This window comes from Neltuma alba, unplaced genomic scaffold (genome assembly GCF_004799145.2).
Source record: "Neltuma alba isolate B1F8T4 unplaced genomic scaffold, ASM479914v2 tig00004747_pilon, whole genome shotgun sequence".
In the NCBI taxonomy this organism is placed as follows: Eukaryota; Viridiplantae; Streptophyta; class Magnoliopsida; order Fabales; family Fabaceae; genus Neltuma; species Neltuma alba.
This window is the reverse complement of record NW_021633845.1, coordinates 230,865-302,290: the sequence shown is the minus strand read 5'-3', so window position 1 is coordinate 302,290 and position 71,426 is coordinate 230,865. Positions and strand designations below refer to the sequence as shown.

General features: G+C 32.2%; 3 protein-coding genes across 3 annotated transcripts in view; all 3 read right to left on the bottom strand.

Moving 5' to 3' along the window:
• Positions 1-21,926: 21,926 nt before the first annotated feature.
• Positions 21,927-57,697, bottom strand: LOC114745652 (receptor-like protein EIX1). The gene is made up of 7 exons (XM_028933814.1): positions 57,458-57,697; positions 57,137-57,268; positions 35,891-36,379; positions 23,158-23,197; positions 22,513-22,581; positions 22,255-22,289; positions 21,927-22,150 (listed from the first exon to the last, which is right to left on the bottom strand). The coding sequence occupies exons 1-7, from the start codon at positions 57,690-57,692 to the stop codon at positions 21,927-21,929; spliced, it is 1,224 nt and encodes a 407-aa protein (XP_028789647.1). The 5' UTR covers positions 57,693-57,697.
• On the bottom strand, positions 54,300-55,348 carry LOC114745650 (receptor-like protein EIX2). Its single transcript, XM_028933812.1, has one exon. It carries the CDS (start codon positions 55,164-55,166, stop codon positions 54,492-54,494), a length of 675 nt encoding a protein of 224 aa, XP_028789645.1. The 5' UTR covers positions 55,167-55,348; the 3' UTR covers positions 54,300-54,491.
• Positions 57,698-71,364: 13,667 nt separating the features above from the next.
• LOC114745651 (uncharacterized) overlaps positions 71,365-71,426 on the bottom strand; it is a 1,227-nt gene continuing 1,165 nt past the window's right edge. The window contains exon 4 of the mRNA XM_028933813.1: positions 71,365-71,426. This exon is cut by the window's right edge and continues 175 nt beyond it. Coding sequence (XP_028789646.1) covers positions 71,365-71,426 — 62 coding nt within the window.

The following is a 71,426-nucleotide window of genomic DNA, read 5'->3' as shown; positions in this document are numbered from 1 at the left end:
CAATTTTCGCCCAACCAGGTCTTGTAAATGATGTTCCTTGTCTTTCTTTGTGCACTATTTGCTCGGCACAAACATCGATTAGAATTTTTGTCGTGTAATGATCCCATGTCGCTTTTCCCCTGTCATTATCCATTTCTCTACGTCCTTTGATCGAGATAAAGTAACTGAATCAACCAAAGTCCTAAATATGTAATAATAAAAACTGTATTATATAACACATATGTTGTAACCAAACAAACATATATCACCAAGTAACACATTTTAATTATATAATCACAATGTCAATGTCCACTATTTTCCGGTGGTAATTGATTGTGAACATTTTAAAATTAAATTTTCAATATATCATATAAATTGAACCTAAACTACATTACATTGATTAATTTTTATCCTAATTTAACTGTGTAGGAGTAAAATAAAAACCAAATTAAGAATGATGAACAAGATTATTTACAAAAATATGTTATATTTATCATAATTAACTAATTTACCTAACTTTTTTAATATAATTAAATTAGTTAAATAAATATCATATTAGAGAGAAGTAAGAGAATATAACAGGAGAAAGAACAACATTAAATTTATTTTGATTGAGACTTCCCCAAATTAATTCCAAATGATTTTTAAGTAATTATCCACATAGTCCTTAATTTCTTTGTATAGTACAAATTAGTGTCTTATTACTTTGCTCTATCAACTCCGTTAATTAGCTTTATCAAATGAACCATTCGGACACACATATATACACATATATACACCATGTTACCACCTCATTCTCTTCTACCTTACCCTCATAGAGATCAAATCCTATAACCATAAAAATCAAGAGACCGAAGCTAAGGACATGCAAAACAACAACCATTGTAATTCTGAAAATTACAATTCCAGAGTTACATATCTCGCCATTAACAACGTATATACGCAACAATTTCTTGAATCCTATAACCATAAAAATCAAGAGAATCCTATACGCCGTTTCCTTGAACCATTAATCGTTGTTTCAGCCTTGGAAAACAGAGGAAGAAAATCGATATGCAACTAGAAATTTTATGCTACATTCGGTCCCTGTTTCGGTGTCACAACCAGTCGGTCCTCAACATGCAGCAATCATTAACAAATCTGAATTCAAGCACGATAGGAAATTCAAGGACGACAGGAAATTCAGGGAGGACAACAAATTCAAGGACGACCGGGGATCAAACCGGAAAAGCGACATATAACCGGCCAACCTGCAGTAGATCCAAGCTGCCAGAGGTAGATCCAACGGTATATTGCACTGGGAAGCCAAGATCTCCACGCACGGCTCAAACGCAGAGGCAGACGCCGGCGACGTCGGTTGCAGACGGTGAGAGCAGCTCCGACTTGTGATGAACGAACGGCATCCACCAAGCCACGGACACCTCACCCCAACAGCTGACCTCGCGATGATGACCGGACGGAGCTCACGGTCACCAGCGACGAGCTTCTCAGACGCGACCACCGACGGACGTTCTCGAGCCGAGCAGAGACGGAGCAAGCTAGGAGCTCGGGTTAAAAGGAAAAGAGAGTCACGAGGGTTTGGCACCAATCAGCACATTCAAGGCCTTAGCTGTTGTCGTCGCCGTGGCTCTCTTCTCCGCCGCCGCTTTTGCTTAGGACGTCAGCACGCCCTCGCCGACTCCAGCTCCCGATGTTGGAGCTGCCGGATCTGTTTCCAGCTCCATCGCCCTCATCGGCGCCTCCGTCATCCTCTCAATGCTGGCTATTTTGAAGAACTAGGCATGCGGATCCATTAATGTCTCCTCCTATTTGTGTCTAGTTTGATTGATGATGATTCGTTTGATACACAGTTAGGGATATCTTGTTGATTTACAGTGAGGATTTTAGCTGATTTGTGTACATTGGAAAGTTGAGATATGTGGGAGTACGCATGAATTACTCATATAGTATGATTTTTTATATTTATTGTATATGAATAAGAAATAAGAAGCGTTTGATGCTCTTTATTTTGTAGTTTTATATGTGGTGATTGGTGATTCGAGACGGTAAATGAGTTTATAGTTGATATTGGACGGAATTTAAAAAACTTGTAGCGTTAATTTTGCTAATTAAAGAAAAACCAAATGTTAGTTTTTAGGAAAAGTTCATCATTCCCGAAAAAAAAAACCATTCCTCTATAGTGTAAAATTATTTTCGCAACGCTGTTAAGCACAAACACCTTAATAAAATGTCGAATTCATTGAGTTTCTCAATTTTCATCAAAATTATTTCAAGTAGTGCATATTAAAAACTGATCGTATTCTTTATAATTTATATGGTCTCATCATCGTTCAAAAAATAAAGAAATTTAATTTCTTCACACATATATTTTTATTGGAAATATTATCAAATATTAAATGTAAATATCTCTTGAGATAAAAAAAATTTAATTGACATGTCATGTCTGATGTATTTAGTTTTGATAGGAAATGTAACTTTGCAGCCCAATAGTTCAATTACTTTTTTTTTTATACAATTAAAATACTCCATCCAATCTTACATGTAAGAACTAAATAATTAATTTATAAAAATCAAGAAATTGGTTATTTGTAAAAAATATATATTTGTTTAAAACACTTTATTTAATCATTTATATTCTAAATTACCCTTGTGATGAATATTTTCTTTTAGTATATGTAATTGATAGGGATGATTTGAGGGGGAAAAAAATGCTCTTTAGGATTTTAAATATAAAATGACTTTAACTAACTTATAGAACTTAAAAAAAAAAAAAGTTAAAAGAGTTATTTATAATTAATTTTTTTCTGTTATCCTTATTAGAGTAGCTACTTAACTAATTTGTATTGGGTAATATTGAAAAACAAAAAATAAGCAAACTTAAAATGTTCATTAAAAAGAACATCATATAACAAATACTAGTATAGAACAGCTTGTAACCGAATAACAAAAATAACAAATTGATAAGTATTATTAAATAAATTTATAAAAATTAAAAAGAAAAATAATATATCTGGACGGAACATTCTTGTCTCACGTCCAGTGCCATTTCAAAACAATTTTGTCTCATCCCAAAATTACTCAAATAAAAATGAAACGCTAGGATGAGATACCATTGAACGCACCTAAACTTTGCGCAATATTCTCCTCTACCTTCCGTTAAAGCAAACACAGCATCTCAAAATGTGTAAGAAGACCCAAGAAAACTTGTCCGGCTGGCTCAGCACCTTAAGCCCAAAAGGTCATCTAAAATTCTCTACCAGATGAAGCCATTCATCTCTTTGAACGACGCCAGGGACTCGCTCACCTATCCTGCCAGGAGAGGAAACACCAAAAGGAAAAAAGGAACCAAATACTGTGGAGATACAGGGGATCGAACCCGGCACCTCTCGCATGCAAAGCAAGCGCTCTACCATTTGAGCTGCACCCCCAGCTTGCGAGCTTGCGGCTTAAAAAAATATATGTTTAATAATTTAAACAAGGAATATATTCTAAAACAATGGGAACTCTAGCTTTGGAGCATATGAATCTTTTTTTTTTGGTCCAAGGAGCATATGAATCTAATAGCACTAAGTTGCTAGAATTGGGCATAAACAAGAAATAAATACTGCCAAAATAAAGATATGAGTCACATTATTATATATTCTTAATACATTGGTAACATGCGATTTAAGTTTTAATGTACATTTTTAGCATTTATATGGCAGTAAGTTTTAAAAAATGTTTGGAGAAGAAAATGGGCGTAATATAAACATGCAGAAATGGTAAAATGTAATAACCTGAGGCCAGAAAATGGATTTAATTATTCTGTAGATGATCTTCGGTCCAAGCACATGTGTTCTTATATTGGAAGTATACCTGCAACTTCTGAGCAAGATGCAGAGACCACAAAAGCATGGGTGTTATGGGTTGAAGAAGATCCGTTTTTTTTTTGGAGGGGTTAAGAAGATCCCATTTTTGAATTTTTTTTTTTTTAAGAATCAGATGATGAAAACCCCCTAAATAAGTCAGGTGTCTTCTTGCATTCTGATATATACTTTCGTCAACAGAAAGTAATTAATGGCACTTGTCATCAAAGAAAGAGAACAGAAAGTACTAGTATCAAGCCTAGATACACAAAGTTAATAAGAATTGAATTTAACAGAAATGACTAGTTTTTCACAACATAATAAATTAGGATTCAAATTATTATTAGAAATATCCATATTTAATGCTCAACACTACTTCAATTGGCAGAAGGCTAAGCTTTACTATACTATATCAACATACAGCTTTTGACCGTCATAAACCTAGGTAGGTTCTTATGGTCCAAGAAAATTGCAAGTTGGATGCAACAGAAAAAAAATTTTAATTGACTTATCATGCATTTGGTCCTAATGACAAATGTAATCTTTTAGACAATTAAATTATTATTTCATGGCATAGAAATTAAAATACTTCATCCAGTCCTACATATAAAGATTAAGAAAATAGTTATATCAATTATTTCTTAAAAACAAGTTATGTTGAATTTTTCAAGATGTATCATTTAATCATTTGCATCACAAATTATAACGATTGATAAAAATTTCTTTTTACTATGTGTAAAAGATGAGAATAATTTGAAGGAAAAAAAAACCTTGGTGTGGTCCTAAATTTAAAGTCCTTTTAACTAATTTGTATAATGAACATATTACATTAAATTTCTTACATTCATTACATCAAGTTTTCTAATCATGGATGATCCGTGTCCTATTTGTTTTTGTGTTTTTCAGATGGCCAACCTGTACAATCATACATACAGAACTCAATATCTCGTCTAAATTGCATCTTTTGATATTTTCATCAATTAGTTTTTAGATTCATATAGAGGAGATTAGCTCAATGACTTCGAACAACTTCCTTATATTTAATCAATTAAAAAATAAATTTTCTCTTAATTTTAAATAAACTGGCAGTTAATTTCTAGTAAAGGGCCAAGAAGCCAAGGACGACAATACTCTGCTTAAAGAGTATGGTATGGCAATATTTAAAACGAGTCATATAAATGTGAACTTTAACTATGGAAGAATTTAAAAATTGAATTATATTATTTATAGTTTATGAGTAATACGATTAATCAGGATTTTTATATACTACTTCCGGTCCTTAATATAAGACATTGTTTGACTTTTATTTTGGTCCTAAATATAAGACCCCAATCCACTTTGTCTCTCATATTTATATATTTTTTTCTAAGGTAGTCCTTCTAATAATTGTAGTTTTAACCAATACACTTGATTAGTAAGGATATTTTAGGAAAAACAACACTTATTTATTGTAAATAACTAATTTAACTTATTTCCTTAATCTCCTCAAATTAGTCAACTGGCTCTTATAATCAGGATCGGAGGTAGTATAATACGACATTCGATCCTTAATATAAGACTAATTTGATTAGATTAAAGAATCTTGTTAAGTTAGTTATTTGTAATAAATAGGCATTGTGTTTTTTAAAATATCCTTGCTAATAAATTATATTAGTTAGAATTACTATTATTATAATGACTACCTCGGGAAAAAATGAATAAATATGAGAAACAAGGTGAATTAGATTCTTATATTTAGGATCAAAATAAAAATTAAATGAGTTCTTATATTAAAGACCGAAGGTAGTACAAATTATACTAAGTACATGCATGTATTATTACACAACAAAAAATCCCAGGAGAAACATCAACGTAAATTTTAAATACTATTTTCAGTTCTTAATATAAGATTTACTTTGTAAAGTTAATGTTACATTAAAAATCAAAGATAATACTACCTCCGGTCCTTAATATAAGACCCTGTTTGACTTTTATTTTGGTCCTAAATATAAGACCCCAATCCACTTTGTCTCTCATATTTATGTATTTTTTTCAAGATAATCCTTCTAATAATTGTAGTCCTAGCTAATATAGTTGATTAGTAAGGATATTTTAGGAAAGACAACACCTATTTATTACAAATAACTAACTTAACTTCTTTCCTTAATCTCTTCAAATTAGTCAACTGAGTCTTATAATTAGGACCGGAGGTAGTATTAGATAATTAACATTTCACTTAGCATCTCAACTCTTATGTTATGTTTGGATGAAAAGAAAATTAGGTAGGAGAGAAAACTATGAAAGGAAATAAGAGAGAAAATAGGTTTTCTGTTACTCAGATGGGGGAAGGGGAAGGGGAGGAAAAAGTGAGAGAGAAAATAGGGTGTAGGACACCATAATCAACAAATGTACACATAAACCCACATAACCAGTGGAAAATCTGTCTTATGCCAAAATTTAAAAATTTTACGCCAATAAAAAATATTTCCTCGATCATTCTGCACGCAACTATACAAAACATGGAATCTTAGCAGTGATGCAAGAAACAAATAATTGATAAGCAAGAGTATCAAACACACGCCAAATTGCACCTGACGCACCAATCCAAAAAGTGTATCTTAGCTTTTTGAATAAACTCGACTTCAACAAGAAGTCAGTGAAGAGATTTCACATGTCAATCAACACTAAAAGCAATTAATGCCACCACAAGATGTAACAAAAGCTGAAATCCAAGTGATGTAATTCATATTCTTGTCTCTTTAGCCAAATAATTTAACAGAGAATTATTCCCTGTGATTGAGGTGGTGATTGGAGCTGTCGTAAGTCGAACCACCGACAAAAGAGTCTTCCTCCATATGATGAAAGAATTCTCGGCCTCACCCACTGTTTTCATTTCATCAGTAGGGATTGGAACAGAAGCATATGCAATTATCACCTTTTCAACGGTCACTTGTACGTGATTATCTTGCATTTGTTTGTCGTGGGCAGTTGGCCCGAAATTGCGGATGCCACGGCGTACTACTAATCGCCCAAGAGGATTCTCTATGCATAGATCATAAGGTTTAGCATCTTCAACAAGAAGACCCCCCTACATAAGATCATGAGATCACCAAATTCACTTCTGATTTTTAATAAGAGGGAAAACAATATTGGAGGTACCTATGTGTTTTTTCTCTTAATTAAATCATTTAATTTTATTTTTTTAGTAACATAAGCTCTTGTAACTTTGTTCTATTACTATTTTTAGTCTCTATACAAGGGTTAATGATGTTAATAGAGCAAAATTAAATATCTAATTAAGAAAAGAAATACATAAGTACCAAATTGAAAATTGAAAAGAATTACAAGTACCTCCATTATGGTTTTCCCTCTTGAAAACTTTAACAAAACAAATTCCTCAGGTCATCATCAAAACATTTATTCCAACATTCTTTCCCTTTTCAATGATGGCAAAACCGAGTTAATCAAGCAATAAGACATATAAAGAACATAAACAAAGAGTAAAATGTGATATAAAAAATTTGAGAGTAAATTCAAATATAGAATTGCATTAGTTTCAAAAAGAACTATCTTCAAAATACATTTTAGTTTCAATGAAGCAAGTAAAGAAAAATCAATCAACTTCTTGGCTCTCGTCAGCCACACTTTTCTCCCCATTTTTGACATCATCATGAAAAGGGAACAAAGGGATAGGAGGAAGGGTTTGATTAGAGGTAGGTGCTGAAAATGGGTAGGAGCAGAGACTGTGGAAGGAGTAGGAGTGGTAATGATGATGGATAGTGAAAGAGGCGGAACAACAGAAGGAGTAGGAGAGAGAGGTTGCGAAGGAGAGGGAAAAGAAATGGAAGGTGGCTCGGAGGGTGATGTGGAACAAGAGTGGAATTTGGAAGGGGTTTAGATACATGAGATGAGCGGATGAGATAGGCTCAGAGGTAGTGGGAAAGAGATCTTGGAAGGAAAATTGTAGGCTAAGAAGTGGATGAAGGAGCCAAAGCTGGACCTTGGGCAACTGAAAGGACAAGTTGTTCAATAGAATCCAGCTTGTTGATCTTGTTCTCCAAATTCTCAATCTTTGATGACAAGCTTGATTCCAAACAATTCAGGTCTTCTCTGAAGATGTTCAACAACGTTCCAATGCTATTAATCTTGGTATCACATAGTGAAGCAACATCTTGGCTAGTCTTGAAGATCTTTTCCTCAAATGCCTTGAACTTAGTCCTGAAGATGTTTTCAATTGAGGCACTAAGAAATGATGGACCATCATGAGCAAAGAATTGGGCCTCATCATGTACCTTGGAAGCACTTGCCACTTGTTTTTTTTTTTTTTTTTTTTATCCTTGGCTAGACCCTTTTGAGTAGCAGTGAAAGGTAATCCGATGAGCATCCTGTGAATATGTACCGCTTCAAATCGAGGAATCTTACACTCCTTGTCTCCAGGTTCTAGGTGTTGAACATTGTGAAGATTAAGGATATGAGAAACCAGCTGAGGATAGGGAATTGGTGTACTCTTTGACTTATGATCAAGAAACATTCTCATCTGATTGTACTCTTGTTGATGATTGATAGGTTCATGAATCAGTTTATCGGGAAAGAAGTAGAAAAGGAAAAGACAAGATAAGGAAGAGACAAATTAGAGGGATAGATAGAAGAGAAGGAACGAAAGAAGGGAAGAGGGGAAAAGACTAGAACCAGAATCTGAGTTCTAGGGGACACAAGTTTAACTGAATAATACTGTATAACATTACTGCATTTCGGTCTGAGATAAATACATCATACTTCAACTGCTAATTACTACTTAACACTTAAGATGAAACGGGAAGTAACTAACCTTATCTACTAACATTAAAACTTAATACATAAAACATAAAAGTAACCGACACTAAAAACATAAAACATAATTAACTGCAACGCTTCTTCCTTGAATAAACTAACAGACGTTGCGGCTGGGTCCTATCAATGATGGAGGCCAGGAGTAGATAGTCATCTTTGTTTAGATGAGTGAAACCAGAGGATTTGTTCACCATGCTTCTTGAATAGATGTAGTGAATAATCCTATAATAATCACACATCTCACCTGGTTTAAAGTCCAAAACTCCAGGGAAGTAAGAGGATTGCTTCAAGATTCTATAAACTTTTTCATTTGTGTATGCTTTCTCAGCTCGGTAATTATGGGTTCCAAGGTAGGTGTTGATCAATTGAGGATCCAAAAAGATGGGTCTTCCTCTCACATTAGTTTCCATAGAGGAGAGAATTACATTTCCTTCATCATCCACCATATCAGTACTTTTCATATTGCAATAAAAGTGTCTAACTACTTCTGGACTATAAGAGAGGTTGATACTTAACCAATTTTATAATATTCAAGGTGCTCATATGGTCTAGTTGTAGTGCAGATGATTCCTTCAAAAATTTCAGATCAACATAAACCACTGGGCAAAATTTTCTATGAGCAAAATCAGACTTGTACTTAGCTAAATCAGTCCCTTGATCTAGTGGTCCATCATAAAAAGTTATAGAATCAGGAGGTTTTGACTGTTTTTGCTTCTTTTTCATTCTTATTTGGCTCCTATCCCTCCTCTGTGTTGAGTGGCTCATATGCTTGTTCTGATTAACACTATCCAAGCTCTGTGCCATCACCTGGTTATCAGACTCATTTTGATCATCACTAGTTTGCTGGTTTAGGGTCTTCCTAGGCTCCCTCTGGTCAGTAATAGCCTGCCCATCCCGAGTCTTGTTAGGCTCTCTCTGATTAACACCACTGCCCATGTTTCTGCTTACAAAATAAATTAAATCACTAGTAATAAGATAATAATTACAGCATGACAAGAAATAACTCTGTACAACTATGCAAGCATAATTACAAACAAAATTACTAACTTTTGAAAAACTTTCGTATAAGGACATGGTGATCATTTTTTATGTCATGTTCATCATCGGCTTCATCTTTTTCATTTAATTTAGGTAGACCACCAAGAAAAAGAAGGACTCTCAAAAAGATTAAAATTTGAATAATTGGTGTCATAATCAATAGCCCTTTTTCTTTGAAAAGCCATAGACCAATTTTTACTTACCAAATTGGAAATATAAAATATTTGTTTCATGTGATCTGTCATAACAATAGGCTCATCCTCAAAAATTCTGCTGTTTAGATTAATCAGTATAGATCCTAACCAGTGAATTCCAATAAAATTTCATAGCCCATGATTGATAGTTCATCTGATGATATATCACTAGTACTCTACTACCAAAAAAAGATGGTAAATAAATTGAGATTATTGACAAAAAACATTATAAAACATTACCCATTAAGTTTTGAAACGAATTCGGCGGAGTTTTCCTTAGAAGTTGAACTTCCTGAAACATTCAAGTGATAAAACATTATTCATTCCGAAGTACATTATGATAAAAAGGTATTAAATGTGTGCATATCCAAATGATCCATTGCTTAAGCTAAACAATAACAACAAATCTCGTCCTATTAGGTGGGATCCTTTAAGCTAAACATGGCCCAAAAAAAAAAAATCAAACTGATCCAGTGCTTAAGCCAAATAGATTAACACAATTTAAAATATCATAGCTTCAAATTATCTTTATCCATCAAATGCTTTGCTTGCATGTGCCCAAGATTCCACTTTTCAGGAAGAGAAGGGGAGGGGCTAGAGAGAGAGAGAGAGAGAATCAAGGCCGTCACCTCTTGCCGATGAATGTGAAGATTGTTCTTTAGTCATTGAAGTCTTTTGAACTTCACTGGTTGAAGGTGTTATCTCATCTTCAGTTATATCATTAGAAGCATCAAATCCTGGGCCTATTAAGATGTTCATGTTTAATGAAATTGTATCATTCTCATGATGGCAAGTTTCGCAAATCCAATCATCAAGAATTTTTGGGACAAAAATTCGCATACAATACCTGCAACCACAGAGAATAGCACTTCAGAATGAGATCTAATTAGCATAACAACAATTGAAGATCTAGCAAACTAAAGCCATTAATGGATGAACACATTAAACCTATAAAGGAAGTGGCTAGCTCAACTGTACTTCTCTCTTTCCCTAACAAATTGAAAAAAAATATAAAAGAAAAGAAAACCACATGTAAATTGTAAATATAAATCACTTGTGCCCAAAAATAAAAAGGGGCTAAGATGAGAAATCGATACACATGTTGACGAGCTACATTGCATTTGGAGCAAGTTGCAATTGATTCTGGCCAACCAATAGTACCACATATATCACAAGGTTCTACCTGCAATGGAAATGGACATGCTAACTTTCAATTATATACAGAGAAGCCAAGTCTTCTTGATCCCTCCTTTTGAATAAATGAAGTAAAGCCTCTCTGCAACAGAATTTAAAGTTTACTGTCATAGATTAAAACTTAGAACTACGAAACAGTTTAAGGCGGGACAAGTCATTATGAAGACACCCAAGAATTTTCTTTGGAACAACTTGGTAGTGTTGGAGATTAAAAAAAAAAGAAGTCATTTTTGTAAGTTAAGGGACTAAATGAAAAGCAAAATAAAAATTAAAAGACTGCAGTAAGATATGAGTTAAAAGTCAGATTCGAAATAAAGCTAGCAGACAAAAATATAACATTTCATAAATTTGAAGGATCAAATTGGAAGAAAATAAAATTGAGGGATTAAAGTGAAAATTTTGGCAAAGTTAAGAGAGTAAAAGTATATTTTAGTTAATTTTCCTGCAATGTTACAGACCCATTGTAATAGGATTATGCTTATAAATAACATGTTAAAAATTAAAAGCAACATTGTAGCTATAATACTAAGTTTCATTGTTAAAGTTTCAACGTTACTAACAAGGGACTTAAGTACCATAAATCTTTCCCTTGATAAGCTCCTCGTATTGTAATACCTGGCATAAGTATATTGAGCATGAGCAACCAATATGTACATGCACTACGCCTAGAGTTGAAGAGAGAAAATTCATACAAGCATCTATCAGAAATGCATGGGAGATTAGGGTTTTCTCTTACACTGTGGATGCTGCCTTGTTGCCCCAGGTTCATGATTGTTTATGGCTTCATACTGAGATTTTTGGGCCTCTTCTTCATCTGCAAGGATGAGAAGGCCAAAGGGGAAGATCATGTTACTTTCAGATTCGTTAGTTATGCAAAGAGAGAGGTGGTTTGACGAAGGTTTAAAAGATGCAAGATCAATTTCAAAACTGTATTACGTATAGCAGAAGTAGACCAAGCTCATTGGCAATATCCTCATCAATCATCTGAGGCATTTTAAATGTTCGAGCATCGCTAAAAATTCTGAAGCTATATTTGAAATTAGTCACATCATTTACCTCAACAGGCACAACCTTGGATAAACCACAGGGTATAAACTTTGGAAACAAGATGGTTCTGAACCTCGGAAAGCGCAGCAGTTCGATCACCAAATAAAAACTAAGAATCTGAGAAATAGAACTGATCGTAGCAACAATGACAAAAAAAAATTATTATGTGCATGATTCGTACGTCAAACGAAACCTTGGACATTGAATATTATTCCACTTTTACATCGCTTGGTTTCAACTTCTCACTTACATTGTTCGTCTTCTTCCTGCTGCGTCTTCTTCACTGGAGCTTTCTTCTTTACATTGCCATGAACGGTCGAACAGGCTACGCCACTACCTTCCAGGCTTTCACCACCCAGGCGTGAAGAAGGAAAAAAGGTCGCAGTTAATATTTGAACAAGAGTTGATGAACCCGGTAAATGAACCGGTTTCTCAAAGAGCACGAAAGAGCCGGACGGGCTCGCCCCTACAATTCTCGAATGCTGTATTCGACCGACGTTACAGAAAACGTGGGAAAATGAGAATAGATTAGATACAGCCTCAGGTCCGCCACAAAAATTTTAAACTCTATTAATGATTTTTTAAAATATTATTACTTTCTAACCTGGGAAAATGACATTAAAAAAAAGTTAAAAATTACAATATTCCAATTTAAACACTTAAAAGATCAAAATCGCAGCAGAGAAAGTGGTGCACTAGTGCTTGATCCGGTATTTTATAAATATAGTTAAATGACTAAAATATCTTTATATTAGATTTTTTTAAAAAAAATAAACTATCAAATTTGTCGTCGCCAGTACATTTTTTGTTATTAGTTGTTCAGCACTTGTCATAATAATTTCACAACTTATTAATAAATAACTTGTAATTGCTAGTATATTTCTTGTCATTTAATTTAGTGTTTAACACTTGTTATTGTCAATTCACAGTTTATTAATAAATTTTTAATTTTTAATATAAAGGTATTTTTGTCATTTAACTACATTTACAAAATATCATATGAAGCATTACTTCCTTCCATGAAATTTTGATATCTTAGGTGCTTGAATTGGAATATTACAATTTTTAACTTCTTTTTATGTCATTTTTCCTTCTAAAATTTACTTCTGTTTAATATTTTTTTTTTAAAATAATTATTTATAATATAATAAATAAAAAAGAAAATAATGTATTTATGTTAAAAATTAAATAAGGTAACTTATAAACAAGCATATGGTATTTTAACTTCTTTACTTTACCTTATAAATAAGACCTTAAGAGTAATATATAATTTTTTGATTTTAAGATTTTTTTAAAAAAACAGAGAATGCAATGTTCTATTTCTACACCATGATTTAAAATTTAAAGGCAATATAATGCATTTGTGCATTCAACTATTTATTGACGGATGAAGAATAAAATGGTAGGACGTATTCACTCCACTGCTCAAGAGACAAATAATACTCCACCTCGATTTCTTATTATAAAATTCAGATTTTTAAATTGGTTCATTCTTTTTTTACAGGTTTCATTTTAAATTTGTCCAAATATTAGATGCATTTTCACTCATTTTACCTTTAATTAGTATTTTATCATTATTTTTTTATATCTTTTCTTTCATTTTTTTTCTCACTCTGGCCTACCCACTTATAAATAAAATTAATAAACATATCTGAGATTTATTTTTGGAAAAATGACACAAAAATGATAGTTGAACTTGGAAATGCCAAAATGGTTATCTGAATTTGCAAAATCCCAATTTTGTCACAAATGATTAATTTGGCATTTATAAATTTGCTAAAATGACCATATTGCCCTTCATATTATTTATTGTTTTAAAAAAACCAAAGCTGCCACTAGCCAGCCGGTTGCCGAAGCTCCGGTGCCGGCACCAACGGTAGTCATTGGAGCTCCAGTGACCGGCTGACAATTGGTTACTAGAGTTTTGGCAGTCGGAAACAATTTTTTTGAAAATTTTTACAACTTCAATATAACGGTTAACGACTTTTGTAATGCTATAAACAACTCCAATATAGCAGTTAACAAAAGGTTTTCTAGGAAACTCAACAATTGGTCATCAGAGCTCCGACAGCTAGAAACAATTTTTTTAAAAATTTTTACAACTTTAGTATAACGGTTAAAAACTTTTTAACATTATTAATAATTTCAGTATAGCAGTTAATAACAGGTTTTTCGAAAAATTCAAAAAGTAGCATTTTTACAACTTCGGTAATGCCGTTAACAAGTTTTGTAACTCTATTAACAACTCCTGTATAGCATTTAACAATAGATTTTATTAAAAATTTAAAAAAATGACACTTTTATGACTTTAGCAACTACTTTTTTTTTAAATTTTTTTATAACTTTAGTATAATAATTAACAACTTTTGTAATACTATTAACAAGTTTAGTATAACAGTTAACAACAGTTTTTCAGAAAATTTAACAATTGGTCACTGGAGCTCCGGCGGCTGGAAACAATTTTTTTTTTTGAAAATTTTTACAATTTCAGTATACCGGTTAATAACTTTTGTAACACTATTAACAACTTCAATATAGCAGCTAACAACAGGTTTTCCAAAAAATTTGAAAAGTACTCCCTCCGTTCCTTATTATAAGAGACATTTGATGCTTATGGCATGTTCCTATATATAAGAGACACTTACAAGTTGTCTCTACTTTTTTGTGTTGATTTACTATTTTACCCATATTTATTATCTCCAACTCACACTCTCTCTCCCTCTCACTTCTCTTTCTTTTAATAATTTAATTGTTCTCTCTCATGCTCTCTCTCCTTATTAATGAGGGCATTTTTGGAAAAAAATTTATACTTTTTACACATTAATTGTTCTTAACTAATTTTAACTGTTTTTTTTATCAACGTACTTCGGTTATTTGTCTCTCAGAATAAGGAACGGAGGGAGTAGTATTTTTATAACTTCAGTAATGCAATTAACAAGTTCTATAACTTTATTAACAATTTCAGTATAGCATTTAACAATAGGTTTTCTTAAAAATTAAAAAAAAAATGGCAGTTTTACAACTTTAGCAACTATTTTTTTTAAATTTTTTTACAATTTTAGTATAACAGTTAATAACTTTTGCAATTTTATTAACAATTTCAGTGTAGTAGCTAACAACAAGTTTTCCAAAAATTTCAAAAGGTAGCATTTTTACAACTTCAGTAATGCCATTAACAAGTTCCGTAACTCTATTAACAACTTCGGTAGGTTTTCTTAAAAATTCAAAAAAATAGCATTTTTACAACTTTAACAACTACTTTTTTTTTTTGAAAATTTTTACAACTTCAGTATAACGGTTAACAACTTTTGTAATGCGATTAACAACTTTGGTGTAGTAGTTGACAACAGGTTTTTTGAGAAATTTAAAAAGTAGCATTTTTTCAACTTCAGTAATGTCGTAGCATTTTTACAACTTTAGTGAAACCGTTAACAAATTTAAAAACCTGTTGTTAACCGCTATACTGAAGTTATTAATAACGTTACAAAAATTGTTAACCGTTATATTGAAGTTGTAAAAATTTAAAAAAAAATTGTTTTCGGCCACTAGAACTCCAGAGACCAATTAATGAATTTCTCCAAAAACATGTTATTAACTGCTCTACTGAAATTGTTAATAGTGTTATAGAAGTTGTTAACCGTTATACTGAAGTTGTAAATTTTTTTAAAAAAAAATGTTTCTAGCCGCCTGAGCCCTAGCAACCAATTGTCAACCGGAGCTCTGATGACAACTACCGCCACTGACGCCGGAGCTTCGGCGACTGACAGGCTAGTGGGGGCTTTGGTTTTTAAAAACAATAAATAAAATTAAGGGTAATATGGTTATTTTAACAAATTTATAAATGCCAAATTAGTCACTTGTGACGAAATTGGGATTTTACAAATTCAAGTGACTTTTTTGGCATTTCCAAGTTCAACTATCATTTTTGTGTCATTTTCCTTTTATTTTTTCACAATATTTTTCTAATAATTAGATGGTAGTTGTTTATTTAAAAATGCTAATTGAATTACGCAAACTTTTTTGAGACCAAGAATTATCGGAACTTAATGTGAGTAAAATTTTATAAAAAAATTTTGGTCAAACAAATTTTATGAATAAAGGATAATGAGAAGTTAATACTTGTACTTTTGTTGAAAAAAAACCTCCCATTGTTTAACCAAGACTCATACTGCGGGAATATTACGCAAGTTATTTTATGAATAGGAATATTAAGCATATAAAAATATGGGAAAATGACTAAAAAAAAGACTGTCAAAATTTGAAATAACAAAATGGGCATGCAAATATATAAATTGACCAAATGGGTATAAGGTATCAATTTGAAATTTTGACATTTCGGTAGAAAGACTAAAATGCCATTGACACATATTTGGAGCCAATTTCACTACTCCAGTAATGATAATGACAACATTTGTAATGTGAATTACAATTTTCGTAATGAGAGTTACCATCTCGCTATTGCCATTTGCAACTCGTTTCTTTCAAACTGGAATAACATGTATTTGGAACCAATTTCACTACCCTAGTAAGGATAATGACAACATTTATAATGTGAATTACAACTTTTTTAATGAGAGTTACCATCTTGCTATTAACATTTGCAACTTATTTATTTCAAACCCAAATAACATGTATTTGGAACCAATTTCACTACCCCGATAATGATAATGACAACATTTGTAATGTAAATTACAACTTTCATAATAAGAGTTACCATTTTGCTATTGCCATTTACAATTCGTTTCTTTCAAATCCAAGTAACATGTATTTGGAGCCAATTTTCGCTACCCTGGTAATGATAATGACAATATTTGTAATGTGAATTACAACTTTTGTATTGAGAGTTACCACCTGTTCATGTCTTCATAGAGGTTCAGGGGCATTTTAGTCTTTCTACCGAATTGTCAAAATTTCAGACTGATACCTCATGTCTATTTGGTCATTTTATATATTTGCACACCCATTTTATCATGGGAAAATCCCAAAAAAGGTCCTTGGAATATGGAAAATGCCAGATTGGGTCCTTAAATTTCGAAAATGACAGAATGGGTCATTGACCCAATCTATCATTTGTGAAATTCAGGCGAATTGACAATTTTGCCCTCATTTATTCATTCACTACAATGATTCAAGGAATCACTATAAGAGTTTAGGTGTTACCTAGATTCGTGTAGCGAATAACTACTCACTTTTTCATAGTCAGGTGTCTTGTTATTAACTACAACTAATTCTGTAATCACTAGAACAATGTAAGCATTACCTAGATTTGTGTAGAGAATAACTATTCATTTTTTCATAGTCAGGTATCTTACTATTGTCAGATACCTTATTATTAACTATAACGAATCTTGTAGTCACTAGAATAGTGTAAGCGTTACCTAGATTTGTTTAGAGAATAACTACTCACTTTTGCTCAGGGGCAAAAATGTCAATTCGCCTGAATTTCACAAATGACAGATTGGGTCAATGACCCATTCTGTCATTTTCGAAATTTAAAGACCCAATTTGGGATTTGATATATTCCAAGGGCTTTTTCTGGGATTTTCCCTTTTATCATTTCAAATTTCAACATCATTTTTTGGTTATTTTCCCTAAAAATATTGACTTATCCACAACGAAAAAGTAGGAAACTTGCAGTGCAAGTAATGCAAGTAGGGACTAGGGATTGAGGCCCGAGGGACACAGACCTGCTTCAGAACTTTTTTTTTCCCCCTCTGTCGATGCTTCTTATTCATGTTCCGATTTCGACGCATCGGAAACATGCAAATTCAAACGCATCAGCCCAAAAGTAATGCTTTATTAATTTTTCAAATCATACGGCGTTCTTTTATAAAACATTTTTGTATATTAAAAAAATACATTAAATTAATAAAAAAATTAATTTTATTCCTACTAAAAAATTCTCTACATTTACACATCATTATCAGAATCTCTTTATTTTTTAATAAGAATTAAATAAAAATAAAAAAGCATTAAATGGACTTATATTTAAAATTAAAATTTTTTTTTCTTTTAAGTAACTTACATTTAGGACGAGAGTTGAGAGTGATATTTAAAAGTTTTTAGTCATACAAAAGATAACCCCATGTGTTGATGATAAATAGGGTGATAAAAAGTAAATAGTTTAACTTATTTAAAATAATTTTGTCTTGACTTGTAAAGTATAAAAATACTTTTTTTCTGGGTGTTAGAATTTGCATAGTTCAATTATTTCAAAACAATTTAAAATAAATTGCATACTTTTTTTCCCCAAAAGAATTGATTTTTTGGGCCAAATGAAATGATAGTTTTTGATTCACAATTAGTTGCGATTCATTCTTAGCAAACATTTTAATTTGGCCATCACCTTTTCTTCATTTCATAAAATCGAAGGAGGGGAAAAAGTGACTATTCACAACTTTGGTTGGCCAACCTGAACAAATCGGGGAGAACTCGATACAATCTAGAGTTACATTGCATGTTACTTGTAGGGAAATACAAAAATATTTGTAAATGTAGAGAGAGAAAGAGAGAAACCTTAATGAGGATACATTTAAAAAGTTATGTTTATTTACTGCATTCGTTAATATATGAGAATGTATTATGAGTGACTTATATTGATAATAGACTGATAGATTGCATGTTTTGACCTTTTCAATGAAATTTTAAATTTACACGAGGAAGGTTATCAAAATAAGCTGGAAGTAGATTATTTTCAATGCATCATCCAAGTTTCCAACAACTAAAAATACTCTTCTTAAGAGGATCGCAATATTTGGAATGAGTCAATTTTTTTTTTTGCCAACAGATTCATATAATCCCTGTAGAATATAAAATTCCAAGTCAAGTAATGTGAATTTAAAGTATGGAGAAATTTGAAAAATTAATTATATTATTTATAATTTATGAATAATACGATTTATTAGTTTTTATGTATCATAAAAATTATAATGAGCACAAGCAAGTGTTACATGATCAAAAAGGTTTATGGGAAGAGATATGTCAGTGAATTTCAAATATTCCTCCTGTCCTAAATATAAGATTCATTTTATCCTCCAATCTTAAATATAAGATCCCTTTTGTAGTTAATTTACACTATAAAAGGAGTATCAAATAATTAACATCTTAAAAACATAGCATGTAACTTTTAGGGCAACCGAAGTGAAATTAAGAGAGATCTTTGTGTATAATATACATATATAAACTTTATTTTGAAAAATGAATATATATAATTTTCATTATATGTTGGATGGCTACAAAGAAGAGCACTAATATGTTGAAACACTAACATTTGTCTTCTGCAAAACATCCTACTTTGAATTTTGAATCTCGTGTGATGTATGCAACTCAAAAGCTTCTCTGTTGGGAAGGTGCTTGTACTTTTGACTAGTTGAGATAAGATTTCGTGAGGCATAACATCTGAACCGATCAACTAGGTTAAACTCTCTCTCTCTCTCTCTGTGCGCGCGCTTAGCCTCAAAAAATATTTTTCTGATTCTTAAATATAAGATTTATTTAACTAATTTGATTAGATTAAGAGAGTTGTATAAGCTAATTAATTATAAAAAACATGATATATTTTTTCTAAAATAATATAGTCATCTTCCTTAATATTCTTCTAATATTCTTTTAATTATAGTTGAGGGAGTATCAATAGAGGTAATATAGAGGGGAAAAAAGATACATATTAGAAATAATTCTTTTTTTTATCCTTGGGTACGGTAGACCTTTTTGAGCAGCAGTGAAAGGTAACCCGATGAGCATCCTGTGAATATGCACCGCTTCAAATCGAGGAATCTTACACTCCTTGTCTCCAGGTTCCAGGTGTTGAACATTGTGAAGATTAAGGATATAAGAAACCAGTTGAGGATAGGGAATTGGCGTATCCTTTGACTTATGATCAAGAAACATTCTCATCTGATAGTAGATCAATTTCCCAATATTTCTTCGATCTTTGTTGATGATGGAGGCCAGGAGTGGATAGTCATCCTTGTTTAGATGAGTGAAACCAGAGGATTTATTCACCATGCTTCTTGAATAGATTTAGTGAATAATCCTATAATAATCACACATCTCCCTTGGTTTGAAGTCCAAAACTCCAGGGAAGTAAGGGGATTGCTTCAAGATTCTACTCCTCTAGTACTTAATATAAGACCTATTTAGCTAATTTGATTAGATTAAGAAAATTAGGTAAATTAGTTAATTATAAGAAATATGACTTGTTTTTCCTAAAACACCATAATCATCTTTCTTAATATCCTCCCTCTCTCACTTACTTGATTATGGTTGAGGAAGTATCCATAGGGGTAATTTAGAAAAAATTGATAAATATAAGAAATAGGTCTTATATTTAAGACTAAAATTAACTTAATAATTAAGTCTTATATTAAGGATCAAAGGAGTATAAACTTCCTCATTTGTGTATGCTTTCTCAGCTTGGTAATTATGGGTTTCGAGGTAGGTGTTGATCAATTGAGGATCCAAAAAGATGGGTCTTCCTCTCACATTAGTTTCCGTGGAGGAGAGAATTACATTTCCTTCATCATTCAGCATATCAGTACTTTTCATATTGCAATAAAAGTGTCTAACTACTTCTGGACTATAAGAGAGGTTGATACTTAACCAATTTTCATAATATTCAAGGTGCTCATATGAGTCTAGTTGTAGTGCAGATGATTCCTTCAAAAATTTCAGATCAACGTAAACCACAGGGCAAAATTTTCTATGAGCAAAATCAGACTTGTACTTAGCTAAATCAGTCCCTTGATCTAGAGGTCCATCATAAAAAGTTCCAGAATCAGGAGGTTTTGATAGTTTTGCTTCTTTTTCATTTGTATTTGGCTTCTATATTCCTCTGTGTTGACTGGCCCATGTGCTTGTTCTAATTAACGCTATCCAAGCTCTGTGTCATCACCTGGTTACCAGACCCACTTTGATCACCACCAGTTTGCTAGTTTAGGGTCTTCCTAAGCTCTCTCTGGTCACCACTAGCCTGTTCATCCCGAGTCTTGTTAGGCTCTCTCTGATTAACACCACTACCCATGTTTCTGCTTACAAAATAAATTAAGTCACTTGAAATAAAATTATAATTAAAGCATGCCAAGAAATAACTATATCCAGCTATGAAAACATAATTACAAACAAAATTACCAACTTTTTGAAATACTTTCATATAAGGATATGGTGATCATTTTTTATGGATTGTTCATCATCCGCTTCATCTTCTTCATTTAATTTAGGTAGACCACTAAGAAAAAGAAGGACCCTAAAAAAGATTAAAATTAGAATAATTGGTGTCATCAATATTAATAGTCCTTTTCTTTGAAGAGCCACAGACCAATTTTTATTTACCAAATTGGAAATATAAAATATTTGTTTAATGTGATCTGTCACAACAAAAGGCTCATCCTCAAAAATTCTGCTATTTAGATCAATCAGTATAGATCCTAACCAATCAATTCCAATAAAATGTCACAGCCCATGATTGATAGTTTATATGATGATTTATCATTAGTACTACTACCAAAAAAAGAAGGTAAATAAATTGAAATTATTGACAAAAAACATTATAAAACATTACCCATTAAGTTTTGAAACGAATTAGTCTGAGTTTTCCCTAGAAGTTGAACTTCCTGAAACATTCAAGTGATAAAACATTATTCATTCCAAAGTAAATTATGATAAAAAGGTATTAGATGTGTGCATATCCAAATGATCCATTGCTTAAGCTAAGCAAAAACAAAAAATCTTATCCTATTAGGTGGGATTGTTTAAGCTAAACATGAAAAAAAATCAAACTGATCCAGTGCTTAAGCTAAATAGATTAACACAATTTAAAATATCACAGCTTCAAATTATCTTTATCCATCAAATGGTTTGCTTGCATGTGCCCAAGATTCCACTTTCCAGGGAGGGGAGGGGAGGGGCTAGAGAGAGAATCAAGGTTGTCACCTCTTGCCAATGAATGAGACGATTGTTCTTTAATCATTGAAGTCTTTTGAACTTTACTGGTTGAAGGTGTTATCTCATCTTCACTTATATCATTGGAAGCATCAAATCCGGGGCCTGTTAAGATGTTCATGTTTAAAGACATTGTATCATTCTCATGATGGCAAGTTTCGCAAATCCAATCATTAAGAATTTTTGGGGAAAAAATTCGCATACAATACCGGCAACCACAGAGAATAGCAATTCAGAATCATGTCTAATTAGCATAACAACAATTGAAGATCTAGCAAACTAAAGCCATCAATGGATGAACACATTAAACCTATAAAGGAAGTGGCTAGCTCAACTGTACTTCTCTCTATAATTTTAAAAAATACGAGAGAAAATAAAACCACATGTAAATTGTAAACATAAATCACTTATGCCCAAAAATAAAAAGGGGCTAATATGAGAAATCGCTACACATGTTCACGAGCTACGTTGCATTTGGAGCAAGTTGCAATTGATTTAGGCCAACCAACAGTACCACATATATCACAAGGTTCAACCTGCAATGGAAATGGACATGCTAACTTTCAATTATATACAGAGAAGCCAAGTCTTCTTGACCCCTCCTTCTGAATAAATGAAGTAAAGCCTCTCTGCTAGAGAATTTAAAGTTTACTGTCATAGGATAAAACTTTCAACATCAAAACAGTTTAAGGCGGGACGAGTCATTGTTATGAAGACACATAAGAATTTTCTTTGAAACAACTTGGTAGTGTTAGAGATTAAAAAATAAAAAATTAAAAAAAGCCATATTTTTGTAAGTTAAGGGAACGAATGAAATGCAAAATAAAAATTAAAAGACTATAGTGAAACATGAGTTAAAAGGAAGGGGCGGAATAGAAATAGAGTTAGCAAACAAAAATATAACATTGCATAAATTTGAAGGATCAAATTGGAAGAAAATAAAATTATGGGATTAAAGTGAGGATTTTGGCAAAGTTAAGAGACTAAAAGTCTATTTTAGTTAATTTTCCTGTAATGTTACGGACTCATTGTACTAGGATTATGCTTATAAATAACATGTTAAAACTTAATAGAACCATTGTAACTATAATACTAACAAGGGACTTAAATACCATAAATCTTTCCCTTGATAAGCTCCTCGTATTGTAACACCTGGCATAAGTATATTAAGCATGAGCAACCAAAATGTACATGGACTACGCCCAGAGCTGAAGAGCGACAGTTCATACAAGCATGTCTCAGAAATGCATGTGAGATTAGGGTTTTCTCTTACACTGTGGATGCTGCCTTGTTGCCCCAAGTTCATGATTGTTTATGGCTTCTTCCTAAGATTTCTGGGCTTCTTCTTCTTCTGTAAGGATGAAAAGGCCAAAGGGGAAGATCATGTTACTTTAAGATTCGCTAGTTATTCAAAGAGAGAGGTGGTTTGAAGGCTTAAAAGATACAAGATCAATTTCAAAACTGTATTACGTATACATAGTAGAAGCAGACCAAGCCCAGTGGCAATATCCTCATCAATCATCTAAGGCATTTTAAATGTTCGAGCATCGCTAAAAATTCTGAAGCTATATTTGAAATTAGTCCCATCCTTTACCTTAACAGGCACAACCTTGAACAAACCACAGAGGATAAACTTTGAAAAAAAAAAAAAAAAAACGTTCTGAAACTCAGAAAGAGCAGTAGTTCGATCACCAAATAAAAACTATGAATCTGAGAAATAGAACTGATCGTAGCAACAATGACAAACAATATTATTATGTGCATGAATTGTCAAATGAAACCTTGAACATTGAATATTATTCTACTTTTACCTGGTTTGGTTTCAACTTCTCACTTACATTGTTCGTCTTCTTCCTGCTGTGTCTTTTTCTGTGGGGCTTTCTTCTTTACATTGCCATGAACAGTCGAACAGGCCGGTGCCTTCCTCACCGTGATGTTTACTTCAAACAAAATAAAATTTTTCTATCATTAATTCCTCATCTTTTCTGTCCTTTTTAAAGTCTTACTACCAGAAAAAAGGCTTTTCATGGCGATTAATAGTGGCTTTTTACGGCGCTTTTGAAGGCGAAGTTAATAAAGGCGACGTTAAAAGGTAAAGAAAACACGGCGGTTCCACGGCGGTTTATTAAGAAACCGCCGTGGAAATTAATATTTCCACGGTGGTTAAACAAAGAATCACTGTTGAAATTTAACTTTCAACGGCGGTTTTTTGTTTTAACCGCCGTTGAAAATAATTTTAACGACGGTTATGAATATAACCGCCGTTAAAAATAATTTTTTTTTAGATTTTGCTGGATTTTCGTTTTTACCACTCTGCAGTTTACAGTTCCAAATAAATATAGACAGTGCAGAATACGCAGAACAAGATCAATTAGTTAGTTAATATATATACAACATTGAAATTTCTTTTACACAATGCAAAAATAGGGAAACCGGCCAATAGAACTAAGGGGTTAAGACCAAAGAACACGTATTGGCTAGGACCAGCAATTCCAAAATAGAAGTTACTACTTCTTGTACAATAGAAATCATGAACATGTACATATAAGAGGGAATCGAGAGAAAACATCTAACAATGAATTTTTTGAGAAATGACCTAACTATTTGAAAGCTAAATTTCAATAGTTTGTACCAATGTTGTTGACAAAGTGTCCCTCATCAAGTTGATGTCATTCATGAGATATGACGTAGTATTTTGAAATATCTGTTAATAAAAAATAACATAGTTAACTCAGTCAAAAATGTGAAATGAATTGAAGAACGTCATGCAACGTAACTCATCTTTACCTCGTCTAATTTCTCAGTCGTTCCTGTCTCAATTATGTCATTCATGTAGCGGATGACATAATATCCACATTCAACATGTCCTTGTTGACAACGGTACTAAAAAAATAAGATATAAAATTGAATATTAGACATTATTGATTATAAACATTAACTTTAATTCATCCAAAAATATTCAAAAGTTAGTTCAAAACAAGATATACCTTTGGAAGAATCCATGTTGGTGCTTGTCTATTTTGTTTAATCGACACAACATTAAAACTATGAAAAGCCCTATCAATAGCATAAGAGAAAATGATATTAGAGCATGTTTTTATAAACTTCACAAGTAATAAATATATAAATATGAACTAACGTGTCGATGACATCTTTGGTTTCTTAGGATGGACTTCCACAGAGTGAATCGAACCAGTAAACTTTGTTGTCAAAAAGGGCACAAACAATTAGAGTCCAATGATAACTGCAAAAGTCAAACCATGTTAATTATAACCCGACACATACAACTTGTATATCTCAAATACAATAATACACTTACCCTTTAACGTAAGGTGCAAAATATATTGGCTTTCTGGTCTGAGTCATTCTAGTCATAATGTAGATTGACCTTGCTTCCACAGTATTAAATTCTTTCTGCACCCTTTGAGGACACATAAAGCCATATGTTCCTTCAAGTCCTCCGTTTCGACAGATTTCATTAAAGTGCTTGTTGTTCAAGTAAAAAACATTAGGACATGTATGAAGTATAATGTGTAATAAGAAAATGATATTATAACTTACAAAATAGCAAGCTGCATGAAAATTATATCAAGCTCCTCAAAGTTGAGGAACTGAACAAGGTCCCTCTTGTCAATGGTGAAGTCGTATGTTATATCTGAACCCACAATCCCCAACGGCATCTTGAAAGTCATAGGCTTATCCATGTTTGGCACCATGGAATGAAGAACCTCCAAACTGGAATACATAAGCGCAACATCACCAAGAAGAGGCAAGAGTACAGGATCTGATGATGCGCTCGTTGTGGCCTTCTTCGCTGCCACCTTCTTCACCATTGGCTTTGCAATAAGTCTCTTTGGCCACAAAATAAAATGTCCTTTAGCTTGGGCCAAGAGTCAAACCTCATCAGTAGGATTGGGCACTGGTGTACCCCCCCGACCACGAACAATTCTCTCCACTGTCACCCTTGCTTGATTGCTCGGAATTTTGTTGCCGTGAATCGTTGTGCCCATGAATGCTCGACCACTAGCAACATGAATAGGTGAATTTTCATAATCCACATAGAGAGAACACGGCATCCCATTGTCTTCAACAGGGTCAGGGCTAGGGTCAAGGTCAGACACTGTCAATTGCTGTGTCTGATTATTACTGCCCTTTCCGCTTTTTATCACAGGTGAACCCTGAAACATAATATGAAATTAGTTAAGGAACATTAAATAAGTTTAAATGGATCAAATGAATCTTTAGAAGATATAAAAAGATGTGTGATTATTACCTGGGAAGGTTTAGATACTCGGGGCATCTGGAATCTGCTCGTACCCATCATCATCATCAGAGTTTGTTGAAACTTGGCATCGAATTCGTCACGTATCTTTTGCATCTCTACCATGTGTTGTTGACTTAGTTCAGCTCGAACTCTCTCCGTTTCTTCCTGTAGTCGTTGGTCGAGCTCCTCTTTAGATACCATGTTAGCGGAGGATGATCTAGTGCTTCTTCGTGAAGCAGAGCCAAAAAATTCTTTAATACCAATCCCTTTAGGGGTCCTTCTGACTCTTCTGGGATGGTCAGCCTTTCTAATAGCAGTGGCCAAGATATCCATCCGTCCTTGAGGGATGAATGTACCTTGAGATAATTGCTCCTCAAGTGTATCCTGTATCATTAAAGCAACAAATTCAATTTAAAATAATTGAAAAAACAATTAATGAAGCATAATTCTTAAATATTACTTACAATCCTCTCAGCAACAGCAGCAGACTGTGGAGTAATGTATTAACCCTTTTTAATCCTCGCCGCCTTCCATTTTTCTTGGCGAGAAGGACGCTTAATAGGTGGAATGTAGCCAGTACGATCTGAAGCAGCAGCCATCTGTGCATTCTTCATCCGTTCCTCCATCATACTTCTTTCCAACCCACCATACCCTACACGAGACATGGTATGTGGGTATACATTCTGCTCAGATATTTGTTTGTTCTTTTGACTCAATGCCTATGACAATGAAACAAATTCGACAAAGTTAGTTTAGTTGAATAAAATATGACCTGATTAAAAATTAAGTTTGAAGAAACCAAACCTGAAATGCAGGGTCTTCACGTTGCTTCACAAAACTCTCCTATGCCTCTTCACTAATAAATGAATATCGTTCCTTAGGATGCTCACCCTTTCTTTTTCCAAGAATATAATGTTTTGTAAGCGTGGCCTTAAAATCCCTCCACTGTTCATCAAGTTGCTTAAACAGACGGTCTCTCATTTGGTCAGTGGCAGGAATATCAAATGTCAGCTGCAATACAATAATAGCATAGAGTTATAAAGTAAATAAGCAACTATAATTGAAACAAGTAGAGAAAACAATGCACAATATACCAATATATCCTCCCAAATGTTTTTCTTCAAATCTTTGTCCACCTTCTAGCTAGGAATGTCAATGCTAATCTTACTGCGTGCGACATAACCCACATAACTAGTAAATTGAGCCCAGCCTTTCCTAGAGACTTCAGATCATCATCAAACTCCACTGTAATCCTTATAGGTTGTGTGCTCTCATCACGTAAAGCTAAATGCCTTATACAGGTTGGCTCTCTACCCTTTCTCCGGCTAGTAAAAGAGCTGTCGTCACCAGAACCCTGTTGACCGGATCCGTCCATTTCCTGTTTAAAGAACAACGAATTAATAAATGTAAGAATAAGAAATATCAAGTTAATATAAAACATTATATTATTAAGTATATTTAGCAAAAAAAATATCAAATAATTCATTTAAGCCTTACAATGATTATCCTCCCAAATTCCTTTACAATGATCATCTCTAACAGCATAGTTATCATCTACCAAATCTAATTCAACTGTTTTAGGTCGAGTAGCTGTGAAAGGCGGGGTTTCATCAAGATTAAGCTCTAAGTCACCATCATCTCCACCAACTCCTTGCCTTTTACCTTGAAGCACGATAGACAATTTCTTTTTTGCTAAATCGGGAACGAAGAACACTTGTTTTGCTTGACTTGCCAAAATAAATGGCTCGTCTCCATATCCAAACCTCTCAAGATCGACCGAAACAAATCCAAATTCTTCATCCACTTGCACAGCATTACTATTAACCCACTTACATTTGAAGACGTGAACTTTAAACTTGGTATAACTAACCTCCCATATCTCTTCTATTATTCCATAATAGGACATTGCCGCCTACATTGGGTTTCTGTCTTTAGAACTAGCAAAATGCATGGCTTCCGCTACTACCATCACCCCACTATTCTGCATAGTACTCTTATCATCTTGGATTTTTGTGTAAAAAGCATAACCATTTATATCATATCCACCCCAACACAAAACCTCAAAAGAAGGCCCTGCAACTAGCCTCTGTATTGTCTCAGAAGGATTGCCATCTTTTAACACTTCTCGCTTTAACCACTCTGCAAATGACTTATTATGTTCATTAGCTAGTTGCATATCACTCTTTCTTGGATTCAAGTTCCTCAGCATATTCTTGTGAGCATTTAAGTAAGGCAAAACTTCATCCGTGTTGTTTAAAATGTATAGATGTGCCTGCATTACAACTTCTCTTAACATAGACCTCACTATGACAACCCGTGTTCTCTTGCTTCTTCTCCCCTGATCATGTCGAGATTGAGGAAGACCAACTGCCTTTACCCTATCAAGATATGCGTTACAAAACTCAACTGCCTCCTCAGCTACATATCTCTCAACAATTGATGCCTCAGGCCAATAAGAATTCTTAGAGTACCCTTTTAGGATTTTCATGTATCTCTCAAAAGGGTACATCCATCTTAAACACACAGGGCCACAAAGTCTTATCTCTCACACAAGATGAGCTATCAAGTGGACCATAATATCAAAAAATGATGGAGGAAAATGCATTTCCAATTGAGAGAGGATCACATAACCTTCATTTTCTAATTCATCCAACTTAACAGGATCAATTACTTTGATGCAAATGACACTAAAAAACATACAAAGTCTTGTAATAGTATTTCTCACATCGATTTTCATAATGTCTTGAATAGCAAGTAGAAGTAATTGTTGCATCAACACATGACAATCATGAGAGTTCATTCCCGTTATCTTCAAATCTTGCATTGAAACAAGTTTGCTTAAATTAGAAGAATAATCTTGTGGCACCTTAATACTATTGACAAAACCACAGAAACTTCTTTTCTCTTCTTTTGATAATGTGTGCGCAGCTGGATGTAAATAAGCCCTCTTACCAAATTATGCAGTAAAGCACAACTCGGGTTGAGTCTCTTGATGAGCTTTTTATTAATTCCTTAGTTAACTAAGTGACAAAGAATTGAAAAGAGGGGTTTAAAAAGGATTTTTCAATTAATAAAACTAATTAAGAAAGTAAAAAATAAATCTAAACTACTTTTTCTTGGTATTTTTAAGAAAGAATGAAAAATGCAAATTTGAATTGTAAGAAATTAATAACGAGAATGCTCTTGAGGAATGAATCAATGACTATCCTAGCTTGTTTAATGATATGGGAGCAACTTAAGTGGTTAAGACTGGTTTATATAAGTTATTCCTTTTAAATTAATACTCAACTAGAACATTAATTACTTGTTAAATTCACTTCAAGCATAATCTCTATACAACTCGCATAAAAATCACACTAACAATGAATTAACAAAGGTATAAACATAAATATATGCATAAATCAAGTACTCAAACTTATAAATACCAATCCAAATCTCAGCAATTCCAATCCAAACCAAGAATTACAACTAGCAGTTCTTAGCTTTAAACCAAATATAACAAACTTCAAACAAGAAATCATCAATAAAATAGTCTAAACTAAGGACTAGAATTAAACTCCCTTTTGTAGCTCCCAAACTCAAGTCATTGAAATCAATCCCAAAGAGTACAGCGAACTCAGCCTCTCATAGTCTTGAACCAAGCTACAACACGTGCCAAAGATTCAGTAGCCATGGAGGATAGATGAAGGAGATGAAAGATGAATTTGGAAGATTGAAATTAAAGTGTTGCGGCAGTGGTGTATACGTGAAGGGAAGGGTATGAGTGACAGTATGCGTGCGGCGTGATTGTGTATGTGGCCTCCCCCTATGGCAATTGATGATTAGGTTAATATAATAACCTAATGCAAATCCGTGGCTTCCATCACTTGATTTTTTTTTTTAAAATTCTTTTCTTTTTCCTTTTAACTTTCCTTTTATGTTTATTTCCTTTTCTGAGGCTTGTAAAAAAAAAATTGAGATACTATCATAAAGCTCAAAATCAATTATTTAAAAAGAGATAAAAGATGATAAGATTTCCTATTAAATCCCTAATTTCATGCAATCAATATTTAATTCAAAATATCCATAATCAATGCAGTTTATCCCACTTTATTTGATAAATGTCCCTAAAAAGATATCAATTAATATATTAAAATCAGGATTTATCAAATGTCTTGCTTAGTTTTTCAATAAACTAATCTAAGTTCAGTAAAAGGTGTCAAGTTAATTCTTTTTTGTTTCAAACAATGATTTCTTTAAACATGCACACAGCTGTGTATGTAAAGTTGATGGGAAAATAGTTTTTTGGTGTAAAAATGATTTTAGTTGTGCCAATACACTACCATTAAATTTTTTGTGCCTAGGCTAACCATTAAATTTTTTATGTCATCTAATGGAAGATTATAATCACAAAATAACTATTGTAATTATAACTTAGTTTTGAGAAGGTTGATGGTCAGTGTATGGACCCTGCTCATTAAAATTTATTATGCATTTTTGGGATCATGAAGGTGCAGGAGGCGTGTGAGAAAGACATATGTCATAGCAGTCAGCAATCTTTATCTGAAGCATTGTTTATTTAAGTCAGTATTCAACCCCTTTTTTCCACTTTATTGGAAGTGTCAAATTGTGCCCTATGTCAGAATTTTAGAAAATAAGTTGACCTTACTTGCTATGTGAAATGAGGGAAGGTAGGTTGCTTGTGTTCTTTATATTTGTTTAAGTTGCAGCAAAAAGTGAAAAAAGCTGATTGTGGTTGCAGGATAAGTTATGTTTCAGAATCACGTGTATGGAGTTATTATAGCCAGAAAAAATTAGATGTGAAACATGAGTGTCTGTCTTGGGATTTGAAGCGCATTTTGCTGCCACACGCATTACCAAATTATATTAGAAGATATTATGTTTATTGAATTATAGATAATAGTAACTGACTGATTTTCTGAATGTTTAGCTTATGTTATATATAGATGTAATTGAAGCAAAATTATCCATATACACTTTTGGTCTTTTTAATTAAATATAGTTATGATCTAATCAAATGCAAGTGTTACCATCATAGATTATGTAGAGAGTTATCAACAAATTATTCAATGCTATCCAACAGTAATCGGAGTTGCATTAGTTTAATTTATTCATATTGAGGTTGTTTTGTCATTATCTATATTTACGTAGTACCATGGTAGTGATCACATCCACTACATTACCATATGAGTATTTTATTATTTTTGGACCACGTTTTATGAGCGTTGAAGTGATATATCACAACAGAATATGAACACTATAGTTTGTGATGGTGGACTTAATAAAATTAGGTGATTTAAGGTCTGATAAGATTATTTTATTAAATATTATATACCATAGCTAAATACATGGGATTATATTAAGGAAACCATTACTAACTTATATTTATTAATATTACATCATTAATCTTATTAACTGCAGATATATTGTGTAGAATGTGGGATATAGACTTCATGCAATAACTGATTTATTTAGCTTTTTTTTTTTTAATATCAGATTTAATGGTCATGAAAGTTGGCATGCAATAGTTGTTATATTCTTTTGTTGAAAAAGACATGCAAATTATGGTTGTGCAGGTAAGAAACAAAGAAGGACTAACCGCTGTAAATTACCAACAAACATAAAAGACTCTTGATGGTTTAGTAAATCTGTGTTTATGTGCCAGTCCTGCTGATTTTATCATTCTACTGAACAATGTGAAGGCATGGTCATCATTATGATTCATAGTCCGTCAATGGATGCGTATTTTCAAGCAAGTTACTAGGTGTTGTGGAACAATGATAAAAAACTTAGCTTAAAGATATCATTATGGAGCTCAATGTTGCTTTCATCTGTGCATCTTGAGCTGTGTGAAGATGTGAGACCATATCGAAGTACCAGCAAAGTGTTCACCCTTTTCATATGGTAGGCTCAGGATTTAGTAGTTGGCGACTGTTCAAATCAATTGTATGAGTAGTAGGCTCAGTATGAAGTTTGAGTAGTCACATTATAGTTTTAGAGATTTTCACACTTTTTATTATTGGCCATTATGTTAGCTATCAGAGATAGAAGATCTGGATCCACTAGAAAAATGATGGAATACACTAATATTTGGAGCATTAAGTAGCAGCTGAGACATCAGTTTGATATTGTTACAGAAATTATATGTAAGAATGAGTATATAAGTTAAGGTAGTTGGTGTGTGATATATACGAGGCAGAGAGATTCAGTTAAGTTACTTAGCTACAACTTGATGTCTTCAAAACTTCACTGCATGCATAAATGTTGAGAATTTTTTTAAAAAAAATTAGTAATTGACTTGCATGCATCATGGAAAGTCAAGAAGAATATTAACCTTACATGATATTCTTTCGTCAACTTAACTTGGTCAGTTGGAATTATTGTTGATGCATCTCCGTAAACAGATAATGCCGCAGAAGTTATATTTTTTATGCATTTTGGGACGTTACAGATACCAAGGTCATGTAAGTGGTATTGTTCCAGTGTTTTCTTATAATTTCCTGCCTATATTTTTTTCCCCTTTCCAAGTGATGTGCGCTTTGAATTTTCAGATTGATTGTCTCCCACGTAAAGTTGGCTCATATAAGTTTTTTATTAACCCCTGCCCCTGCTTGGAAAGGAGGAGATTAGCATAGCTGATAACTCCCCTACTTTTGTTTTTTTCCTTTCAATTTTCATTTTGATTTATTTTTTTAAAGTTTATTAGTTAATTCCACAGGCTTAATTTTCGTTCTGATCTTAAATATCATCTGTTTGATTCTTTTTTTATTTCAAACTAATCAATAAGATTTGAAAAAAGATGCAAGAATTGGCAGCACTAAAGTATAATTATATGGTTTGGATGCTTGGGTTGGTGTTGATTACTGTAATAGAAGGGCATTGCTGTTTAGAAAAATCATTCTCACGTGTATTGCACGCGATCGCGCCAAAGGTTTTTTTTTTTTTTTTTTAAACTATGATGTTTAGTACTTAATGTTCATCATTTCGAATGAAGAATACTTCTTTTGATATAGTAATGCTTCCTCTTTTTATAATTGTTATGCAATTCATGATCATATTATAATCATTGTGAAACCATAACAATATCCAATCAAACAAAATGCAAATTAAATATATTATGATACGTCCTTTTTTTTAATGTTTTGTGCTCATTGCAGTGAGGTAAAACATCAAAATATTAAGATGTTTAAACTCCTCCTGAATGTCAATATCAAATTACTTGCGTTACTTTTTGGCTAACTAAAGAGGTGTACAAATAAAAAGCTAAAATAAGAGTTTTCTGAGTTAGTCTTGTATGATTTCATTAGTAATAGTTGTTCAATATTTTAATGGAATCACATTTTTCTAGGAAAATCTTGATGTAGGGCGTGCAGTTTTCTATAAGTAAATAGCATGCGGTGATTGATAATTTTGTACTCGAACTAACTCCCATTTAGGCAATTGGTAATCATTTGATGGTTAGTGATGTCATGTTAATGTTTTCGTATAGTACTTGGACATGAATTCGTAGTATTATATTTGAAGCACGTGGGTTAGTATATATCTCATTAATGTGTTAGAGTGAGTTCATCCACGCATTTTGCGGGGTAAATTGCTAGTTAGTAGTATAATTGATTCTCAAATAAAAACAAAAGCTTGCACATTCTTTTTTATGACAAACTCTTTCAAATTTCATGAAAAATAAGCGAATATGCAGTAGTACGAAGTTTGCTGGTGCCCCATTGATCATAACTACAAATAACTTCCCTTCACTTGATGTTTTTGTTGGATCCAGAGAATTTCTTCGAACGCGTTTTGGGCTTTATAGGATTGCCCATTGACAAATTATTTAAATTTTATCAAATAAAATTATTTAATAATTTTTTTATTATTAATGTTACATTATTAAAATTTTGAGAAAGTGGAAACGTAGTTGGCTTACTGGCTAACTTTTTCCACCTATGTTAGACACGTTGATTAACTATATTTTCATGGAAAAATAAGTCAACTACACAAAACTTGTTGAGATTTCTTGGTCCATTTTCTCTTATTTTTCAAAGGTCTTTTCAATACAAGGGAAAACTTTTCCACATTAGAAAAACAAAAGTTTCCTCATCCCATAATATTTTCACTGCAGCTTAGTATAGAAACCCAGACCAGTTTAACCGGTTCAACCGAAAATTGGCAAATCGGCCAAGTAGTTAGTCTTGTTGAGCATGTAGATCGAAGTTAAATTGATTTGAGAGGGTGACCCGGTATAAACCAGACCAAATCAGGAGCAACCCAGTTAACCAGCCTGCTTTGGTGGGTTAACCTGGTTGCTCTTTTTTTTTTTTTTAATTAAAAAAAAGCTATTTTGAGCCAAAAACCTTTTTTTTTTTCCATAAGCTATTGATAACTATTAGCTTAGTGATTAATAGATTGTAGGCAGGAATATTTTGTTATCATATATCTATTTTGATATTTTGCTATGATTAATCTATAGTGATCTTTTTAATATGATACTATGATGTTAATTTGTCAAAAAAATTGTAAAGAATGTTGGAAAAACTTTGTAACTGTGATTATTTTGTTTGTAATTCAAGGCAATGAACTAATATTTAGTTCTTAGATGGTAGGACGAAAACTTAAATTAGCTTTTTATTTTTTATTTCTTACTAGTTTGATCTCAATTTGACCCACTGATCCTTAACTCATTGCTTCAACTAATCCAGTTTTCATTACTTTGATTTTCACCTGAAATAAAACAAAAATATATATAAGTTTTATTTTTATTTACAACTAAAATACTTTAAAAAAATTCACAGCAATAATTGTAAAAGAATGATATTCCTAAATATAGTCAGAAAAATATTTTTACGTATATACTCTGTTATTCTTTTTCCTTTTTTTTGGCCAAATATAATTTCTATTGACACTACAAAAAGATAGCTGATTACCGATGGAATTTGTGACGAAAAGAATTCTGTCGCTAATTTTTTTTTACGGATTAGTGACAGAATTTCTGTCTGTTACTAATCCGTATTTAGCGACGGAATTACCGACGGAATCTTTTTCCATCAGACAATTTCGTCGCTAATCCATCAAAAAAATTAGCGATGGAAATTCCGTCACAATTCTGTCAAAAATTAGCGATGGAATTTGTTTCTGTCGCAAATTCCGTCACAAATTTTAAGAAAATAAATTACATAGGATATATATACAAGTAGAAAAATACTGTTTATCATAATCTATTTAAATCATTTAATTTTTTATATAGAATAATTTATTAGATTTTATTATAGCAGTTATTTTTTGAATAACAAGATTTTTTGACTAATTGTAAATGATTTTCTTCAAATATATAAACCACATATATATAATATAATGTAATGTAATATAATATATATATAATTAAATTGTATATCTTATCAATGTTAATTAAAAAATAAATTTTAAAAATATTTATGAAAAATTATTTATGATGTAAAATTCAAAATTAGTGTCGTTAGAAATAAAAATTATATTAAAAATATTTTTTAAAAAATAAAACATTATAAAAATAGTAAAACAACCATTCTTGCTCAAGAAATTCAAATTGGACATTCTTGATGGGATTTTACCATAAAGCTGATTTTCTAAGAGATCCATTGACTCCAACCATTCCATGTTTCCAATATTTTGAGGAATCTTACCACTCAAAAGATTGTTTGACAAGTTCAGGAAATGCAACCCCTTGAGAGATGTAATTTCTCTTGGTATCTCCCCACATAATTTATTACCAGAGAGATCTATGCTTGTGACGAGGCCCAACAAAGTATATACATCATCTCTTCCTTTTAGCTCTAGAAGCACATCAGTTATAGATAGAGAAGTTCCATTTCTTTTGCCATAGATGTATGACTCTAGAGTGGTATTCTTTACTAGCATAACACTCAATTGATTGATGCATTTTGGTATTTGTCCCGTCAAGTTGTTCTGTGCGAGATCCAAGATATGTAGCAAATTCAAAGAGCATATTTTATTGGGAATCTTACCATTTAATTGGTTTGATCTGAGGAGAAAGATCTTCAAATTTAAGAGAATGTCTCCAACCCATGGTGGAATGATTCCTGAAAATTGATTCTCTCTAAGATCCAAAAATACCAAATTAGTACTATTCCTGAAACAAAGAGGAAAATTTCCTGAAAGAGAGTTGTTACAGAGTTGCAATGAGTACAGCCAAGGTAAGGATCCCAAGGATGTGGGCAAGTTCCCATTGAAATGGTTATTATCAAGCTTGACGATCATTAGATTATTTGACCACATCTTCCAATAATCAGGTATTTCACCTGACAAATTATTTGATACGAAATTGAGATATGCTAAGGTCATTGGCTCTTCCTTTTCCTGACATGAGAAGGAGGCTATGGATCCAGAAAACCAATTATTTGAGAGGTCTAAGTATTTCACAATTGGTGATATGTGTGGTAAAGGACCACTTAAGCGATTTGAGCTTAAATCAATGGTGTAGACATTGATGGGATTCTTCAATGCATAAGAAAGCTCTCCATGGATATCATTGTTAGAGAAATCAAAATAAGAAGCATCGGGGAATGCACTCCACAGCCATGTGGGGATAGTATCAGAGATGTTGTTGTTAGGTATGGACAAATCCTCAAGATGTTTCAGTGATCGAATCCATGATGGAAAGTGGGGACCTAAATGACATAAGGCTATGTCCAAGGAGATCAACTTTTGAAAAGATGGCTTCCAATTGGGACCTACTTTTAAAGTAAGTGTGTTACCTAACGCGCTGAAATGATTTAATTTAGCGAAATTGGCGAGGTGATGTTCATTTACAATTCCATGGAAAAGATTATCACGGATATCATGATATTCTAATTCAGAAAGTGATTGCAAAACATCAAAAGGATTCCCATCAAATTTATTTCCCCAAACTTGAAGATATTTCAAAGAGGTAAGATTTTTGAAAGATATAGGAATTGCACCTTGAATAGAACTATAAGAGATAGAAAGGACACGGAGATTTTTGAAAATCCCAATTTGGGCTGTCAAATTACCATAAACTTTAGAACCACCAATTGACAAAACCTCGAGTGTGTGAGAAGCACAATTAGAGATTATTTCTATTAACCCAGAAACTTGTTGATTGAAGTTATTGTTAGGGAGATAAACACTTCTTAAGTTACAGAGCTTGCTTAAAGAGTTTGGAAATGGCCCTTCTAATTGATTGTCTGACAAAACAAGAGTAACCATAGAAGTCAAGTTTCCAATTGCATGTGAAATTGTTCCATGCAGATTGTTTGCAAAAAGATCAAGAAACTTGAGATTGTTCAAAGTATATAAGCAATCAGGGATAGAAGAATTAAACAAATTTTGAGACAAATCAAGATCTTCAATGAGAGAGGTTATTAATACCATTTGGGATGGATCCTGGCAAATAATTATATCTTAATTTAAGTGAAACCAAATTCTTTAGCCGAAAAATCCACTTTGGAATGGAAGGAGATCCAAAATCAAAAGAGAAGGAAAGGTCAAGGATTGTTAGAGATGAAAAGTTTATGGCAATGGCTGGATGGAAATTTTGATGAAGAACACACCGTTGTAGGTGTAACTCTGTCAGTGAGGGAAGAGATTGCAAAACAGGCAACCAATCAAAGGCATTAGACAGATTAACAAAACTCAATTGAAGATATTGGAGTGAAAAAAGAGATGATATCCACTGAAGATTTTCTTCATACATTGATATCCCAAAAATAGATGATGTCCATTGAAGATTTTCTTCATACATTGATATCCCATCCTCGTCATATTGATGACCACCAGAGAGACCAAGATAAAGTAGATTTGATAAATTACCAATTTGATGGGGAATCTTTTCAGTAAAATAATTACCTCCAAGGTCAAGATGGAGCAAACCAAAGAGATTTTCTATTTGGTGAGGAATGCTTCCACTGAATCCCGCATACGAGAGGTTGAGATAGGTCAATCTCTTTATTGAGCAAAGGAAACTTGGAATTTGTAGGCCTCCAAAATTGTTGTTTCTCAAATCCAAGTGACTTAGTTCTTTCAACTTAAGTATCAAAGGATGTATTTCACCCCCAAATTGTGATATCTCAGAAACATCATAACCTCCATACGAGAAAGTAATTGAAGTTGAGAGGTGAAGTTCAAGAATGTGACCTCTTTCATGATTGCAAGAAACTAATGTCCAGTTGCAGCAATTTGTATTATCAGCAGACCAAGTGGCAAGCCTGTTTGATGGATCATGAAGATGCTGCTTGAAATTAAGCAGGGCTTGTCGCTCACTAGGAATGCAAAGAACTTGATCAGATGCTTCGCATTTGCATAAGGGATTTAGTGATGAGGTGAGTGAGCAAATCAAAATGAACACAATGGTATTTTCACACAGACCCATGATTAGTTTCTCTACTAAAGCTGGCTTACAACTCTACACAAGATTACTGGTATTTATAGTGTTAGAAAGTGGGGGTCTAAGCAAAACTTTCACATAATAGCGAATGACTTCCTACAAAGCGTTCATTCTATAGGCGTCTTGGTCAATACACAATGACAGTGAGATGTGAAACTTGAGACAACTATGTATGTAAAAGGTATACATAATTCTTTATTATTTATGTAGAGTTATAGCCTAATAGGTCTCATCATTTCCTTAAAATATCATGGATTTAAGCGATTTTAATTGTTATTTTCGTCTCCAAATATGACTGTAAAAGTTATAAAACGTTATTGCTACTATTAGCAAATTACGTACATACGTATAAATTGATGAAAATAATTTAAAGGAACAGTACAACTAATCTTGGTATACAATATATTCTTACATATGTACTTTATATATATATATATATATATATAAGTAAGGTGTTTATACTTTTTTATATATGTACGAGTGATAAATCTTGAAGAATCTGCCTTTGACAATTTAATTAAGTGTTGATAAATAAAATTTAATTGACAAATCTTCATAAATATTATAATTGATTCTAATTTAAAAAATATGTTCATATATTCTTTCTTATAATAAACTCTTTTTTAAATTTCATGAAAAATGAGTGAATATGCACGAAGTTTTCTATTGTCCCTTCCATGATAATTACAAATGACTCCACTACCTAACTTGTTTGTTAGATCCAAAGAGTTTCTTATACAAGTGTTGGACTTCATAGGATTTCCTACAGACAAATTAGTCGAATTATCATGAATAAATTTACTCAATTAATATTTATATTTATAATGTTAGATGCATGGTTACAAATTCTGGAAAGTAAAAACATAGTTGGCAAACTTTTTTCACACGAGTTAACCATACGAAACTTGTGTGGAAAGTTCTTGACTCATTATTTCTTTTATTTTCCAAAGCTCTTTTCAAATTTAACAGAAAACTTTTTCACATTAACAAAAAAAAAGGTTTCCTCATCTCACAATATTGTCATCCTGAAGAAACCAAAAACGCATGTATAATCTTTTTCCTTTTCAACTAATTAAAATATTTTAAAAACAAGAACAGAAATAATTTTAAATGAATATTATGTTTAAATATAATCATAAGAATATTTATATATATATAATGTCTTATATGAATGTCAGGCAAATTAAATAGAAATTTTCTTCTACTATCACTATACGATGGGACAAATCGATTAGGACAGAAGAAGAATCATAGAATTTTCTTCTCCACTTCTCTCTTGCCAAATTCCTTTTCAAATTATGAACAAATTTTTCCACACAAGAAAAGTAAAAGATTCCTAACCCTAACGTTTACTTCAAATAGAATACAAAAATTTTTCTATCACTACCATGACAATGGTTCATCTCTTCTGTCCGTTTTAAAGTGGTCACTTTTTATGAGTCTTCTTTTGTATCTGTCATCAAATGATGTGTGACTATCAACATTAATTTTTTCAGTATAACACTTGATCTACCTCAATTTTGCTAAAATTACAAAAACCTTTCAAATATTTTCACATCCTTAAGTTTAATATATATTTTCAACATTTTTTAATAATGTTTTGGTAACAAATTCTAAAAATATTTTTCTTAATTGAAGTTTACGTTGAAAATGTTTATATGACTATCTAGAAGGCCAAATTGAGAATGACTCTCTAAAAGATGTTTTTTTTTTTAATTCACATGAACTCAAATTAAACTCAACATCTCATATTTAAGTGTTCAAAACCTCTTTCATTAAGATCAATGCAGGTTGGTGTTTAAAACGATTAATTTAGAGGGTGTTTGGAAGCACCCAAAAGCACTTTTCCGCAAAACGAGGCAAACTCTTTTACATATTTATTTCGTACATTATAAAAGCACTTTTAAAACTATGGTTTTGATTCCATCCAAGCACCTCCTTATTCTCATAATTTAACAATCAACGCTTTCTTTGTCGTCAATGTAATGAATCTTAAACAGAAAACAGCATAATATTTAAATAAATATTTTAGTGAACTCTCTTTCCTTTATAATTTTGGTCGGATGAGCACCCATCCAATGTTTATTTTCTTTTGGCTTTAGTTTTATTTTACATAGCATTTTCTAATTTTGACGTAGTAAAAAAAAATAAAGGAGAATGTAAAGCCCCAATGAAAAAGTGGATACGGGACCTACAATAAAAAAATGGTTGATGAAGATAGAACCTGCAATAAAAAAGGTAGCACAAATTATTATTTTTTTTTTAAAAAGCTAAGTGTGCAGAAAAACTCATTAACTTTTACATAAAATGCACCAAACATATGCTTTTTGGAGGTTCAAAAATGCACATAAAAATGCAAAATTAGAGTGAAAATGATACAACTACTAAAATAACATAAAATCTATTTACTTTTTATAGCGGGACACATGCTATTTAAAAAATATAAAAAGTAAATTTACAAAAATACTTATAAACTTTTTTTCGAAGCGCACCACATATCATATGTTTTTCAAATGTGCAAAAATGAATTGTGTTGATCAATATTACTATGTTGATTTAGATCAAATGCGTTGATCTACTCAAATATTTCCAAGTCATTAAAAAAACTGGAAAAAAAAAAGCGTAAAAAATCCAGAAGCTTCAAATGGAGACAATAATTTGAAGATGAGTCATTAGCTTCCTCTGCTCTCTACCATGCCCTTAAAGAGAAAAACAGAGAGGGTGTTAAGGTGACGAGCAGAGGCAAACATTCTTATATTACAGTACAAGGCAGCAGCAGAAGAAGAAGGGCGATGAAAGAAGGATGACGCAATAATGTTAGGAAATGGAGGGTGTCAGGTCCCACTAACTGCCAAACTTAGCTTGTTAAGTCGGCAGTCCAATAGCATGAGGAGCCATTTGACTTTAATCATGTACCCTCCTCACAAATCTCACCACTTTGACCAATCATCTTTCAGTCTGCCTTGCTCGACTCACCAACCATTTTCAGCAGCCGTAGAGATGCATGAGTCAACTTTGCCCATTATCTGGCAGCTTGCACCCACCATCTCTAAAAATCACAACCATCAAGAAAACCACATGCTTCGTTGCACCAATTACATTAACCAAATGTCTCGTTTCAACATCATAATCCTTATCTCTCTTCCTTCACCCACATTCAACGACCCCAACAATTCCTCTTCCACCGTAAATCCATTATCTCCTTCTCTGTTCATACCTTCCAAGACTAATCCAAAACTATATTCATTGCATATCGAACTCTTGTCTCCTATGTATACTTGCTACCTCTAGTCTTTAATATAAGAGTTAGTTTAACTTTTAATTTGGTCCTAAAAATAAGACTCCAATCCATTCCGTCTCTCATACTTATTCTTTTTTTTTTTCAAAATAGTCCTTGTAGTAATTGAAAATGTTAAGGATTTAATCAAATGGTAGTTCTAACAAATACATATGATTAACATGAGTATTTTAAGGAAGACAACACCTATTTATTATAAATAACTAAATTAAAAACTTTTTTAATTAATTCAAATTAATCAACCAACTCTTATATTAAGGATTAAAGGTTGTATTAATTATTATCTCCTTTGTTTTCTCCCTCTTCCTGCATTTCATCAACTTGCATGTTGTCACTTTTCAAAATGATGTCGCTAAAAATATTTTTTTTAGTAGTGCATGATGCTAATGTCTATCCCTTAATTTAATTAAAAAAAATAGTGCATATTCTAGCTTAAAGTTAAGGAATGATCCTAACATGCGTGATATTATTCAAAGGCCGAAATCATTGAACGGTAAGCGGAAGTAACAACAAAAAATCAAATGCTTCTAAAGCCCTTAGCTACACAATCACACAATTTGTTTTCCCCAACACCAATAAGATAGAAATTTGTATTACATGCAATGTTCAAGATCAAGGAGCCTCTTATATACAAGTTTAGAATCAAAGCACATGCTGCATAATTCATTAAGAGGAATTTGATGGCTAATGACAAGAGCAAGGAAGCATGCCATAAAAGATAAAACATCTTTCCTTAAACTCCTTTTAGTATGTGTCTAGAAGTATTATGATTCAAATGGATCACAAAACAAGCTCGTAGATTGAAAACTTATATTTAATTTCTTGAATAACTATTCACTTGTAAATTCCAGATTTTTTCTCTAACTTTGAAAATTCATAATTAATTATAAAGCTCTTTCAATTCTATACAGAGAAAAACAATAATTCTAAACTTAACCCTTATTAATTCGTACAGTTAATTTATTAAAGTTTACTGTTCATTTGGTAAAAACTATACTTTCCAGTTTCTCTACCCTAACTTTGAACAGTCATAACTTTTAGCATACACATCCATTTTAAGTGATCTACCCTTATTTTAAATCTCAAGATGTGTACTTTAAACATACTAAATTTCATCAGAAGATTCATCATTTTCCTTTCTTCCAATTTACAGATAACTTATCCTCCTTACTTGCATTAATAATTCATAATTATTCATTTCTTTATATGCAATCATTTCAACATTGCATAATTCATTCTCATGTATTATCATGTTTCATAACCTATGCCATCATCATCATTTAACTTTATATAATATCATTAGCACTAATCCATATATACATTGACATAGAAATTGTTAGGTTTAAGGTTTTGATGATAACAAAGTGAGTAATTTGTGATTTAGCATGTTGATCGATCATCTGATCGATCAAGGTTTTATCAATAAGCTGATAGATAATAACTCTGTCTAATTAAGTAAACTCAGCAGAAACTTTGATCGATAACGTGTTAGATAATGTGTTGATCGATCATTCTTAGTTGCATATGAAAATCTGGGTTAAATTATCGATCACTTGATAGATAATCTGAAATACAAAATCAATAGGTGTTTATCGATCACATGATCGATAAACCGATTATCGATAAGAAGACAGATAAATAGTAATGTATTTTACTCATTCTATGTTTTGTTTTTATCGCCATTTATCGATCACATTATCGATCAGATATTTATCGATAATATGATCGAACATTGCCTCATAACTCTTCGTGCAGGAATTTATTTCGGTGGCTTATCGACCACCTGATCGATAAGAACATTATCGATCAACCTTTTATCAATCATCTATTCGATCAACTTACATAGTCTGTGTTTTCACAAAATATACTTTTGTCTACTGCTTATTGATAAAGTTATCCATCATTCATTTATCGATAAAGTGTTCGATAATCAGTGTTTCAAAAGTCATTTCTATAACACTCTATTTATTGATAACCTGATCGATCAACGAGTGTTCGATCATGAGGCGATTTCAGTTTAAACCTTAAGTCACGATGTTTCTCAAAATTTATCATATATTTCATTCGAACTTTTCTCAGCCTTCATAAGTGTCTTGTTTCACTATTTAACGAATGTCAAAATCAAAAGTAACCTTGATCTTCATTGTCTATGCATCATAGTATGATATCATTTTTTCCCTTTATCGATCACCTGATCGATAAACTAATGATCCATAACTTGATCGATAATCTTAGTTCTCTCCAACGGCACTCTAACGGTTGTCCAAGTAGTCTGTAACCTACCTTGTCAGAAGCATTAATGGCAGAAACCGTTGCAACTGGAAAAACACGCAACCGAACTTACAACGGCTAGAAGCTCTTTCGTCTAACGGTTACTAAACGACTTCAACTATGAAAGGCGCGAAGAAGCATTAATGAAGAGAATTGAATATGCGAGCTACCCTCTGTTGATTTGTACTGTTGCATTCAATACTCTGCTCTTTTATAACTATGAGTATCAGTGATTATCATTTATTCACTCTGTAAGAGAGTTAATTTACTACTCATTAATCACTTTTGTGTGATACTCAAGGGTGTGGACTCTTGAGTGGGGCTGTATCCTTACGGGAAGTAAGGGGGAGTGATTGAGAGCTTCAATTACTGTATTGAGGCGCCAAGAGCCCGATCAATCTTGGAACATAGTGAAATACTCAGAGGTGTTTTGAGGACTGGACGTAGGTCAAGTGGTTGAGACCGAACCAGTATAAATCTTGTATCTTCCTTTCTACGGTAAAATCATTCTAAACTCTCACTCTCTCTTTTCGATAACTCTTTGTTTTAATTTCGTAAATTTTTATAACTCACCCAATTCACCCCCCTCTTGGGTGAGACTGCCACTAACAGAAATTACATAATACTCCCCCGGTTCTTAGTATAAGACCTATTTAACTAATTTGATTAGATTAAGGAAGTTAGGTAAGTTAGTTAATTATAAAAAATATGACATGTTTTTCCTAAAACGCCACAATCATCTTCCTTAATATCCTCTCTTCCTCTTTTACTTGATTATGGTTGAGGGAGTATCCATAGAGATAATTTAGAAAAATTGATAAAAATGAGAATAGATCTTATATTTAGGACCCAAATTAACTCAACAATTAAGTTCTATATTAAGGATTAGAGGAGTATAATATAATACATTTTCTCAATTCTTTTCTTCTTTTCTTTGCTTCCATTTCATGTATTATTTTTCTTAATCATTAACACCTATTAGGGTTGGTTAAGGGAGAGTGAAATTTAGGAGAATTTTAGTAGCAAATATTACCCACATCTATGCAAGACAAAAGCTAAGTGGATGACATGCTTGGCCTCATGCTTTCTTGCTTATAAAATGACATGCGTTAATACTCAATATTTCATTTACACATGGCCATGGAACATATAAGAAATAAAGTAACATTTAATCTTTCATATTTTAAATCATCATCAGGTAACACCAACACTCAAGCATTGATATCAATCACACAATAAGGACAAGTTCACTATTTTGTGTTTTTAAACTTTTTCTTTACTTCCGCTCACTCTTTGCTTCCAACCATCAAGGTTGCTCGATCACTCTTCTCATTTCTCTTCCTTAATATGTTATGTTCCTAAATACTTCAACACATCATTATCATTTATTTATTAGAGCTATGATAACAAACAACATTCCTACTTTACTCTCTTTACCATACTTTAACCCTTTAAACTTAATTTTTGAACTTTAATTTTAATCTTCCTAAAATTAATTTTCTATGCCATTATTCCACAATTTTTGTATATAGAATCCATTTCTTAGCTTAAATTGAACAAAATCTAACTTTAATTTGCCCCATAAACAAGCCTTGGCCAAAACATATTTGGACATTCTTGAGCCATTTTTTTTTTCATTGGGCGCTAATTTTCATTTGCACGATGGTTTAATGTTTTTTGGATCGCATGTTCGAGCTCCTAGTGTTAAGATTACTTCTTTCTTTATTTCTTATTATTTTTACTTTATTTTTTTAATTAGTTTTGTAACCTGTTACAATTTGTAATTTCTAGGTTTTTTTAGGAAAAGTTTCTATTGACTGCACATCATATAATTATACATACAGAAAATCAATGCATCGCCATAATCTACTGTAGCGAACAAAGAACTAACTACAACCCAAAATGCCAAAACAATAAGTCGCATGATATGCTCACATAAAACCAATAGATCCCATTTTCCTTACCTTCTTTGCTGTCACGGTCGTGGTTTAGGTCATTATACAAATCGGTGCAATTCTTTGGTAGTGGAGGACCACAGAGGTCATTGCCACTGAAACATTTATGGATTACAGTAATTTTAATTGTTATCTTCATCTTGAAATCTGAATGTAAAGGTTATAGTAGTTTATTGCTATTATAGCAAATCACACAAATACGTGCAAAAATGCTTCTGGCAAAAAAATTGAATAACACAGACTTTTCAGAATAAAGGTCACTTTGAGTTGTGGAAAAGGGTGCGGAAAAGGTAATGGGATTGGAAAAAAAAAAACTTTTGAAATATTAAATATCATATATGTCCTTAGATAAAATATTAGCGTGAAAAATAGTAATTATTTGTAATAATTAAAAAATATAATAGATCCTTTCACATCCCATTTACACAAAATTTCCAGACGGGAGGCAATTCCCATTGCAATCCTCACTTTGAAAAGTTGTCATGGGCCCAAAAGTTTTGTCTAGACAATATTTGGTGCTTTTCACTATCTTAATTCTCCTTTTTAGAATATTCCACAACATTTCCAACTTATTTATTTTAGAAAAATTTAGAAAAAAGGACCTAAAGGAAATAATATTTATTGCGGAAGATCTTACAAATCTTAATTGCTTAAAAAGACCAAAAACCAAAATAAAAATATACTAACACTAAATTACCCTAACCAACTACCTTATACTCCCTCTAACCACATCTCAATTACTTGACAATTATTGGCTAAAAAATAGGGGAGCACTCCATTGTCGTCAATTTTCATTACCTTTTTTATTCAATCTATACATTATAAAAATTATACAAGATAATTATATTTAGTAATTTTCACTTACACTTGATCACTAAAATTTCATAGTTGGGGTTCTAAATTTTACTTTTTATAAAAGCTTAAATTTTTATATTAATTTAATTTTGTCTTTTCTATGACATTAAATTAGAAGCAATGAAATTAATGTAGATATCATTTTTTTAAAAAAAGTAAATTATATTAAATTAATTTAAAATTTGCATAAAAATTTATGAATGTTGAAATATGTTATGAAAAATAATTTTGATTTTGATTAAAATCATAAAATTAATTTGTTATTAATTTTTTTGTAAATGGTATAATATCTTTGTCAGTCTATATATTTTTATCAACATTTTCACTCATTACTACATTTGGCTATTTTTTTAGAAGTTACTTAATCTCACTGGGAGCTACATGTTTGGATGTGGATGTCTCAGTCATAGATTTCAGTAGGACTGCCCGTGGAGGGATCTTAAGAGACGAAAGAGGAAAGTAGATCATAGGATTCCAAAAAAGTCTTGGCTTCTACCCTATCATGATAGCCGAAGTACTGGCAACCAAAACAGGATTGGAGGCCTATCAATCCCTTGGCCTGAAACATATCCAAATTTGCTCTAATTCGTCAGAAGCAATAACCATCTTGCTTAGAGATAGTGGCGAGAATCACCCATATGGGCAGATTATTGAAGAGACAAGACGATTGTTATATGAGGATTGGGATATTGAGCTGGCTCATGCTAATGGGGAAGCTTTGAAGCGTGGTGATGGCTTAGCACGACATGCACATGCAGATGACATGCAAATGAACTTATTGCGGCAAGTGGTCCACTACTGCAAACTTGTTATTTGCAGAGACGCACAGGAAGCTGAGGGGTTTGATCCTTGATGCTAGAGTTTCTTTTTTAATGTTGGTCATTTTGATGTCTGTTCCTTTCAAGCGTTAAGCTTGCCACTTGTAATACAAAAAAAAAAAACTTAATCTAATTTTTAAAAGTAATTGAACATATAATTTTTTCATTATATTAAATTTAATAGGATGAACTTTTATGAGAGAAAAGAGACGGAGATGAACAATTTTCCCTCACTTCAGTGATGAAGAAAACTTCTTTTTGGTTAAAAATTTTGGTTGCTTTTTTTTTCTGATAAAGAAAAACATGGTAGATATTAATAACAACTGTAAAACATTTTAAAGTGGGGACAGAATAAATGTAGGTGATTTAATAGGTGTAATTTGGTATTTTAATATTTTTATTTTTATTTTTCCCCTTTCTAAATAATTATAATTTTAAAGATCCTTTGCAATAAATCCTTTACAATAAATATATTTTTTTTTGTCCTTCTCTCTAATTTTCCCTTTAATTTATTAATGGGACCGTAGGTGCACAACATCATGCTCTCCATATGTAAGGGATTGAGTTAAAAATGTGTCTAAAATTCAAGCACTAAGGTGTACCATCCAACCCAGTCATAATTGAGACAAAATGCTCTCAACCTAATAAGTCTCAGTCACAAGTCCAAAATGATCATCTGGGGATATCCTAAAATACTCCTAAATATAAGTGAGTTACAAGTTGAAAATATTGAAAAATCAAAATATTAATTTTCTTATACTTCAAATTAATGAAAATAATTGAAAGGAATAGTAAATTTAATATTCACATACAATATATTCTTAATATGTACTTTTTAACTAAGGTGTTTATATTTTCTTGTGTATGGGTGATAAATCTTATAGTATCTGCCTTTGCAGTTTATTCAAGTTTTAATAAATAAAATTTACTTAATAAATCTTCATAAATACTTGTAGTATAACTGATTTTCAATTAAAAAAAAATTTGCATATTCTTTCTGTTAGATATGATTAGTTTTGATGATGTCAAATAATAGAGCAAAAAGTTTGCATAAATTATTTGTCTGATACTTTGATTAACTACCGTACTTAATATCTTGTGTAGTTTCTTTACGAAAAGAAACGAGTTATTATGTTAAACTTTGAGTTATGAAAAATGATCAAGAGGAAGAAGAAGAAGAGAGATTGAGAAAAGAAAAACTTACAAGATTAAATGAAAATATCAAGATTCAAATTCATAGATTTGATATTAGAAGTTGCTATGCTCAATTAGAAGTTTGTATAGCTCAATCGGAAGCTAAAATGCACAAACCGGAAGTTATATCATCATATATTAAGTCACCCTTCATATAAACATTGAAAATAAGCTTCAGAGGTGATTTTAATGGGCATTTATCGATCAATTGATTGAGTAGATACTTATCGATCAATTTATAGATAAAACACATACTCTGTTATACTCTGTTCTTCGTTTAGCTCTGACATAGGTTTGGTATTTCTCTAATATCTCTTAAACCACAAATCCGTTTGAGGTGAAACTTAATTCATATGAAACTAGACTCAGAACACGGTTCATGGACACCAAAATCAACTTCAAAGAGTTTCATTTGAGGGAGATATGCTATTCAAAAAATTACAGTTAGGTTTAACGTCTTTATTCTGACCTTCAGTCATTGTGATGAAGATAACTTTGTAACCACAACAAATTTTGAGGTGGTTCTTGTTGCATTAGAAAATAGAAAAATTTGGAGTTGAATTGGAAGATTTATAACCACTCAAAGTTGACCTTCGTTTTGCTTGAATCAGAATTCGAATTTATTGAGGCAAATACTAAAAGTTCTACATTGATTGATTAAGCTCTCGAGCAACATCCTGCTCAAACATGTTATTGAGTAAAAAGCACTAGAAGAAATGAGGAAATGAAATGCCATTATCAGATGTTACTCGAGCCTGATCAAACAACTACATACTCGATCACTTTATCGAGTTCCTGGAAATAATTGATCACTTAATTGATTATTGGTTGATCGATAAACTGTCAGGAAAAAGGTTGAACTTCCTCACTCATAACATAAGATTTATCGATCACCTGATCGATAAATAGGTCATCGATAAGAAGACAGATAAATGGTAAAACTCTTCCACTTAAGTTATATTCTATTTCTTTCATCATTTATCGATCACTTTATCGATAAGATATTTATCGATAACCTGATCGAACATTGTTTAATAACCTACTCAGTTTGTTTTTGTTCAAGGTTGTAATTTGGTTGTTTTATCGATCACTTGACCGATCCGGGATTTATCGATCAAATGATCGATTATCATTGTTTCACTGAGTTACTTTTTAAGCTGTATTTTTCTATCACTTGATCGATAATCTAATTATCGATAAATTGATCGATCACCCAATCTTCTGAAACTTCTGTTTTCACATAACGTGATCGATCAAGGTTTTTCCTAGTATTTCTGAAATAAGTTTTCAACAGTATTTTATCAATCACTTAATTGATTAAGGTTTAATCGATCACTTACTCGATCATCTTATATTCGGTAACTTCACTGTGAAAATCTTTGTTAAACCTTTTTATCAATCACTTTTTCCTATCAACCATTTATCAATAAAGTATTCGATCGACACACTTTGAAAATATATTTCTGTTATACTTAGCTTTATCGATAACTTGATCGATTAAACAGTTTTCGATCACTTGTTTGATCATTATACCAATTCATTTCATAATAGCTTTTCACGATGATTTCGAAATCTTTTATCTTTTTATCTTTAAAATTTTCTCAGTCTTCCTTTTACATATAACTCTCTCTTGAAAGGATACGAAGGCAAATGTAACTTGAAAAAGATTATCCTTGCATAATCCATTTAAAGCTCACTGCATTCATGCTTCATCCTCTATCTATCATTTGTTCGACCATCATATAATCCATAATCTATTTGATAATTGCATATACCTGCTATATCTTTTCTTCATATAATTAATCGATAACTTGATCGATCAAAGCTTTATCGATCAAGACATCGAACAAGTAAGTTCATCTTACTTTCTGAATATCTGAATATCTGATGATTGATTCCATATTTTCCAACTTATTGTTTCTAAGATTATCAAATACTTATCACTTGATTTGAGGAAAATTATTTTAGGTAAAGAGCCGCAACGAATTTATGATGTGAAGAATCGACTTTCATTAGAAGCTTCCAACAGCTAGTTTCAACGGTCATATTCTTCAAGCCAAAGGGAAGAAAGTCCTCAACGGTCAAGTACCCAATATCATCTATAAATAGAAGAGCATTCAAAACAAAACAAATGAGAGAAGAGTCTGAGCTTACAACATCAGATGCTAAAATGCCGAATCAACATATTCTCATTTAGAGCTCCGAGTGAAAACTCCCTTTCTCTGTACTTCATAGACCAAAACGTATGTATTCGTAAAATAGAGAGGAGAGTTTCCCAAATGTGCTTAAGATTCACCTATCACTTCTTTGAGAGAAGAAATATCCAATCCTCATTATCATTATCAGATTGTATCCTTACGGTGTGTAAGGGGGAGTGTTTACCTCAGTGTGAGATTGCTGTTAACTAAACTAGTTAGTCTAAGAATTGTAAGTGGTGTCACAAGTGCCCAGATCAAACTTGTGGTTGTAGTGGTTCTCAAGTACCAGTGTTAAACTTAAGGGAGATAGTGGATTGAAAATCTCAGGGGGAGCCTAGGGACTGGACGTAGGTCAGTGAGAACCGAACCAGGACAAATCACAGTTTGCATCTTCTCTTCCCTTACCTCTTTATATTTCCAGCTAAACCATTTTACTATTGCGATTATGCTTATGTCAATTCATTACTTTTATGCTCAGAATTTCTTATGAATTTTATTACATTGCGAAAAGGTTTTTAATTTTAATTAACACCCAATTCACCCCCTATTGGGTAATCAGCTATTCTTACACTTTCTTATAATAAACTCTTTCAAATTTCATTAAAAATGAGTGAATATGTAGTACGAAGCTCTGATGATAACTACAAATGACTTCCCTTCACCTAATGTTTTTGTTGGATCCAAAGAGTTTCTCCGAACGCACTTGGGCCTTTATAGGATTTCCTACTGATAAATTATTCAAATTTTATTGAATAAAATTATTTAATAGTTTTTTGTTATTTAATGTTAGATTATTACAAATTTTGAGAAGTAGAAATGTAGTTGGCTTACTGGCTAACTTTTTCCACCTATTGTAGAGACATTGGTTAACTATATCTTCATATTAAAATGAGTCAACTGCACAAAAGTTGTTTTGAGGTTTTTTGGTCAACCCTCTTATTTTTCAAAAAGTCTTTTCAATATAAGAGAAAAATTTTCCACATTAGAAAAATAAAAGTTTCCTCATCCCATAATATTTTCACTATGGTATGAAGACCAAAGCTGCTAGTTCAGCCCGAAAATTGACAAACCAGTCAAGTAACTAGTGCAGTTAAGCATGTAGACCGGAATCAAATTGACTCGGGATGGGGTGCCCCGATGTAAGCCGGACCAAATCGGGAGCAACCCAGTTAACCCACGTGGTTTGGTGGGTCAACCTAATCAATCTTTTTTTTTAAATTAAAAAAAAAGTTATTTTGAGCCAAAACCTTTTTCTTTTTTTTTTTAAGCTACTGATAATATTAGTTTTGTGATTAATAGACTACAGGCAGGAATATTTTGTTATCCTATATCTTAGTTTGATATTTTGCTACGATTAATGTATAGTGATCTTTTTAATATGATAATATGATGTGAATTTGTCAAAGAGATTATAAAGAAGATCAGAAAGAAATTGTAAGAATGTGATTATTTTGTTTATAATTTAAGGTAATGAACTAATATTTAGTCCTTAGATGGTATGATAAAAATTTCAATTATTTTTCAATTTTTTATTTCTCACCTGTTTAACCTTGAATTAACTCTAGTCTAACCCATTAATACTTGACCTTTTACCTCAAATGATCTAGTTTTCACTACCTTGATTTTCACTTCAGGTAAAACAAATATATATATAAGTTTTTATTTTGAACTAAGATACTTTAAAAATATTCACAACAATGGTTTTAAAGGAATAGTATTTCGAAATATAATCAGAAAAATATTTTTACGTATATGCTCTCTCGTTCTTTCTTTTTTTCGGGCCAAAAATAATTTCTGCTGATAAATGCTTCATAATCCATTAGCTGTTATGTCAGATATAATTATTAACTAAAATCAAAATAGTATTCAATGCAAACAACAAGAATCATCGAATTTTCTTCTCCATTCCTCTTATGAGCAACTTCTTCCCCCAAAAAAAAAAGTAAAAGACTCTTCACCATGATGGTTACTTCAAATAAAATAAAATTTTTTTCTATCACTGCTATGGTAATTCCTCATCTCTTCTATCCTTTTTAAAATCTTCACTTTTTTGTAAATTTTTTTTTTATACCAATATCAATTGTTTTAGTATAAGACTTTCTCTAGCTTAATTTTGCTAAAATTACAAAAACCTCCCAAATATTTTCACAACCTTAATTGTAATAAATTTCCTAACATTTTTAATAATATTTTGATAACAATTCTAAAATCTTTTGTTTTAAGTACATGTATTTCTTTATTTGAAAGTAATCTTTTTTGAGGCATTGTTAAATACTAAATGTGGATACCTCTCCCAATAAAGATTTATTCAAATCTTAGTTTATCACATTCGTCCTTAAATTTCATTTTGGATTTTGACTGTAGTGTTCCTTCCCTCCCCCCGCGTGATAAGGAGTTCGCATTCGTATGCCATTTGGATTTACTGTTCAAGCAGAGTCATTAGATAGCAAACATACGTAATTTTAAACATATAAAAAAAATTAAGACCTTTATGAGATGCAATATAAATTCATGAATTATTTTGATAAAATGTCAGTTCAGAAATTAATTGCAGTTTTCAGTAAAATTAAGAGATAAAAATAATGAAGTTGACTATAACATGTTAAATATGAAAACAATAATTTTAAGTCAATAAACTAATTTAAGCTTTTAAATATATATTATTTTATCCAAATGAGATTGGATTAAAAAAAGGGTCAAAATAATGATGGAAAAGATCAACTTATCAATGAAAGAATCAATAAATAGAGGGATGTAATTTAAAAAACACACCTCACTTGCCACCCAATGAGGTTAGATATATTAATATTACTTCTTCATTCAAATTATAAAAAATAAACTGAAAGTTAGTAGATTGACCACCTTTGTCCAATGTCCTAATATGCCTTACGTCGACTTTTTAACTTACTTTTTTTATTTTACTTTATCTTTTTTTTTTTTTGCAAAAGCTATTATTCTCAACTGTAGCTTTGGCCAAGAAGCGACGAACAAATTGGAAATCCTTTCATCAATATAGCAATACATTATCAAACATATATATATATATATAGTACACATTCTTGCTAGAAAGCATAATCCTAACAAGGCTTATATTATTCAAGAGCCCAAGTGATTAACGATAAACAGAAGAAACAAAATACAAAATGCCTGTAATAATCCATAACTACAATCACACAACTCTTTTTTTCCCCCCTTCTCATCACCAACAATATCGAAGTTTGTACCACATGCAATCTATAAACCGAAAGTAAGTATACCTCCAGGATCTACTGTAGAGCAAAGGACCAACAACTATCCAAAATCCTGAAACAAATCCTAGAGACATGCTCACATAAAACCCATTGACCCCATTTCTCTTACCTTCTTTGTCATCAGGGTGGTTTGGGATATTCTGCAAATCATCGCAATTCTTTGGTAGCGGAGGACCACAGAGATTGTTGCCCGCAAAACTTGATGCTTCGAAGCTTTGCAATTGAGTGCCTGTTGGAATTTTCCCCATCAAATTGTTGGATGACAAGTTCAACTTGCTCAAAAAATTCAAATTGGACATGCTTGATGGGATTTTACCATAAAGCTGATTTTCTGAGAGATCCATTGACTCCAACCATTCCATGTTTCCAATATTTTGAGGAATCTTACCACTCAAAAGATTGTTTGACAAGTTCAGGAAATGCAACCCCTTGAGAGATGTAATTTCTCTTGGTATCTCCCCACATAATTTATTACCAGAGAGATCTATGCTTGTGATGAGGCCCAACAAAGTATATACATCATCTCTTCCTTTTAGCTCTAGAAGCACATCAGTTATAGATCGAGAAGTTCCATTCATTTCGCCATAGATGTGTGACTCTAGAGTGGTATTCTTTACTAGCATAACACTCAATTGATTGATGCATTTTGGTATTTGTCCCGTCAAGTTGTTCTGTGCAAGATCCAAGATATGTAGCAAATTCAAAGAGCATATTTGATTGGGAATCTTACCATTGAATTGGTTTGATCTGAGGAGAAAGATCTGCAAATTTAAGAGAATGTCTCCAACCTATGGTGGAATGATTCCTAAAAATTGATTCTCTCTAAGATCCAAAAATAACAATTTAGTACTATTCTTCAAACAAACAGGAAAATTTCCTGAAAGAGAGTTGTTACGGAGTTGCAATGAGTACAACCAAGGTAAGGATCCCAAGGATGTGGGCAAGTTCCCATTGAAATGGTTATTATCAAACTTGACGATCATTAGATTATTTGACCACATCTTCCAACAATCAGGTATTTCACCTGACAAATTATTTGATGCTAAATCGAGATATTCTAACATCATTGGCTCTCCTTTTTCCTGACATGAGAAGGAGGCTATGGATCCAGAAAACCAATTATTTGAGAGGTCTAAGTATTTCACAATTGGTGATATGTGTGGTAAAGGACCACTTAAGCGATTTGAGCTTAAATCAATGGTGTAGACATTGATGGGATTCTTCAATGCATAAGAAAGCTCTCCATGGATATCATTGTTAGAGAAATCAAAAGAAGAAGCATCGGGGAATGCACTCCACAGCCATGTGGGGATAGTATCAGAGATGTTGTTGTTAGGTATGGACAAATACTCAAGATGTTTCAGTGATCGAATCCATGATGGAAAGTGGGGACCTAAATGACATAAGGCTATGTGCAAGGAGATCAACTTTTGAAAAGATGGCTTCCAATTGGGACCTACTTTTAAAGTAAGTGTGTTTCTTGATGCGCCGAAATTATTTAATTTAGCGAAATTGGCGAGGTGATGTTCATTTACAATTCCATGGAAAAGATTATCACTGATATCAAGATATTCTAATTCAGAAAGTGATTGCAAAACATCAAAAGGATTCCCATCAAATTTATTTCCCAAAACTTGAAGATATTTCAAAGAGGTAAGATTTCTGAAAGATATAGGAATTGCACCTTGAATAGAACTGTGAGAGATAGAAAGGACACGGAGATTTTTGAAAATCCCAATTTGGGCTGTCAAATTACCATAAACTTTTGAACCACCAATTGACAAAACCTCGAGTGTGTGAGAAGCACAATTAGAGATTATTTCTATTAACCCAGAAACTTGTTGATTGAAGTTATTGTTACGGAGACAAACACTTCTTAAGTTACAGAGCTTGCTTAAAGAGTTTGGAAATGACCCTTCTAATTGATTGTATGTCAAAACAAGAGTAACCATAGAAGTCAAGTTTCCAATTGCATGTGAAATTGTTCCATGCAGATTGTTTTCAGAAAGATCAAGAAACTTGAGATTGTTCAAAGTATATAAGCAATCAGGGATAGAAGAATTAAACAAATTTTGAGACAAATCAAGATCTTCAATGAGAGAGAGGTTATGAATACCATTTGGGATGGATCCTTGCAAATAATTATATCTTAATTTAAGCGAAACCAAATTCTTTAGTCGAAAAATCCACTTTGGAATGGAAGGAGATCCAAAACCAAAAGAGAAGGAAAGGTCAAGGATTGTTAGAGATGAAAAGTTTATGGCAATGGCTGGATGGAAATTGTGATGAAGAGCACACCGTTGTAGGTGTAACTCTGTCAGTGAGGGAAGAGATTGCAAAACAGGCAACCAATCAAAGGCATTAGACAGATTAACAAAACTCAATTGAAGATATTGGAGTGAAGAAAGAGATGATATCCACTGAAGATTTTCTTCATACATTGATATCCCAGAAATAAATGATGTCCATTGAAGATTTTCTTCATACATTGAAAACCCATTCTTGTCATATTGATGACCACCAGAGAGACCAAGATAAAGTAGATTTGATAAATTACCAATTTGATGGGGAATCTTTCCAGTAAAATGATTACCTCCAAGGTCAAGATGGAGCAAACCAGAGAGATTTCCTATTTGGTGAGGAATGCTTCCACTGAATCCCACATATGAGAGGTTGAGATAGGTCAATCTCTTTATTGAGCAAAGGAAACTTGGAATTTGCAGGCCTCCAAAATTGTTGTTGCTTAAATCCAAGTGACTTAGTTCTTTCAACTGAAGTATCGAAGGATGTATTTCACCCCCAAACCATGATATCTCAGAAACATCAAAACCCCCAAGCCATGATATCTCAGAAACATCATAACCTCCATACAAGGAAGTAATTGAAGTTGAGAGGTGAAGTTCAAGAATGTGACCTGTTTCATGATTGCAAGAAACTGATGTCCAGTTGCAGCAATTTTTGTTATCATCAGACCAAGTGGCAAGCTTGTTTGAAGGATCATGAAGATGCTGCTTGAAATTAAGCAGGGCTTGTCGCTCACTAGGAATGCAAAGAACTTGATCAAATGCTTTGCATTTGCATAAGGGATTTAGTGATGAGGTGAGTGAGCAAATCAAAATGAACACAATGGTATTTTCACACAAACCCATGATTAGTTTCTCTACTAGAGCTGGCTTACAACTCTACACAAGATTACTGGTATTTATAGTGTTAGAAAGTGGGGGTCTAAGCAAAACTTTCACATAACAGCGAATGACTTCCTACAAAGCGTTCATTCTATAGGCGTCTTGGTCAATACACAATGACAGTGAGATGTGAAACTTGAGACAACTATGTATGTAAAAGGTATACATAATTCTTTATTATTTATGTAGAGTTATGGCCTAATAGGTCTCATAATTACCTTAAAAAAATCATGGATTTAAGTAATTTTAATTGTTATATTCGTCTCGAAATATGACTGTAAAAGTTATAAAACGTTATTGCTATCATTAGCAAATCACTTACATACATATAAATTGATGAAAATAATTTAAAGGAACAGCACAACTAATCTTGGTATACAATATATTCTTACATATGTACTTTTTTTTTTTATAAGTAAGGTGTTTATAACTTTTTATATATGTACGAGTGATACATCTTGAAGAATCTGCCTTTGACAATTGAATTAAGTGTTGATAAATAAATTTTAATTGATAAATGTTCATAAATATTATAATTGATTCTAATTAAAAAAAATATGTTCATATATTCTTTCTTATAATAAACTCTTTTTCAAATTTCATGAAAAATGAGTGAATATGCATGAAGTTTTCTATTGTCCCTTCCATGATAATTACAAATGACTCCCCTACCTAACTTGTTTGTTGGATCCAAAGAGTTTCTTATACAAGTGTTAGACTTCATAGAATTTCCTACAGACAAATTAGTCGAATTATCATGAATAAATTTACTCAATTAATAGTTATATTTATAATGTTAGATGCATGGTTACAAATTCTGGAAAGTAAAAACATAGTTGGCAAACTTTTTTCACACAAGTTAACCATACAAAACTTGTGTGGAGGGTTCTTGACTTATTATTATTTTTATTTTCCAAAGCTCTTTTCAAATTTAACAGAAAACTTTTTCACATTAAAAAAATAAAAGTTTCCTCATTGCACAATATTTTCATCCTGAACAAACCAAAAACGCATGTATAATCTTCTTCCTTTTCAACTAATTAAAATATTTTAAAAACAACAACAGAAATAATTTTAAATGAATATTATGTTTAAATATAATCATAAGAATATTTATATATATAATGTCTTATATGAATGTCAGGCAAATTAAATAGAAATTTTCTTCTACTATCACTATACGATGGGACAAATCGATTAGGACAGAAGAAGAATCATGGAATTTTCTTCTCCACTTCTCTCTTGCCAAATTTCTTTTCCAATTATGAACAAATTTTTCCACATAAGAAAAGTAAAAGATTCCTCACCCTAACGTTTACTTCAAATAGAATACAAAAAATTTTCTATCACTACTGTGACAATTGTTCATCTATTCTGTCCGTTTTAAAGTGGTCACCTTTTGTGAGTCTTCTTTAGTATTTGTCATCAAAGATGTGTGACTATCAACATCAATTTTTTCAGTATAACACTTGATCTATCTCAGTTTTGCTAAAATTACAAAAACCTTTCGAATATTTTTGCAACCTTAATTTTAATATATATTTTTAACATTTTATAATAATGTTTTGGTAACAAATTTTAAAAATATTTTTCTTAATTGAAGTTTATGTTAAAAACGTTTATATGACTATCTAAAAGGCCAAATTGAGAATAACTCTCTCAAAGATGTTATTCTTTTTATTCACATGAACTCAAATTAAATTCAACATCTCATATTTAAGCGTTCGAAACCTCTTTCACTAAGATCAATGCAGGTTGGTGTTTTATTCTCATAATCTAACAATCAATGCTTTCTTTGTCGTCAATTTAATGAATCTTAGACGGAAAACAGCATAATATTTAAATAAATATTTTAGTAAACTCTCTTTCCTTTATAATTTTGGTCGGATGAGCACCCATCCAATGTTTATTTTCTTTTGGCTTTAGTTTTATTTTACATAGCATTTCCCAATTTTGCCGTAGTAAAAAAGAATAAAGGAAAATGTAAAGCCCCAATGAAAAAGTGGGTATGGGACCTATAATGAAAAAATGGTTGATGAAGATAGAACCTGTAATAAAAAAGGTAGCACAAATTATTTTTCTTTTTAGAAAAAGCCAAGTGTGCAGAAAAACTCATTAACTTTTACATAAAATGCACCAAGCATCGTATGCTTTTTGGAGGTTCAAAAATGCATATAAAAATGCAAAATTAGAGTGAAAATGATACAACTACTAAAATAACATAAAATCCGTTTACTTTTTACAATGGGACACATGCTATTTAAAAAATATAAAATGTAAATTTACAAAAATACTTATAACTTTCTTTCAAAGTGCGCCAAATATCATATGTTTTTCAAATGTGCAAAAATAAATTGTACTGATCAATATTACTATGTTGATTTAGATCAAGTGCGCTGATCTACATAAATCTTTCCCAGTCGTTGAAAAAACTGGAAAAAAAAAACCACAAAAAATCCAGAAGCTTCAAATGGAGACAATAACACTTCAAATGGAGACAATAACATGAAGATAAGCCAATAGCTTCCTCTACTCTCTACCATGCCCTTAAAGAGGAAAACACAGAGGGTGATAAGGTGACGGGCAGAGGCAAACATTCTTGTATTACAGTACGAGGCAGCAGCAGAAGAAGAAGGGTGATGAAAGAAGGATGACGCAATAATGTTAGGAAATGGAGGGTGTCAGGTCCCACAAATTGCCAAACATGTTAAGTTGGCAGTCCAATAGTATGAGGAGCCATTTGACTTTAACCATGTACCGCCCTCACAAATCTCACCACTTTGACCAATCATCTTTCAGTCTACCTTGCTTGACTCACCAACCATCTTCAGCAGCAGTAGAGATGCATGAATCGACTCTGCCCATTATCTAGCAACTTGCACCCACCTTCTCTAACAATCATAACCATTAAGAAAACCACATACTTATTTGCACCAATTACATTACCCAAATGTCTCGTTTCAACATTATAATCCTTGCCTCTCTTCCTTCACCCACTAGGGGTAGAAATAGGCCAGGCGGCCTGTCAGGGGCCTGTGACCTGGCCTGTAAATAGCCTGGCTTGACCTGGCCTATTTAGATATCAAACCAGGCTCAGGCCTGTAAAATGGCCTGTTTACTTTGTCAGGCCAGGCTCAGGCCTGATAGTAAGCCTGTTAGGCCTGTCAGGCGGCCTGGGCCTTTTTTTTTTTTAGGTTAAAATTGTAAATTGATAGGAGGGAATCTGCTATTCTGATTAGTTAATTGAAAAAAATCCATCCACATAAACATGTTATCTAGAGCCTATTGCATGCTTCATTTCATTTTCATTCTCTTTAATAAAAATAATTGATGTATGTATAATGACACATATTTGAACAGAGAAAGAAAACATGAGTGCATTAAAAAAAAATAAAAGCATCATTCATTTATTTGATCCATTCTTTTCATATTAATCGTATATAGAATATATATATATATATATAGAATTGACCTATTATATTTTAGACCGTATATATGTGTGCTCAATCTAATTCTTATTATAATAGTTACTTAACTAATTTAAATAAATTATAATAACTGTAATATTTTTTTAAAAAAACAACCATGTGTAACAACATGATCAAATATCATTTTGTTAGTAAATTAGTTTGAATAAATGATAAATTTAAAATATAAAAGGGATTAAGGATGTTTCATATTTTAAATTAGATCTAGTCATCAACTAATTTTTATACTAGAGATGGGATGAAGTGATATTTTTATAACAGAGTGAAATTATGTTTTCTAATAATTTTTCATATTAGATTTTTTTTTGGCATAAGGGGACATGTTTTACAAATTGTGTTAATTTGATAATTTCATATTTTGTTTGTATTTTAGATCAATTAGGTTGAATTATTGTAATTTTAAATTGATTTATGTGTGTTTAAAATTTGTTAAAAAAAACAGGCCTCTTAACAGACCACAGGCCAGGCCAGGCCTGATTATAGGCTAGGCTTAGGCTGATTAAAAGGCCTTTCACAGGCCGTAGGCCAGGCTCAGGCCAACAGGCCAGGCCTGTTAAGGGTGAGGCCTAGCCTGGCCTGGCCTGTTTCCACCCCTATCACCCACATTTAACGACTCCAACAAGTCCTCTTCCACCGTAAATCCATTATCTCCTTCTCTGTTCATACCTTCCAAGACTAATCAAAAACTATATTTATTGCATATCAAACTCTTGTCTCTGGTTTATACTTACTACCTCTAGTTTTTTATATAAGAGTTAGTTTGACTTTTAATTTGGTCTTATCTCTCATATTTGATCTTTTTTTTTTCAAAGTAGTCCTTGTAGTAATTGAAAATGTTAAGGATTTAAATAGTAGTTTTAGCAAACACATATGATTAATATAGGTATTTTAAGGAAGACAACACATACGTATTACAAATAACTTACTTAAGAAACTTTTTTAATTAATTCAAATTAATCAACTAGATCTTATATTAAGGATTGGAGGTTGTATTAATTATTATCTCTTTTGTTTTCTCCCTCTTCTTGCATTTCATCAACCTGCATATTGTCACTTTTCATAAATGCTCAGAAAAAGATCTAAGTTGAGTTGGGCTGGCTACTCCATTGCCCAACAAAGGCCGAAAATGCACATAAAAATGCAAAATTAGAGTGAAAATTATACAACTACTAAAATAACATAAAGTTCGTTTACTTTTTATAGTGGGACACATGCTATTTAAAAAAATATAAAAGGAAAATTTACAAAAATACTTATAAACTTTTTTTCAAAGTGCGCCAAATATCATAGTTTTTTAAATGTGCAAAAATAAATTGCACTGATCAATATTACTATGTTGATTTAGATCAAGTGCGCTAATCTAGACAAATCTTTTCAAATCGTTGAAAAAACTGAAAAAAAGCATAAAAAATCCAGAAGCTTCAAATGGAGACAATAACTTGAAGATAAGCCAATTGGATTGAACTTTTAATTTCAACCCCCTAGTCGAACGGCAATTTTAGAAGCATGGTTGCAAATTCTGGAAATTAGGGACATAGTCGGCAAAATTTTTCCACATACCAGTGAACCATACGAAACTTGTGTGGAGGGTTTTCGACTCATTTCTCTTATTTTCAAAAGGTCTTTTCGAATCAACAAAAAAAAAATTGACATTTAAAAAAACAAAAGTTTCCTCATCTCACAATATTTTCACCCCAAATAAAACAAAAACGTATATATAATCCTTTTCCTTTTTAACTAATTGAAATTTTTTAAAAAATAACAACAGCAATATTTTTAAATATAATCATAAGAATATTTTTATATATATAATGTGTTATATGACTGTCAGGCAAATTAAATGGAAATTTTCTTCTCCAATCACTATACGATAGGACAAATCAATCAGGACAGAACAAGAATTATGGAATTTTCTTCTCCACTCCTCTCTTGCCAAATTCCTTTCCCATTTATGAACAAATTTTTCCACATAAGAAAAGCAAAAGATTCCTCACCGTAATGCTTACTTCAAATAAAATACAAAATTTTTCTATCACTACTGTGACAATTGTTCACCTTTTCTATCCGCTTTAAAGTGGTCACCTTTTGTGAGTCTTCTTTCTTAGTTGTCATCAAATGGTGTATGACTATCAACATCAATTTTTTCAGTATAACACTTGATATACTTCATTTTTGCTAAAATTAAAAAAAAAAACTTTCAAATATTTTCACAGCCTTAATTTTAATCTATGTTTTAGCAATTTTAATAATGTTTTGGTAAAAAATTCTAAAAATATTTTTCTTAATTGAAGTTTATGTTAAAAACGTTTAAAATGGTTGACTTTTTTCTTGCTATAGATAATTAATTTTTTTATATGAGTATTTAATAGGCCAAATTGAGAATAATTCTTCAAATGATGTTTTATACGAAACTTATGTGGAGGGTTTTCGACTCATTTCTCTTATTTTCAAAAGGTCTTTTCAAATCAACAGAAAATTTTTTGACATTTAAAAAAATAACAGTTTCCTCATCTCACAATATTTTCACCCCAAATAAAACAAAAACGTATATATAATCCTTTTCATTTTCAACTGATTAAAATTTTTTAAAAAATAACACCAGCAATATTTTTAAATATAGTTATAAGAACATTTTTTATATATATAATGTGTTATATGACTCTCAGGCAGATTAAATGAAAATTTTCTTCTCCAATCACTATACGATAGGACAAATCAATCAGGACAGAACAAGAATCATGGAATTTTCTTCTCCACTCCTCTCTTGCCAAATTCCTTTCCCATTTATGAACAAATTTTTCTACACAAGGAAAGCAAAAGATTCCTCACTGTAATGTTTACTTCAAATAAAATACAAAATTTTTCTATCACTGCTATGATAATCGTTCATCTTTTCTATCCGTTTTAAAGTGGTCACATTTTGTAAGTCTTCTTTCGTATTTGTCATCAAATGGTGTATGACTATCAACATCAATTTTTTCAATATAACACTTGATATACCTCAGTTTTGCTGAAATTACAAAAAAACTTTCAAATATTTTCACAGCCTTAATTTTAATCTATGTTTTAGTAGTTTTTACTAATGTTTTGGTAAAAAATTCTAAAAATATTTTTCTTAATTGAAGTTTATGTTAAAAACGTTCAAAATGATTAACTTTTTTCTTGCTATAGATAATTAATTTTTTATACGAGTATTTAATTGGCCAAATTGAGAATAACTCTTCAAATGATTTTTTTTTTGTTGGTAGTCACATTAATTCAAATCAAACTCTATTCCCTATGTTTAAGCGGTCAATTTTTTTTCACTAAAACTAGCACCGTAACTCCAACCCTAGTTGATGTTTAAAATGATTAGCTTATTCTCATAATCTAATAATCAATGCTATCTATGTCTCCAATTTTGTAAATTTTAAACAAAAAGCTGTTAGATATTATTAGTCTTGATGATGTCAAATGTCAGAACAAAAAGTTTGCAATAAATGTTTATCTCATGCAGGGCTGACAAGTAACTCGCAACCTGATCGCCTTGCTCGCAACCAGTAAAGATTGGGCCTGTAATTTGAGCCTGTCTGAAAAAGAAATAAACGGGTGGATTTCAATATTAAATGGGCCAGCTACAGGCATAGGAACGAGCTACCTGTACCCACCTGTTTAGCTTTTTTTTTAAATTAAAAAAATAAAAAAGATGGGAGACCTAGGATAGAAAGTGTCGCGCAACACACAGCCTTTAACACCCTCACTCAATGTCTTACCTTGGGCACTGCCTCCCAACTCTAACTCTCCACACTCTTGCCATCTCGCTTCTCACTCTTGCCTTCTAGCTCGGTGTCTCACATCCACAGTCTTGTTGCTTGCTCAATTGATCACTTAGTCCCAGTATGGGAGTAGCAACATCTGACAATAACTCCTCCCATCGCATCACCTCTCACTCTCAATCTTGTTGGCATCTCATGTCCTCCCTGTTAGTCTCCTTGTCTCACCTCTGAAGAAGAAGATGATTATGATGATGATTCAATGAATAATCCTTTAGATTTTTATATTTGTGGTTGTCTTATTTTAAGCTTGAACATTAAAATGATGATTTGTGATTTTGTGTACTATGGAGTATGGACTTTGATTAGTGATGGTTATTCTATTTTATGGTTTGATTTTTTGAATTTTGAACTCTTAATTTCAAGAATGAAAGACCTTGGCTTGAAATTTGATTAGTTAATGGTTATAATATTATTAACATATTATGTTATGATTGATTGATGGTTTAATTAGTTATTTATTTACTGCTTGCTTGAGTTATTTCTTGTCTTTAAGCTGAAAAGGTTTAGTAGGAATGAAAATATGAGATGATATTTCAATGTTTTCAAATTTAAATAGGTTTCAAAATTTTGTATCTTAAATGGGTTTCCCAGAACCTGCAAAAACCCGCCTAGTTAAAATAGCCGGTTTAACAACAAGCTTTAACGGGACATCTACAGGTATGGGCCAACCCATACCCATATAATCTTAAATGGGCAAGCCATGGATTAGGGGCCAGGTAGACCAACCAGCCTATTACTCTTCTCTAATCTCATGCTTTGACCAACTACCATACTTAATGTGGTTATCTTATATAATTTGTTCAACAAAAGAAAGGAGTTATCATGAGATTGATTCAAAAGAAGAAGAATAGAGATAGAAGAAATAAGAATTTGCAAGATTAAATGGGAATACCAAGATTTAAGTTCTCAGATTTGATATTGAAGGTTACTATGCTCAACAAGAAGTTGGAGTGGCCTGAATGAAATTTAAAGAGCCCAATTGGAATTATATCAATATAACTTGAGTCACCTTTTATCTAAGCTTGAATATAATCTTCAGAGATGATTTTCAAGTGTGTTTTTTGAGTTCATTATCGATAAACATATTTATCTATAACCTCTTCGAAAAATCAGTATGTTATGCTTTGTTCTTCATTCAGCTCTGACACATGTTCGGTATTTCTACAATATCTCCTAAACCATTAATCATTTGAGGTGAAACTTGATTAATATAAAACTAGACTTAGTATAAGGTTCATGGACACCAAGATCAACTCTAATGAGTTTCATATGAAGGAGATATGCTACTGAGGTTTCATGCCTTGTCACTGACCTTCAGTCACTTTGATGAAGATAACTTTGAAACTACAATGCATTTTGCAGTAGGACTTGTTGTGTTGGAAAGTTGACTCAGAGAGCTTTCTAGTGACAGGTCCTTTGTAACATTTGGAGTTGAATTGAAAGATTTAGAATCATTCAAAGTTGACCTTCATTTTTCCTACATCAAAATTTATCGATAAAATTATCAATAAGCTTTTCGACAATTCATTGTTTTTCAAGAGAAGAGTCATTTATCAATAAGTTTATTGATAACATAGTTTATCAATAATAACTTTGATAATTGTACTCAAATTTTGAAGCGTTTGATTATCTCTTTTAAAGCTAAATTTGCTTTTGGACACACACTAAAGGGGTTGAAAGAAAGTATGTTTCACCTCCTGTTCATCTTCCTCATCAATCACTCATCATGATTGGCCGCTTGCTCATCGCCTATCACCTTCGCTCTTCTAGCATTGTTAGGTACATTTCTCCTCCCTCTCTTCTCAATTTGAAAACTCATCTGGATAAGGGTGATTTTAGAAGGAGAACACTATTGATGCAATGCTAAAAAAGAACCTACAATTTTCAACCTGGGCGATTTCAAAAGGAGAAAGGGGTAGGTAAAATATTGGGGTGAATAAAATAATAGAGAAGAAAAGGGGAGATAAGGATTAGGGATCAAGGATGGATTTGAAGAGAAGTCTGATTTTGAATTTCTTATGCTTTACTTTTTTTTTATAGTTGGTGTAAATGAAGCTTCAATCTGATATAATGATTTGTACTTGAAAGTATTAATTTCTATCTTTGCTTCTTCTTTCCTAAATGTTGTTTAGATGGGCTTTTTTTTTTAATGAAACGTCCTAGTTTGTCCTAGTCTTGTCCCTGTCTCAATTAAGACTAGGAAACTTTCAAGATAGGATAGGATACAAGACAAAATTTTCATTTTATGAGAGTTTTCAAGATGGGACATGAGATGGGGGTATACCAGTTCCATCCTGTCCCGTGAACACCCCTCACCATGCATTTAAGTTGCTTTTTTTATCAACATTTTTAACACCTTTTGATTCTGATCCTTATACTTTTAACAAGTTTTGGTTTTGATCCCTATATTTTTAACTTGTTTTAATTTTGGTCTCTATATACTTAACGACATTAATGAAGGTCACACCATTAAACTCAATTTCATGTCCTTCTAAAATTATAGGCAGTAACATTTTGTATGACACCCCAACAACGCAACTTGGATACTTAGCGTCCAATCAATTACGCCATATAAGGGCTTAAGAACTTCGTCCCAAAGCTATGCAAAGCCCAAACAAAACCTTCTTAATACAATTGTTATCTCAAAGGATTAATTTCAAACGGTTACTCAGGCCGAAATATTTTATAAAATAAAATACAATTTTAATACCATAGCAATTAAACGTAAATGAACACAACTTGTGCTCAAGAAGCATAATAGAGCCTTCAAGATTGCCTCCTTTAGTGCATTCTCTTGACTTCTACTTGATCTCTAACCTAAAATGTTAAAATGATGGGCAAGCACTAATGGGTCGTTTAGTATACTCGAATTGATTTTGATGGAAATGAAAATGGACATAGATATGCACTACAAAAAAATAGGACATCAGTGATAGAATTTAGCAACAAAATTTTATTCCTTCATTAATCCATCACTAATCTGTGACAAATTTCATCCCTAAAATCAGTGACAAATTTAGTGATAAAATTTTTGAGTGACGAAAACTTAATTTGTCTCTAAATTCTGTCATTAATCTGTCATTGATTTTATTGTAAAAGAATTAGTGACAGAATTTTTTCATTATTAATTTCTGTTACTAATCCATCCCTAACTCCCCTCACAAAATATATTATATGGATAAAAAATACAAATATTATAAACAAAAAATAAATAATAAATATAATATAATAATTATTTTATTTAATATTGGAATAAAAATATTAACTATTAATTATTTTTAATAAAATAAAAAATTAAAATAAAATAAATAATAATATATTAAATTATATAATATGTTAAATTATATATGATATTTATTATATATGTTTGTGTTTGTAATTAGAAATATTATATATATTTATTTTTGTATAAAAATTTTGTAGGTGTTCCTCTGGCAAAGGCTTCAATATGCGTGGGAGGTCCTAAGTTTGAACTACTACTGTTTCACAAAAATTGGCTTAATTTGTAATATGGCGATGATATAAACAAGGAGATGACGTGAGAAAGTAATGATGTGGTCATCATAGGAGAGAGGAAGCAGTGATGTGGTAATGACATGGCATAATGGGAGGAAAAAAAACGATGATATGGTCATCATGGGATAGAGAAAGCAATGATGTGGTTATCATGGGAGAGAGGAAGCAATGATATGGTGATGACATGGCGACATGGGAAAGAGAGCAGGTGGTAAGGTGACGATTTGGAATCTCTCCTCTTCCCTGCTTTTTTTTAAAAAAAAAAATATTAGATTAATATTTTAACGATTCAGATTTAAATCTTTTTAAAATTAGTATTAAATTATAAAAATAAACAAATAATAGGTGACAAACTCTATTAAAATTTAATTCTAATGCTTTGCCTAGTGCTCTACATTGATCTAACTCTAATATGCTGCTCGTTCTTCAATTCAACTGGGTCCAACAATTGATTCCATGGACGCATCAACATCTTCGCAATAGCTCTCGTTCTTTGATTTTCTCGATCACATGCGAAACCCTGCTTCCATTAATCCTGTCCGATCCATCAAGAGGTGAACGCCCCTTTTCTTTTCATCTTTCTGGCTCGATCATATACCTATGGTATTAGCTTTTTGAATTTTGTGGTTTTCTAGTTGCGAGCGGCTGCTGCATTCCTTTTCCCCCTTGTTTATGTGTAGTTTCGTGTTTAGGAAGTTTGTAAATAGTTGAGTGCCCAAGATGTTCGAATCACTGAGATGTGGTAGAATTGGTGGAATTGCAAGGATCTTTTTTTTCCCCTTATTGGCATAGACCAATTCCAAAAATATTGAAATCTAAACTACTTACGCACAACATGTAGAGCAGAAATTGAATTGAATTGCCAATTTAATTACTTGCTTTAGAGTTGATGGTGTGGTACAAGACCCTCTTGCATTTGTCAGTGAATGGACCTTTTTCAATATCTTAGTCTTGCATTTTTAATTTAAGGCTCTTAGTTTTCACGATTATATATGGATGTTTGTACATTTTAATCAAATCATATTATTTTCATTGTGATTGGGTTGATTACCCGATTCAATAAGCCGGCTCAATTTTTAGTGGCTCACTAGGCATAAAATTTGCCCATATTGAGGATTTGAAATTGAAACCTAAGTAGCATTGCCAAATTCCTCTAATGAGTACTCTGTTACTAGTAAAATATAGAGTACCCGGCAACTTATTTTCCACCCTAACAGTGTACGCACACTTAACTATCATAAAGTAGAACAAGAAACCTCATTACTACAATTTTTCCCAGATGTGCTGTTATGCCACAGGGAAAATTCTAAACTAAGCAGAGGATGATCTTCTGATAAATCTACATTCGAAGGTACGTTGAATCGGAATAAGAATAACAGACATAAACCTAACCTATTTTGAACTCACAAGAATAAAGGTGGATTTCATTTCTTTTTCTCTTTATTTCAACGAAGAATTGAATGACACGCACATTAGAAATGGAACCTCGTTCAAAATTAGAATGCAGAATCGTAAGGTTGCACCCTTCATTGTTAGATTCCCATAAATCTTCGGTACAAAACAACCTTGAACCAACCAACGTCAATGAAGTCATATGAGGATCAAACCAACCTCAAACAAGCAAACTTGTCTGCAGAGATCCCATATTCCCATGCCTATGTATTGACCATCAAAATCTTCAATGTCAGACCACCCTAAACCATTCAGAACCTGTTAATCGTATGATCTCAGATAGATCCAGCTCTTCAAAACTAAATGTGTCTTAGATTACAAGCAATAAGTTGTTATACATAAGAGTCAAGTTAAAAATGAAATGTCAGCATCGGATGGCTCAGAACTAATCAACCTCTATGACAAAATCATCCCCTGTAATAGATTCATATCATTGAAAATACGTGTGTAAATTTAGACCTATCGAATCAAATTCACTCAAATCAGATTCACTAGCAAAATAATAACACCAAAGCAGTATCAATCCTTATGCATGGTCATATTGCATTCTCCATAATACATTATACATCCGAAGTCCAATCTGCAAATATTCAATCATATATCCCCTTAGAAATCATTAACAGCCAAATTAGGAAAATCTGAACAGGTAGCAGCATGAGGAATAGGTTGAACTCCGTGTCCAACATCATCAAATGAAGGTGGAGGCTCTAGAATATCCATATCTCCATCCTCTGTCTTGGGACTAAGGTCATGCGGTGCCAACGCCTCATCTGGATTATAACTATCTTTGGTGCTTTGAATGCTTTGGGAAGCCTAGGTGAAAGAATCGGAAGAATTAAACTGAATGAAGGAAACATCAACTCCATATTAATTTAACTGAAATTAATGACTGACCTGAGATGTACAATTTTCTTGTTGAGCCTGAGCATGTTGCAGGTTAGAGACCATAGTTCTCATCTCATCACGAAGCTCAGTAATACTGTCATTTTGAATTGATTGACGAATTTCCTGACGCTCTTTACGAATCTGCTCTCGAATTTCCTGCCCAAGCTCTTTACGAATCTGTTCTTGAACCATGGCCGTAATCTCCTCTTTAGATACATTTGCTGGAGAGCTTCGTGAAGTTGGCCCAAAGCATTGAATGAGACCAATCGTTTTTCCTACCCCACTAACATGACCAGGGTGATCCAGCTTCCCAATTGCCGTGACCAAGATGTCCATCCTCCCCCTCTAAGTGAAGGAACCTTGACTACTTTGCTCCTCAAGTGCATCGTGTAACATACAAGCAATAAATATAATCTCAAGCAAACATGAACATAACTTCAATTCATTTAAATTTGATTGCTTACAATTTTTCCAGCAATCTCAACAACCTTTGAATTTATATATTGGCCTTTCTTTATCCTCCCTTCCTTCCATTTTTGGTG

Excerpts from the sequence above, each read along its gene's own strand:
- LOC114745650 (XM_028933812.1), bottom strand. The coding sequence starts at position 55,166 with ATGCTAGTAAAGAATACCACTCTAGAGTCACACATCTATGGCGAAATG.
- LOC114745652 (XM_028933814.1), bottom strand. The coding sequence starts at position 57,692 with ATGGGTTTGTGTGAAAATACCATTGTGTTCATTTTGATTTGCTCACTC. Across the intron at positions 57,269-57,457 it reads TTCTTGCAATCATGAAACAG|GCCTGCAAATTCCAAGTTTC; the intron begins GTCACATTCTTG and ends ACAATTTTGGAG. Across the intron at positions 23,198-35,890 it reads CTTAGAAAATCAGCTTTATG|GTGTTACAATACGAGGAGCT; the intron begins GTAAAATCCCAT and ends TACTTATGCCAG.